Source organism: Natrix helvetica (genome assembly GCF_964273705.1).
Source record: "Natrix helvetica genome assembly, chromosome: 1".
NCBI lineage: Eukaryota > Metazoa > Chordata > Lepidosauria > Squamata > Natricidae > Natrix > Natrix helvetica.
This window is the reverse complement of record NC_138548.1, coordinates 55,373,368-55,445,242: the sequence shown is the minus strand read 5'-3', so window position 1 is coordinate 55,445,242 and position 71,875 is coordinate 55,373,368. Positions and strand designations below refer to the sequence as shown.

Sequence of the window (71,875 nt, the reverse complement as noted above, 5' to 3'; positions counted from 1 at the left end):
ATGACCGTTGCTGTGTCTCAATGTCACGTGATCCCCTTTTGCGACCTTCTGACAAGCCAAGTCAATGGGGAAAGACAGATTCACTTAACAGCTGAGTTACTAACTTATCAACTGCAGTGATTCACTTAACAACTGTGGCAAGAAAGGTCATAAAATGGGGCAAAATCCACTTAACAAATGTTTTGCTTCACTTTGGCCTCAACTGTGGTCGTAAGTCGAGGACTACCTGCACTAGTTCAATCTGATAAGAGATAAGGATTAAGGCTAAAATATGTAAAAAAAAATAGAGGGATGGTTCATTGCTTTACTTTGTTATACCACCTATTTCCTGAATATTTCATCATCAATAGTTACCTCACCAACCACATGCCAACACTGGACCGCTTCCCCATCAGTTTCAAAACTTACTTCTCAGGGAATTACTTCCACCATATTGTGCTGGGAGTGAACATTGGGGGCCGCTATGGGGCGCTTGGCATAAGTCGACGCGAGGATCTCATGTACAAAGCTCCCACCTTCCGCACGCTGAGTGAGCTTATTTTTGACTACGAAGAGGCCTATCGGTGCTGCTGGCATACCCTCAAAAAGGTGAAGCTGGGCCAGTGTGTCTCCCACGACCCACACAGTGTGGAGCAGATCGAATGGAAGCATTCCGTCTTGGATGTGGAGAAGCTGAGCCGCGAGGACTTCCGCAAGGAGCTTGAGAGGCATTCCCGTGACGTGAGGCTAAAGGTGAGGGGAAGGGGAAAAAGAAGAGCTGATTGCAGGGGTGTCCAAACTTGGGAACTTTAAGATTTGTGGACTTCAACTCCCAGAATTCCCCAGCTGGCTGGGGAATTCTGGGAGTTGAAGTCCACAAGTTTTAAAGTTCCCAAGTTTGGACACCCCTGGCTTAGTCTACCTTTAGAAAGTATGGGTGAGTGTCCTTAAGTGAGTGTCTGCAGATGATTTTGGAACCACACTGATTGGGTTGATGATTTAGAACAGGTGGGACAATGTCGTACACAAGTCTTGGAGGTTGTTATTTATTTTATAACAGTTCAGCCTGTGTTGGGCTTATGCTGTAATTTTTGTCTAGTTCCCATCCTGAAATGGAGAGGACCTGTTTCAGAGGAGAGAATAGAAAGAAAGGTGCTTGGGCCAATCTGTTTCATCCATTCTTGGAAATCAGAGTTGAAGAGGCCCTGGGATCTACAAAATAGGGGGGGATTTGTGTATAGTTCAGATTACCTACCCCTACTTTAGTTAAACATCACTTAGTTGAGTTGTTCTTATTTGCATGATTGAAGATGAAACCTGTTATAGACAATGTCATTTTTTTTACTACTGGAAGGAAGGAATACTTGTTCTTAGATGTTTCTTAAGTCTTGGAAGTGTTCCTTTGGCAAATTTTCTCTTCCTATTAGCATGATAATTAGCAGCAACTTGCTCTTTCTGTAGATATATCTAGATGGGATTTTATACACAAATTTTGTTGAAGTGTTTTGAACATTCAAAAGACCTAAACGATGCTAAAAATACAGCAAGCTCCTTCCTATTTTTGGCACCAAGAGAAAAGCCTAAGGGTATGAAGTTTTTCTTTCCATAGATCAGCAAAGCTACTGGACCACCATCACCCACCAAGGATAGGAAGAAGGATGTATCATCCCCACAACGTAGTCAATCCAGTCCACATCGTCGCAATAGCCGGACAGAAAGGCGGTAAGCCTGCAATACTTTGCTTTGCCTTTATGTAGTTTTTGGTTTCCTTGATTTTGCTATAATTTAAGTGCACACATTTTTCCCCTACGTGAGCAGAATTTTACACAATTTTACACAATTCTTCTTATCTCAGTATATACGCTTCGCACTGGCTTTCTCTCTGCTTTTAAGCAACCTGTTCGGTTATTGCTCCCAATGACATTTTGAAATTAAATGATTGATTGAATGATCGGTTTCATGGATTTTAGAGAATGACCATTAACTGAATTATAACTTCTTTCCAACAGAGCAATATTTTGCATATTTACATGCCATTCTAGGGAACACAATGGCTCAGTGGTTAAAGACGCTGAGCTTGCCAGCTGGAAAGTTGACTGTCTGTGTTTGAGACCTGAGCGCTGCATGATGGGGTGAGCTGCCATTACTTGCCTCAGCTCCTGCCCACCTAACAGTTAGAAAGCATGCAAATGCGAATAGATTAGTAGGTACCATTTTAGTGGAAAGGTAACATCTTTGGCGTATAGTCATGCTGGCCACATGACCACTGAAATGTCTTCGGACAACGCTGGCTTCCTAGGCTAAGAAATGGAGATGAGCACCAGCCCCTAGAGTCGGAAATGACTGGACAGGGAAGCCTTCACCTTCACCTTACATGCAATTATGTTCTTTGCTGAGTGGTGTTGATCCCAACAAGGGTGTTTGTTAGAAATCTGAGTTAGAATAGATATGAATATGGATATCCTTGGAAAGCATTGCACAACACCTCCCTTCTGTGAATACTCATCAGAGAAGAAGAGCGGACGCCATCTGCCAGAAATTGCCTTCACCCATTGCATTCTTGTATTGTAAGCTCATTGTCATAATGAAAGCTCATTAATAGAAGGAAACAGTCACTGCTTCCAGTCTCTGTCTCATGCCCCCATTCAAGCAACAAAAGGATGACAAACCTCTTCCTGACTTTTATTGTATGACTCACGGAAGGAGAACAGATACTGATGTTGATTAAACTTAGCCTGGTGCTTTTGCCAAGTCAGTGCTTTGAGAATTCTGCTTTAATTATGTCCAGAATGTGTCTTTGAAGAACATGTGGGATGATTACCTAGCTAAGCTCTACAGATAATGGTAACAATTTAAGATACTAAAATAGCTAAAGACTTTTTTCTTGTTAGAAGGTGCAGACTCTTTTCATTTGCTTTCTTTTCTTTTCTTTTCTCCATTCTGCAGACCATCTGGAGACAAGAAACCTACAGAACCCAAAGCCATGCCCGATCTTAATGGTTACCAAATCAGAGTATAAAAATCTTCTCATTTGTGGACCACTTGGTGGAAAGCATTTGAACCACACTACCTATAAGATGTGCAGTATGGGAGGGGATGCAGAGGGTACAAAGTGCATATTTTCCAAGGTATTTATTTACTTGGGGGTGATATCTTGTGCATTAGAGGATAGCCATTTCTTTGCATTTTATCAGGAACTAAATACAACCAAACAAACAAACAAAATTTAAATAGATCTTCCACCAGTTATTCGTTGTTCTCCATAGTGGCAAGGGAAGATACATTTTGCAAAGTAACAGTAAAAGCCCTTGCTGTTTCTCAGCCCACACAGAAGTAGAATGCTTTTGACTTCAAAAAGCCCCATAGTAAGCTATATCTCTCCTCTCTGCTTTTGAAGGAACCAAGTTAGCAGGAGATCTCAGGAGATAGACAGGGGCTAGAAGCAAAATAATAATAATAATACTGACTCCTATGGAAGAATTTCTTAGTTTGTATTTTCTGAGAATTTTAATATTTTTAATAACTTGGGGAGTGGGGAAAGCGTACCGAATTGTTGCATATGCTCTAAAATCATCAATGTAATCCTAGTGTTTTTGTTTCAAATGTTGAACTGCCTAGGATGAAAATGCACACATCGTGCAACTCCCACTGCAAACTGGTTAGCTGGATCCCCAAGATACACATTTTGTAAATAGAAGATAGTTTAGGAACTGCCTGTGTTTTGGGGGCATGGGCGTCAGACGTACGCTGTAGCTTAATTGGCTTGTGGCGGTACCCGATTGTGATGCATTCTAGAGATTAATTGGACACCAGGTTTCCATTTTCCTCACTTTCTGGCACTATTCTAGATTTGACTGTTGTTAGAGTAATAGAAGCTTTTGGGTGGCAGCAGAGCAGCCTCAACCTGATACTCTCCACACGGGTGGAATTGCAGTCTCGCCATCTGGAAGGTGTCTTGTTGAGAGAAAGCTGCTGGGTAAGCATGTCTCCCGTTTCTTGGAAAAGAGTGTCTTACTCATTTATAGTAACATGACCCTTGCTCTTTCTCCCTGACAAGATGTGAATTCATTCCTGCTGTATGAAATTGTATACTGAGGGTTCCTAGAGTGTGTCCAGTAGTAGCAGCGTATTTAGATATTAACACAGGGATCAGAACCTGGGATATGCCTCTTTCTGTATTCTCTTTTCTGATTCTTTGTCCCCCTACCCCTCTTGACTTGTGCAAAGTGGGTAGAACACACAGAGGTTTTTGTGTGGAACCAGTATTTTATTGCCTTTTCTTAACGCTATATTTTGTAGGGTGAATTTGCATTACTTTAGTAATGCATCTTTTTCTCTTGGATGTTTTATTAAGTAAATAGGGTTGCTAATATTGGCAGAAGCCAAACTTAGTTATGAACCTGCTCCATAGTTCAGTCCCTTTGACACTGAGCTGGCAAAGTGGAAATAAGTTGGTAGGCTTTAGAGCAGAGGTCTTCAAACTTGGCAACTTTAAGACTTGTGGACTTCAACTCCCAGAATTCTCCTGCCAGCTGGCAGGAGAATTCTGGGAGATGGAATCCACAAGTCTTAAAGTTGCCAAGTTTGGGGACCCCTGCTTTAGAGGCACGAATAGAAAACTCTGTAGTGGTCTGTAGCAGGAAAACCTGGACATTTGGTATTTAGTAATTTACCTGAAAAGAAATGTGCTAGGCCTCATTAGACGACAGCAATTTGAGAAACCTCTAAGGAATCTAATGCTAAGTCTTCACTTAATCATAGTTTATTAGCTAACCGTCCCATACACTGTACAGTTTGTACATGCAAATCATTGAAAGAAGTGATTATCTATAATGTAAGGAGAGAAACCCAGAGAGATTTTAAAACACTTGATCAACTCTGTTCTCCAATTTAGGATGTAGCTTTCCTAGATTTTATTGTTATTGTTCCCTACCATCTTTGTCACAAATATTTATTGTCAGGGTTTTTAAAAACATTATGGGTTTTTTTTAGCAGAATAGACCTGCTATGAATTAAACACTTAAGATTCTGATGTGCCTTGCATATCTCTACCTATGGAAGCAGAGATCATTTTTGGTGAATAGTATTGCATTTTATAAATACTGAGAAGAGGGAAAAGGGGATGATATGGGCTCAAAAATGGGGAAGAGATCTACAATACATTAGATAGTTTAGAGGCAATGACAAGGAAGTATACATGAAATATTCCCACACTGTTTTTAACTGTTGAGTACATAATAAAACTTTGAGATCATGCCATGAGTGATTTCATAGCATGATTACCAGTGTAAGATATACATATTCATAACATGGCTACAATATGGATATGGCTAGCAGTGGTGGGTTGCCAATTTTTTCACTACCTGTTCGGGTGCGCTCTTGCGCATCACACAAAAGCATCCAGGCGGGTGGGTGGAGCCTCCTGCTGCCGCCATTACCAGTTCGGCCAAATCGGGAGGAGCCCACCACCACCACCACGTAAAATGCCTGTTTACTAGAAAAGAGCCTGGGATGATATTTCCTCTAGTCCACACATATCGTTTCATATTTTATTTTAGACTTTTTTCCTGGTTAAAGGGGAACATTTTCAGAAAAATCTTTAACCTATCATTACTATTTATGTAACACTCATATGGAGTTGTGTGGGATCCAGTGACTTCCTCCAAAAATAAAGATATTATAGACCAGGGCTGTCAAACTCCTGGCCCACAGGCCAGATGCCTCACGTGCTGGCCACGCCCCTCCTGGTTAGTGAAGGGGGGGGGAAAGTCCTGATAAGTCATGTGACACCACCATGATGATGTGAGTTTGACACCCCTGTTATAGACCATTGATTAGAGCAGGCCAGCTTCCATATATTTGTTGTAATTAAGACTAGGAGGAAGTATCCTATTAGCACCACCATGTAGATCAGGCCAGGGGGGCTAAAACTACTTTTCTTGAGTTTGGCTATAATTACAGAATCTTACAAGTCTCATGGTGCTGTACCTCCCCATTGTACTCCTATGAATTAGTGAAGTGTCTTGTTTCAGCCACTTCCAAATATTTATGGTTTGTTATGGACTTAAGGTATGTTTCACTGCTGCTTTGGTAACAGTATTGCATATCTCTGTCAAAATCATATTTCTTACTCTCTACATATCACATTAATCCTTATGGGGACCACTTTAGTGATCTTATTATATGTGGCATAATACTACAGAATATATACAAATATTCCTGCCCAGAACAAGCATGTCACAAAGATGCATTTAGAAAAGGGTTGTCTGAATCCTTTCATTTTTATGAAAGTAAGGAAGAAAACATAGGAATTGGACAATATTTATCTTTAATATTTTATTGTGGGTTTTTTTAACATCGACTCTAGTTTTTAGGTAACATATAGTGAGATTCTAATGAAATTGTAAATATATCAGCAGTTGCCTGTGCAAGATACTTAAGCATCCTCCTTTTAAAAAAAATCTCACTCATCAGAGTTGTATTCGCTATGTACTTTGTCACCATTATTGATATATTTTGCAGCTGTTAAGCCTTCTAATAAAAATAAATGGCAACAACACGGAAGGCCTTGATATGGTGGTGACTGAAATCAGTATTAAGCTTGATTTACTGAAAAAGTTGAGCCAAATTCCAAGATGAGATGGGAAGAAAGCATTACATCCTTCACATTCAACATTTAGCTGAGGCCTTGTATGAAATGATAGCTGCCATTAGTTCTCTCTGAAGAAAGGGTCCATTCTGAAGCATTCAAAATATTTCTGTTGCAATTAATAATAGGAAGGTGAAAATAAATAAAACATTCAACTGAACTTTACATTTGTTGGCTTGGAGAAAAAAGAATTTAGTTGAGAAATTTGAGGGATTCAAAGCAGAACTACAAATTTTGATGGATAACTTAATTGCATACTTAGTGCAATGTTTCTCAACCTTAATCACTTTAAAATGTGTGGACTTCAACTCTTAGAATTCCCAGTCAGCAAGCTGGCCCTTGAGTAGTAGGAGGGGGGAAATTTCCATCATGGGAAGAGCTGGCCTCTCTGTAACTTGAAGCCAAACTTTTAGTTAGTCAACTGCTAGTTTGACTTGTAATGCCTTATGCAAACCCCATAGCAGCTTGGAGGAGAGGTAGTGAGCTCAGATCAGACTAATCCATGCATACAGAAGAGCCTCAAGGTGCTTTAGGCTGAGAAGCCTTGAGTCTCCAGCTGATGGACTCCAGTGCCTATTAGCCACAATCAGCATTGCTAGTGGTTGGAAATATTTATCTTTCTAATTCTTCTTAGCATGAAGAGGGTAGGAAGTTAAGAACTGGTGGAATCTTTTCACATGATAAAGCTCTGTCTAGTGAGTTAGGGTTTGATGTAAAAGGATCTAACATTGATTTCTGCCAGTTCCCTGCCAGAAAATCTAGGTTCATCCAGAAAATCCAATTTTGAGCATTACAAGTTTTAAAGATGGGAAAACGGAGCATTATTTTCTGAGGATGCTATGACAGTGAAAAAATTAACTGAATAATGTTTTCCCTTCTGGTTTGTCTCCCAGCCTCAGTAATTCTGGGTACTTGTCTACAGTCTTTGGAGCTTCTTGTGAATGTTAAGTCAGAGAACAGAAAGGATCCTTTATCTCCTGTCAAATTCTAAAAGAGCTTGCTGACCTTATTTGTATTAACTGCAGAACTAAAGAGGAAGGGGGTGGAAGTCAACATTTCACAGAGGAGTCCACCAAGGAGTCATTCAGTATTTGAGCTGAGGTTTATAAGATCCACTTATTATTTTCCTCTAGAGAGACACTAGGCTGTTTGAACAGATGTCTGGAGACCCTTTGGGATGGGTGAGAGTTCAGAAGAGGAAACTTAATCTGGACAAGGCAAGATTAGAGGTTGCAGGGGATGAAAAGTAGCTAGCTGTCCAGTCTGGCTCGATCATTATGTTTATGTTAGATGCTGCTTTTTCCAGACAGGTCAAAATGAGCACTTTGGGAATTATAGCTAAGTGGGGAACTTAAAGTGGCTTCTAGGCCTGGGAATAATTTGTATGAGCTGAAAGTGCTATGCCAGTTGTGACACTTTCTGAAAGAAATGAATCATAGCTTAACAGTTAATGTATTAGTGACACTTAGAATCATAGGGCTGGAAGGACTCTTGTAGGTCTTCTATCCCACACCTCTGCCCATGCCAAGAAACCTTATATCATGCCATAAAAATAGTTGCCCAATCCTTTCTTGAAAACTTGCAGTGATTGTGCACCCATAACTCTGGGAGGCAAGCTGTTTCATTGGCTAATTATTCTCACTGTCCAGAAGTTTCTCTTTAGTTCCAAGTTGGATCTCTCTTTAGCAAGCTTCCACCCATTGCTTTTTGGCTTATCCTCTGAAACTTTGGAGAATGAGTTGATCCCCGCCTCTCTGTGGCAGCACCTAATGTACCTGAAGACAGGTATCATGTCATCCCTAATTATTATTTTGGTTAAACTCATCATATCCTTGACAGTTCCTTTAACTGTTCCTCATACGATGTATCCTATAGACCCCTTCTCATCTTAGTTGCTCTTGTCGGGACTCTTTCTAGGGTCTCAACATCATTTTTGTATCATGATGTGGATGTGGCCTCATTAGTGCATATCAAGCAGGTTGTTTTCACTTCTCATGATCTTGATATTAATGTAGCCTAGAACTGCATTGGCTTTTTTGGCAGCTGCAGCACACTACTGGCACATACTTAAGTGGAGATTCAGTAGGACACCTAGATCCCGCTAACGGTTAATGATATAGAATAGCCAGGTATTGTCTATTCTATACTTGTGGTATTAGATATTTCCTGCCTAGGTGCAGGTCCTTACTTTTCTTACCACTGAACAACATATTGTTGGATAAGGCCCAATGCTCAAGTCTGTGAAGATCCTTCTGATAATTGCTATCTTCCAAAGTGTTAGCAATTCATCCCAGCTTGATATCATCTGCAAATTAGATGATAGCAGGAGAGCAGATAGCTCTCCTGCTATCCCCTCAACTAGATCATTTATGAAAATATTGAAGAGCACTGAACGCAGACAGAACTTTGAGGTACCACACAGCATGCTTCCCTCCATGTAGATGTAGTTGCGTTGAGAACTACATACTGAGGACAGTTGATCAGCCAACTGTGAGTTCATCTGGTGGTAGTACTGTCTATCCCACATTGTTCTATCTTAGAACTATTATAAGAAGTAGGTTATGGTCTACTGTGTCAAAGGATTAGGACCAATCCTTATATGACCGTCATAGGGCTCCATGATCATGTCATCAAAATTCTGGTGCTTGGCAATTGGCATTGTACGTATTTGCATACGGTTGCAGTATCACACGATCGTCATTTGTAACTTTCCCAGCCAGCTTCTGACAAGCACAGTCATTGTGGGAAATGTCAAATGTCTTACAGCGTTTCCCTGATCCACTAATGTAATGACTTTATCAAAGAAGACAATAAATTTGTCTTGCAAACTTAACCTATGCTTGCTTCTGGTAATGGCTTGTTTATTTGTAGATGCTCACAAATCTGCTGCTTAATTATCTGTTCCAGGATTTCCCCAGGCATTAATGTGAAGTTGATTGGTCTGTACTTTCCTGGATTCACTCCCCTCCCCTCTCGTTTTTTTGTAGATTGGAACCACATCAACTTCCCCTCCCCCCAGTTCTCTGGGTAGTCCCCCTATAGTCCAGGAGCTGTGAAAGATTTTACTCTGTAGATCCAAGATCACGTCTTCCAGCTCCTTCAGAATCCTGGGATGTAAACCCTGTAGTCCTGGTGGTTTGAACTCGTCTAGGTGTTTTCTTATCAATTTCTTGCATATTTTGACTTGCATTCCTGTTCTGTCTCTCACAGTGCTGTTTTTGGTAGGTTGGATCATTTTTTCCATTGCATGACAGATGCAAGAAAGGAATTAAGCAGTTCTACTTTGTCCCTGCTGTCACCTTCTTGCCATCTTCTGTCTCTGGGGCTGCCTTTGTATATTGAAAACATGCAGGTTATGGCCATTCAGCTGCCCTGGGAGTTGAATGGTTATCCGTGCATTTGTCAGTATGTTTCTGAGACCAGTTTTAGGTCTGAATATAACCATTAAAGCCTTAAATGGCTTGTCCTCAAATTACTTGAAAGCCTGCCTCCATGTATATCAACTCATCACACTCTCAGTACATCGACATAGGGCAGGGCCTTTAAAGGAGTGGTCTTGGCCTTTCCAATGAGTTTCCATTAGGGAATCCTCAGGCCTTTTAATTGCATATATTCAAGATAGTGCTGAAAATAATTTATTTTGCTGGCTTTCACTTTTGAGGCCTGGTGATTTAATCTGTAATCAGTGGTATTTGATTCTGTTTGTGTAGTAGATGTGTATCCTGTATGCCATCATGGAAGGGCTTTGTCCTATTAAAATAGTGTTAATGTTTTTAAATAGTTCAACAGTAGCTGGGGGACTAAAGTTCTGTACTGTTCTACATCTTCTGTTGGGGTTTCCTTTTGCCTGAACAAATAACAAATATGTCTCACAAAACTGGCAACAGTGATGGATTCAACATCTTCAATTCATGCTCCATCCATGCAAGTAAGCAGAACTAAGCTACAACCAAAGTATCTTGCATAGGTATGACTAAACATGTTAAAGTATGATCGTGAAGGGGTTTATAGGTACCGTATTTTTCAGAGTATAAGGTGCACATTGAATACAGCATTTTTGGCTTCCCGAAAATCCGTCCCCCTCACAAAAATGGATGTGCAGAGGGTTTGGGAGGCCTGCAAAGTGCTCCTGGGGGTTGGGGAAGTCAAAAATGAGTGAACAATGGGCTGGTTTTTACCCAGCCCCCCCCCCCAGCCCCGAGGAGCACTCTACAAGCCTCCTAAAGGCTATGCATCCCCCTTTTTTGGCAAAAACCCAGCACGTTTTTACAAAAAAATGGGCCGTTTATTTGCTCATTTTTGCGTCCTCCCCCAGCCCCCAGGAGCACTTTGCAGGCCTCTCAAACTCTCTGCATGCCCCGTTTTTCACAAAAAATGAGGCGTACAGAGGGTTTGGGAGGCCTGCAGAGTGCAAAAAACGTTTTTTAAAAATTTACCTTTTCTAAATCTTGGTGCGTCTTATACTCCGAAAAATACAGTAGTTGCATTTTGTTAATTCTAGGTGGCTTCCTGTAAAGCACTAAGTAGTAGTAGTAGTAGTAGTACTAAGATTAAAACAGGGGTGTCCAAACTTGGGAACTTTAAGACTTGTGGACTTCAACTCCCAGAATTCCCCAGCCAGCCATGCTGGCTGGGGAATTCTGGGAGTTGAAGTCCACAAGTCTTAAAGTTCCCAAGTTTGGACACCCCTGGATTAAAAGATTCTGAGTTGTAGCTGCTTTATAGTGATTATAGTGGTGCTGAACTCATACAGAATACTTTGCAATTATAAATGAGCTTATTAAGGCAAATGTTGTCTAGTCTTATCCTGGACAGAACGCAGTAACAAGGTGCTCCAGTATTCCTATCCACCACTTTCAGCCTGAAGATGCAGCTTAAAGACTGGTGCTAGGGTGAATCTAATATTTTACATATCCCCACTAAGGCTTCATCCTATAAAATTGTGGACTCATCACTATTACACTCTTGTTTAGCTGTGTGAATTTGTGTGCTTACAGGTAGTCCTCAACTTAACAACCATTCACTTAGTGACTTAGGACCAATCCTTATATGACCGTCATAGGGCTCCATGATGCTGTCATGGTCAAAATTCTGGTGCTTGGAAACTGGGATTGTACGTATTTACGTATGGTTGCAGTATCACACGATTGTCATTTGTGACTTTCCCAGCCAGTTTCTGACAAGCATAGTCATTGTGGGAAGACAGATTTGCTTAATTACTGGGTGATACACTTAATGACCACAGTAAAATAAGGGGGGGGGGGCATAAAACCAAGCATAATTCACTTAATGATCATTGCAATTAGCAGTGGAAGTGCCGGTCCCAATTATGGTAATAAGTTGTGGACTATCTGTGTGTGGAATCATCAGTTATAGAAGTGATGAAAGCAACTGTAGAGAGTTGTGAGAAAAAACACAATCCTGGACTGAGACTTGAGAAGAACTGAAAACTTCCCCTTAAGCCTTGAACAGAAGGGAAGAGGTCATGTTTGCTGTAGCAGAACTGAACTAAAAAAATATAGAAGAGTTTATGGGAAATGCTACAGCAGAATGATGTTACCATAGTGTTCTCTTCTCGTATGCACTGGTATTTTTAATTTATGCATAATTGCTGCTATCTAGACCCAACATATAGTATTTTAATTAGTTTGCACAATACTCGTCAGTATTAGATCTGTTTTATGATCACATAGCAACAATATTTGCTGAAAGCCTTAGCTGAAGTTCTGCACTTCCAAATCTTGTGACTGGTTGGTTATATGTCTCTGTGTTGTGATATCCATTGTCAATGTTTATGCACTGGATAATGTACAAAGCATCCATGTCTTTATTCTTCAGCCTCCAATTAGCCTGGCTGTTACTTTTGTAACTCAAATCAATAGACATGATAAAATCTAATGTGATCACCCACTAATTCTACATCAGCTTAAAGCCGTTTTGAAAGCAGTTTTTGCATACATGTTGCTATGTGCATAATTCTTGTCATGGAGGAGCCGCTTTTGATGAACAATCCAGCAGTTCTCAGAGGCTGGTGAATGGAAAAGAAATGTAGTTGTGATTGTGTGTGCCATTACTGATATCTTACTAAGAAATCAGTAATGGCACACACATACTAAGTGACTTACTAGTCACTGAAGAGGCCCCTAGAACATAGTTCATGCCTGCCTTATGTTAAGGACAGATTGGCCATACAACAAATCAAGAGTTAGGGCTTTGTGTAGAAATATACTTTATCTTAAAAATGTGTGCAAGGAGTTTCCAGCACAGTTCTTTTGTCACAGACTGCTGGACCTATCCTGTTAATTGGCCAGAAAGTGAGCTTAGCTAGGCTCCTTAGGGAAATCTGAATGAAGCATGATCTCAGCAACAGATGTCTTATTATCTACAAACCACTCTTGGCATGATATGCTAACCACCTGCCTCAAAACAATTCTGATTGCTTGTAGTGTAGAGATCCTCTAATTTTGTCAGATGGTTCCAAGGGAAATGAGGGCATTGCTTTTAAGACAATCAGTATTTATCACATTTTAACAGTTTGTTTTGTTTTCAGGTCTGTTGTCATGACAGCAAAGTGCAGTTTTGTTTCTTTATAGATGATCATGTGTGTATGTTTTGTGAACTATCCCCACTTCCTGGTTCTGTGTTCTTATACCACTGATACTGAACCTGTATAGATTTAGTTCTTGTTATCCTTCAATTTTGTATTCCTTATCCCAATTCTTGTTCAGAATTAAAGTTTGTTTCTGCATATTTTTAATCTTGTGAGTCATAAAACAATTGTTTATTGATGTTGTCATTAATTAAGTAAGACTTCTTCTCCCCAAATAAGAAGTAGCATCTTTGGGTACATTGTGATGTCAGACTTCCAGGAATGGCCTGTTCAGGAGCAATACACATCCGTAATATTGCAACCATCAATTCTACAATGATTATTCTGTACTGCCAAAACTGCAATGAATTGTTTTTAAGCAAGGAAAGGCTCCTAGCAATATTCCAAGAGAGAATTATTTCCAGTAAAGAGCTGGCATATATCCTATTACCTTTCTAACATGCTCAAAATGACAATACTTAAGCACTGAGAATTGCACTTATACTCAGGATTACTACAAACCTTCATGAAGAGATTACTATATTAGTTTCTACAATTGAAATATATTGAGATTATGGCCCTTCCATTATTACATCCAATGTTTTCCTAGTTCTTCAGTTTTTATAAAATCTTTCCCCCAACCACTTTTTTTCAAGTGACTAACACTCATTTTAAAGTCTTAAAAAGTAATTACATCTTAAATTGATGAAATTAAAAGTGATAGGATTTCACTTTTCCATACTCATTTAAAATGATGTTCCTGTGACACCACAGGTTCCTACCCAGGTTCCTACTCATTGTAATGTTTTATATCTTGTGTACAAACTATTAACATGGATGTAGCAGCTGTGAGAAAATCAGCAAGAATGTGATCCATTCTTTCCAAATCAAAACACTTTTTATTCTATTAGTGCTGCTTTACAATAGTGTTAGATCTCATCTGTAGTGTATGACCTGAACTAAATGTTACTTAAAAAGAGATCAGAGACTACTTTCAGAAAACTTCGATAGGTGAGAAATTTTGCTGGTTGTTAGGCTAAAAAAGTTATCTGAAAGTCTCCCAACTGATTAAAAAATTTTTTTTTTCAAATAATATAATCCATCAAATGAAACCAATTGTGTAATCCTTCATCTGTTTACCATACAGTGAGAGTGCAGTATAAAATAAACACAGCATTTGTTAGTGGACATAGAAATAAGAAATATTGGGGGGGGGGGAACTAGTGAACTATCTTGAGAAGAGGCAAAGTAATATGAATACATATGAATGTGCCTCTAAATGATACTTTAAACTTTAAAGCGGGTCCTTACCTTTTAAAGACAAACAGTTACTTCAAATCAAGCTTTCAGTGACAAGGTAGACAGTCCACATAATTTTCTTGGCAAACAAGGAAAGTGATTTGCCTAAGCTGGTCTGCAGGAGATGGGGGCGTCAAGACAAATAAATAAAAGCTGTTTTTTGTCATTGTGACACAAACTCCTTTTTTATCTGTATGCTGGGATATGTGCATGTACAAAAGGGGCAAGGGTTACAGTGCATTGCTGCTTTTGTTGTGTTGATGAAAGCCTCCAATCCTGCAGATTTCTCTTATTTGGATCCTAAAGAACACAGTCTTGTATGCTTCAGATACTCAGAAGTTATCTGGAGTACAATGGGACTTATTCCCAAGTAGTAAGTGTAAGACTGCAGCAAAGGTGGCTTGCTCCTGGTTCGGTCCGGATTGGGTGAACCAGTAGTAGCAGTGGCAGGAGGCACTGCTTCTGCACATGTGCAAAAGCATCATGCGAGTATGCACAGGAGTGCACCCGAACCAGTAGTAAAAAAATTGGCAACCCACCACTGGACTGCAGAGTTAAGTCTCTTTGACTCTTAGGTATTAGTACAAAAACATTTTGCAGAAAGCTACACCTAGGGCTGACAGCATATGCCACAAAGAACAGAGGGAATGGAGTTAGGATTTTCAACCGAAATTGGCAGACAGTTATTTGTTATTAAAGTAAGTTTACCTGATTTTTCCCCCCTAAAACTAAGAAAAGTCCCTTCTCTTTTCCAATAACCAGAGTTTTGATGCAATCTTGGAATTGCATGTGGCTTATAAGCTATTTATCTCTGCTCTAAGGTGAACATTTATATACCTTCATTCAAGAGTGTGCAGAACACAGGGACCCTCCAATTATAGCTGGGTGAAAAAAACACGGTACTTGAAGTACCTAGTTGTGTAACAGGATTGACCATTACCTCCTGTAGCTTGAGTCTACATGCAAATTGTTACAGATCTGGAATTCTAACCTAAAAATTTTCAAATCAACCCGCAGAAGAGCACATAAATTAACAAAATGCAGTTAAGAATCTTAGGAAGAATTATAATATATGAGCCATGGTGGCGCAGTGGTTAGAGTGCAGTACTGCAGGCTACTTCAGCTGACTGCTAGCTGCAGTTCAGCAGTTCAAATCTCACCGGCTCAAGGTTGACTCAGCCTTCCATCCTTCCGAGGTGGGTAAAATGAGGACCCTGATTGTTGGGGGCAATAGGCTGACTCTGTAAACTGCTTAGAGAGGGCTGTAAAGCACTGTGAAGTGGTATGTAAGTCTAAGTGCTATTGCTATAATGAACAATACTTTTTCCAACTGAAAAACTTAAATTAGAGATAAGATTCTTCTAATCACTCAGACATTTATTTGCAGAGACTAATTTTCTTTCTATGTGCTCCTGTAAGAGAAAGAATCTGAAAATTAGGCATTATTGTGGTGAGCTCCTGAGGTCCAGTATTCATCTTTTCTAGCATCTTTGTCGAGCAACGTATTCTAAGTGTAACCCACAACATCCACCAGAGGGCATTACCAAAGCCTCACACAAAAAGGGCTTCAGTTCACTCTTTCTCTAGACTCAACTGAGTGAATTTACAACTTTTCTGAAATTAGAAAAAAAGTATTTATTTTTCTTTCAAATTTAAGAAAACATTTAAAATACTGAAAGCTCCCAATGCATTTTTCCAATACAATTTGGCGCGCAGCCTTGCACATACCGTAATAAATTTTCTATATATCGAGAATGGGAGTTATTTACAGACCAACCATTACTCTGAATCACATATTCATTTAACAATCTGTTAATTTTAAAAAAAAATGAGCAGCAACTGTCAGGCCCACTTCGAGTTCCCAACAACATGGCTTCCAATTTTTTTTTAAGCATCTGTCATTTTCTGTTAGTTTTGGCAGTCCTTATTTGCAACTCCAGTTGTCACCAGAGACAGCAAAAAGCATCCCAAAGTAGTGAGTCAGTGTATAAAAAGCTTCTTGAAGAACCTGATAATAAAATGCAATGTTCTCAGAACAGAAAATAAAATTAATTTTTAATCTAAAGAGGAGTTTTCAAGAAGCTTTGTTGACATGCAAACAAATTAAATTGCCATGAAAATCTTTATGGAAAAATAACTGTGTAGTCAGGGGGATGCCAGCTGAATTAATTCCATTACCAAACAGACAAGAGGGACATGCCAATCAACAAGCATTTACCTGTGGAAACAGGTTCATTGGAAGCAGTAGCTCACCAGCTCTCAAAAAGTTAAAATCACTCTACCACTGTCACTCTGGTTTGAGTGCAATAGTAAATACCGTATAGAGATCCCTTGCTGCCTGCAGCACAAAGCAAGTGTATGTGTGTGTGTGTAGCCCACATTATACGAAGACTCCATTCAGATTTTTTGTGATGCTCCACAACATGCCCTGCTAACGTGTGAGTGAGTGAGCATACTTTCAGACCAGAGGAAGACCAAACAGAGAAGGCTGCCAATTGGGTGGCAGGGTGCCCTTTAAGATGATACAGTAGCCAGACTATAGGCGAACATAAAGTGGCAGTGAAGCTCAGACTAGGATTGCAGAATTCTAGCATAAACCAAATCATTATTTCCTCATGTAAAAAGGGAGAAAAGAACAAAGACATCTCAAAAATAGGGAAGGGGGGGGAGGGTGGGGAAGATCCTTTTTTTTTCTTTTCGCTCGCTGATGCAAACTTCAGTGGCATGATTTTCCCATTCAGGCCAACTCTAAGAGAGTCTTGAAGATCTGGCACATGATTAGAAGTCAGAAATCTCCAGCCCAAAACTGGCCAGCAGACAAAGATGATCCGATGAACAGAAAGGATTTGGCAAGCCATTTGCTGACCAAAGGATGTCTTCAGAGAGAAGGGAGAGACGGCCAAGCAGCTTTAGGGCTCCATCTTGGTACATCCTGCGATCTAAATACAAAACCGAATGGGAAATATAAACACGGCCCCACAAAGTAAAGCTGCAACGAGGCATTCAGAAGATAAATGAAATGCAGACAGAGCAGGGGTGAAATGCTTTGAGGTCTGCTACCGGTTTGCTTCGTGTGCGCATGGGCACCACAGGCGCTAAGAAGCCTTTCCTGAGGATTTCCTGCTTTCTAGTGAATATAAATCGGGTGGCACAGCTGCTTGTCACCCAGCTGATCTTTGGAATTTTTTTTTTTACTTTGTTAAGCATTTTTTTACCACCAATTCGGGCGAACCGATAGTAAAAAATTCTTTTTAAAAAGTTTAAAATAAGTTCTGACATCAGCTATGCGACAATCAGCCGTGCCACCCGATGTCTAGCTAATATAAATCATGCGGCACAGCTGACTGTTGCACAGCTGATCATTGAAACTACCGGTTCGCCTGAACCGGTAGCATTTTTTTACTACCAGTTTGGGGAAACCGACCCAAACCGGTAGCATTTCACCCCTGAGATGGAGATACAAATAACAGTCGCAGCAATGTAAGAAATGTTTACAATAGATACATTTCTAAGTCCAGACATTCACCAGGCCCCTTGGTATCCTTTTCTATATATTTTTTTAAATGTAACATGATCATGTGTCAGTGGCAAGTTCTCAAAAGTCCATATAACTCATTTTCAGCATTCAGAAGAATGTGAGCAGGGAAACAAATGAGAGAAATTACACAATAAAAATGTGTTTCCAGACATGCTTCTGTATATGTGTGTCAATTTCTTGGCTTCCATGGTGCTAAATTTAAACACAGTTTTCAACTCACTCGTCAAGTTAAACCCCAAATGAATGTCAGAATGAGCAACTCCTTGCTCAGAAATAATCATCAATATTTCTTTCCAGAATAAATTAAGGAAAGGCTGGAATTAGCATTTGACATGGAACAAATATCCACTTCTGTGGGAAGATCAATTTCTGTACACAGTGCTGGACAATTTCCCTTTCCTCTTGAAGTTCTCTCACTTCATCTCACAGCATTTGCACCAGTAAATTCTTCAACTCTTATGGATTTGGGAAAAGAACACAAGAGAGGAGGAGAAAGGTCCATTGCATAAATAGAGGTTCATATAATTCTGAACAACCACCTCCCCCAAATGTCTGACAATCATTACAGAAAAGCCATAAGAAGCAAAAAAGATACACAATCTGGACCATTGTTTTAAAGGTGAAATTACAGAACACGTGCCTACATAAACTGATGCATTCAATGGCCCACTGAATTAACAAAAATTATCAGAAAAATACACGTTTGCTGAAAGAAAGATGCCCACTCACATTCTTCCTGATCATTCTTGATTGGCATTGCTGAGTAAAAGATATAATCCACAGTGGCGCCCACTCCCATTGGCATGGTTGTGATCTCTTGGCAACCTCTCTCGGGCAGGAAATGGTTGTAAGCTGAGGTCAGGTTGAGGTTATGGTGAATACTGCCTGGATACCTGTACCCAGGAAAGAAATGCCACCCCCAAAATAGAAGAGGGGGCAGATGACATTTAACAACAGGGCTGGAAGAAAGCGAAGACAGCTAAGCTAGCATTCACTATTACCATGCTTCAAAATTTACTCAAATAAAAGTTGTATGCGAAGAACAGATGATTATCTGGGACACAGCTTATGAAAAAAAGGTCCATCTTTTTTCTCTCTTTTTGTACTCCCAACAAAATCAATTATTTGAAGCTTTGTGAGAAGAAAATGCCAGTGATATTCGGGCAACATCCCCATTTCCAGTCACTTTTTAAAACCGTTGTTGAATGCTCATGTTGCTTTCAGGCTAATTACAGTCTAAGAAACCGTGCAAAGGACAAATATATATTGCAGCATTTCCATCCACAAATGCGAAGTTGCAGACTGTTCCAGTGGAGCATTCTGGGAAAGGGCTCTAATACGGCATTATCAACCAAAGTAACTCTATAAACTTTGTGCCCTAGGATTATATTGTGATGGAAAATGCTCTGAAGATGAAGGGCACATTTCGTTAGGCTTAGCCATAATGCCAAATGTTGCTAACTGTTCAAAAATAACAAATGTCAAAAGGGAATCTGAGAATATTTATAACAATCCTCAAACTAAACAATTATCTGGAACCTTAATAATATCACGTTCAAAAGCAACATGAAGCAGTACCTTGTTCTAGAAAATCTTGTTCCAGGTAGTTCTCGACGCACAACATTTCGTTTAGTGACCAAAGTTACAACAGCACTGAAAAAAATTTCCCACTTAGCAACATAAATACTGGGCTCAATTGTGGTTGTAAGTCGAGGACTACCTGTAGTTTCAATATACAGGCTCTGCTCTGAATCATGTGATCAAGAGATTCTTCACTTTCTTAGCCTTTCTCTAGTTATATAATTATATATGAGCCATGGTGGCGCAGTGGTTAGAGTGCAGTACTGCAGGCTATTACTGCTGACTGCCAGCTGACTGCAATTTGGCAGTTCAAATCTCACCAAGCTCAAGGTTGACTCAGCTTTCCATCCTTCAGAGGTGGGTAAAATGGGGACCTAGATTGTTGGGGGCAATATGCTGACTCTGTAAACTGCTTAGAGGGGGCTGCAAAGCACTGTGAAGCAGTATATAAGTCTAAGTGCTATTGCTACAGACTGTTGACAAAACATCTGCCTTAACTTCACTCTTTCATCCATGCAGTCTTTCATTTTTTTAAATTGCAGCCTTCCCCAATCCGATAGCACCAGGTGTGTTGGAACTCTCAAAATCTCCACCCAGCATACAGATTACCTTGAACAAACCAGTTCTGGATCAGAGTTGTTCTCTACAATGAGGTCTTTAGGCCAATAGGCAGGACGCTCTGCAATGCAGCAAAACAAAAGCAAATCACTTGATCAAACACACCAGCCAGTTTGCAATATTTGACTCCAACAAACATAACAAAATCAGCTGCCCCCAACATCCTATAGAAAAGTACACCAAATGCCAAAACTCAAGAGCTTAGTTTCAATATTCTATGCAAACTGCTATCTTTTTGCACAGCAGTCTGGAAAAACCTCTACAATTTTCTGAATAAATCCAAGCACCAACATGTATCAAGTTAAAAATAAGTTTGCCTACTTTGACTCTGCTGTGACTGCATTCTAACAACATTTGTGCATGCATGAAACAAAAGACAAAAATTAAAGACCAAGAGCCAGCATTTTTAAAGTAATAAGATACGATTTAGAACTGAAACAAAACATTGGGAGCAAACAGTGATGGCTTCAGGAATTCTTCCCAACCATTAGATATGGCCACAGAAGGTGCCTGCATTTTCTTCCGTGTAGTAAAGTAGCACATTGCATCTCTGAAAGGTGCATGTGTGCAAACTTACACTTGCCCCCTGGCATTAATCAAGTTGCATGCATACATGTTGCCTGCATGTATGTGTCTGTAAAGATCTAATCAGGGCAAGGTCCCTATTCACCCTCTGGGTGTGTTCTTTTTGCCCACTTCTTATGTTGTGTCTATGGGCACTGAGACCCACTGGGCAGACGGCACACTAAGTCATGTGATCAAGAATGCTTAGAATGGAAGAGTTGCAGCATTCCAACCAATGCCCAATTCTTTTTCCCCTGTGGATTCAATGGGATATTTTTTTTTCTCCCCATAGTCTCTGGCCAAATCCAGCACATTTTAAAATTCTGCCAGCTTCTCCATTCGAATCAAATTTGATCCTGCTGTGTTCAGTTTTCAGAAAGTTATCTCATTGGGGAACTGCATTCTGATTCCTTTTTATACAGTAATTTCTTCCCCGCTTCAGCTTCATAGGGCATAACCACAGATTTAATCATAAAACATGAAGGGTCAATTTATTACCTCAATGAATTATTCGAAAAGAACCTACAGTCTGCAGAACTCATGGATGCTCTTCTGATTACTATGAAACTCAAACAAGACTATGCAGAGCTTGTTTCCCTACTGGGAGGGTGGGGGTGTCTCCCAATATGGATTCTCATATTATTCACACCACCAAGCAGAGGCAATAATGCAATGCCCAGAAATTATGGAGTATAAAATCCAATATTTCTACCAGTACTTTGGGAAAGGTTACTTTAACCCCATTTACAAAGCCTTCTGCAGCATCTTGTTAAACATTAAAAATTTTCTGCAGTGTGGTATATTATTGTTGAAAGAGGTAAAGGTAGGGAAGGATCTTGGGATACCTGGCACGGCATCTGTCACACCTTCCAACAGGATCAAGTCTGCAGGTCGCTCACAGGCAACATCACAGTAACGGAACTGAAGCAGGAAGTCACGACTGTATTTAAGTCTGTCTGCAGATAAAAACGACACACACACACCCGCCCCCCCAAATTAGAATGGCTACATGTGTTCAAACTTGTCATTTGTAATTAATTACCAGCTCATAGTTGTTAAAGTGAAACTTCAATGCCCCCACATGCATCCATTCCAGATACAATTTCAAACAGTAAGAACTCATGAAACAAACCAGTGAATTTACAACTGTCATTGTGTGGGGGCACTTAGATAAATAATGCTTAAACAAAATGAGGAAGCCCAGAGACTGAAAAGCTGTCTTTCTCACACTGAAAAGAAGACCTCCCTTTCGGAACATACAATACTGAAAAGCACAAGACCTACAGTTTCAATTCTACCATGAGATTCACCTGACTTCTTGCTTTGACAAAGAGTGATATACTGGCAGTCATCTGTTATACCCAGGCAGCCAGGCCACAGAGGAAACAGCAATTTCCGCTGGTGTGGGTTCTGACAGAATTCCTCCTGTCCAGACACCTGTGCAGGCCAAAAAAAAAAAAGAGAGAGAGAAGAAGAACAGAACACAAATATCCACCAAATATTTTGAGGAAAATAATCCAAAATTCCAAAAATCTAGAATAACCACGTGAAAATCAGAAAGCAAGAACCCATAATCTAAAACAGTGTTTTTCAACCAAAAAACTATGTAGATTTTAACTCCCAGGCTAAGTGGGAATTCTGGGGGTTCTATCTATCTATCTATCTATCTATCTATCTATCTATCTATCTATCTATCGAAATTTAGATAGATATTTAGATAAATATTTAGATATTTAGATAGATAGATAGATAGATAGATAGATAGATAGATATTTAGATAGATATTTAGATAGATATTTAGATATTTAGATATTTAGATTATCTATCTAAATATCTAAATATCTATCTAAATATCTATCTATCATCTATCTATCTATCTATCTATCTAATCTATCTATCTATCTATCTATCTATCTATCTATCTATCTATCTATCTATCTATCTATCTATCTATCTATCTAGATAGATAGATAGATAGATAGATAGATAGATAGATATTTAGATAGATATTTAGATATTTAGATATTTAGATTATCTATCTAAATATCTAAATATCTATCTAAATATCTATCTATCTATCATCTATCTATCTAATCTATCTATCTATCTATCTATCTATCTATCTATCTATCTATCTATCTAGATAGATAGATAGATAGATAGATATTTAGATAGATATTTAGATAGATATTTAGATAGATAGGTAGATAGATAGATAGATGATAGATAGATAGATAGATAGATAGATAGATAGATAGATGATATATAGATGACAGATAGATAAGATAGATGATAGATAGATGATAGATAGATAGATAGATAGATAGATAGATAGATAGATAGATGATTGATTGATTGATAGATAGATGATATATAGATGACAGATAGATAAGATAGATGATAGATATATGATAGATAGATAGATAGATAGATAGATAGATAGATAGATAGATGATTGATGATAGATGATAGATTAGATATATTCTAGTTTAATTACTTAATATTTTGTAAAAGGCAACATTTCAAACATGAGGAACATGTGTCAAATCACAGCCATAAATTCACTCAAGCAACAGATTTTTTCTCTTTTAACCTGCAGAGGAATTATACTTCTATCACACTTCTCAGCAGTAGTTTGGGTAGGCATAAGAGGACTGAGAAAAGTAGGAGGGAGGCTGTGCAGGACTTAAAGTCCATTTCTGCCACAGCAGCATCCCAATATTGTAATATCTGGCTATTAATTGAAAATGGCACTTTCTACCACAAGACAATTACAGATGGCCTCTATAGTAATCCGGTCAGTTTAAATAAACAAACTAAGCCTGAAAAAGTGCTGTGATGGAGAGAAAAGCAAGCAAGATTCTCAGGAGGTTCTGGAAACCATTTCAGAGCTAAACCAAGACTCTCTGGTCTCTTTCTTTTGCTTACCTTCCAGGCTGGCATTCCATGATAGTACAACTGGCCATTCCGGATGAACTTATATAGTGGGGAGTCAGGCACAGAGTTCATATCCCCACATAGGATGATGTGGCAGTAACTGCCATCAGCCAGTTTTGCGGTTTTGTCAATCTCTGCCAAGAGCAGAGCCATCTGCGCCAGTTTGATGTCTCCCCGACGGGGACTGTACAATACATGAGTGTTTGCCACACACAAAGGGCTGATTGCCTTGTCTCCCAGGTTTTCTGTTAATAAGGGCTGTAGTAGTAGCACCAGGCCCACATTGTCCCTGCTGAGGATATCCAAACCGGGCCGGAAGTATTCAACGGGGCTAGCACTGATCAGTTGGAACTTATTCTGCTTGTAACAGATTGCACAACCATCTGTCTTTCTTCCTGTCCGCCGCTTGTAGATACAGGTAAAGCCTGGCCAAATGACAAAAGCTTCTTGTTACATATGCCTCTTAGGTCTAGTTTTATTTTTGAGAGGAAGAAGCCACTGCTCATCTTGGCTCAACTCTATTCAAAAAGTAATGCACGGGAAAGGAGAAGCCAAACAGGCTCAGTACACCCTCCCATCCAAAGCCTCGTATGCATTGGAGCTTCAAAGGCAGCCATGAAACTCCAAGCTTCCCCAAACCACGTTCTGCTATCAAAGTAAAGCCAATCATTCCAAAACAACGATGGCTGTTAAATACTGAGTAAGAGGCATTTTTACTGATCCTGGGTGGAGCATCAAGAAGCATATTCTTGACCTCACTATCAGAAGGAAGTTTTACCCATCATCATCAGTGTTGGCTCCAACTGCTCCCAATAATGATTCTCTTGAACTTCTTGGAGACAGAGAATCTAGAAGAAAATAACTATAATAAGTTATGTCATAGCTTTCTAAGGCAGAAAAAATACATTATTTTACACTACGTACATTTCACTTCTCCCAATTTTATTATCCTCAATAACTACATTTGCCATAGAAGGAAAAATACAGATAGTCCTTGGTTAACTATGAGAATTGGGACTGGAATTGGTGGAAAGCGTTGAGGTTGAAAAGCAAGATGCCACTTGACTGAGCCACTTGGTAGTGGAAATCCTTCTGGTTGCTGTTGTTGAGCGAATCCCACACTGAGTTTAAGTAAGGATGTCATGGGGGTCACCATTTGCAACTTATTACTAGCTTCCCCATTGACTTTGTACGTCAGAAGCCAATAAGGAGGTCACAAATGGCAATCACACAATAGTGGGGATGGCCAGAACTTCCAAGGGCCAGTCGTAAGTATCAACTTGTTCAGCACTGTCACAAATTGGAATGGTAGTTAAACAAAGGGTTGTTAAGGGAGGACCACCGGCCTAGCAGATTTTGAAATTGTACACAATTGTATATTCAAGTGAAAAACAGAGAAAGAGAAAAGTGTTATAAAGAAGCATGGGATTCAATAGATATGGTCACTGTTATAAGTAAGGGTGCATGGGAATGGGTGGCATGGTGAAGAGGTGCTGGCTAAGGAACTGTCAGATAAGACACAGCCCAGTCCAGAGGTGCATAGTGGATGGAGCAAGAGGCTTAGAAGGGGAGCTCCCTAAGATATCAGGCTGTAAAGATGACAGTGGGAGAAATTTCAGACTTTTAGATTCTGTTATTGTAGCTTTACAATATAGTAGAATTAGCTTATCTAGTTGTGTTTTCCATCTACCTGGTAAGGCTGACAGCATGGTATTAGTTCAAAGGCTAAATAGTTATCTCCCCATCAAAAGGTGACTCCTAATTATTCAGAAAAGATAGGCTTAAAGACAGGTGAAACACAACTGTGAGTGAGGAATAATCTGAAACTTCATTATAACGCAAGGCATAATGGGTCTTGCATTTCCTCTGCTTCCTCTTAGTACCAATGTAAATAAATGCAGGTAGTCCTCACATGCCGACCTCATTCTGTGACCGTTCAAAGTGGAGGCAGCGCTGAATAGGTGATCCTCCAAGTTCCAGCCATCGTAATGTCCCCGTGGTCACATCATAATTTGGGCATTTAGCAAACAGCTTGCACTTATGATAGTTGCAGGGTCCTGCGATCATGTGATTGCCATTTGTGACCATCTCTGCCAGCTTCCCACAAGGAAAGTCAATGGGGAAGCCTATAAGGAAGGTTGCAAGTCACTCTGGTAAGTCCTATCAGCATTCCTATGCTTGCGCCCTGCTGCATACTCCATGCCCTGGCCTTACTCCATTTGTGTCTGCTGCACCATCCCAGCCTTCCTACAGTTGCATGCCATCCATCCCTTGACCATCTTGTCTCACACTGGGCCACACTGTCCATCACCTTTGGCCTTCTTGCACTTGTATGCAAGCTGCACCGCGTGCCCCATGGCCTACTGATCTTTCTGTGGCACCCATGCACTCCTTAATTGGGGCTCTTGTGTCTCCTGCTTAATGACCTGTATACCTTGGGATTGCAACAGCAACTGGCACTGCTGGGATTGTTATTGCCAAGTAATGCAATCATGTGACATCATGCTTCATGACTGCATCACTTAGTGACAGCATCCTGATTCCAGTTGTTGTTAATAACCTGAGGACTACCTGTATACTCAAATACAGCAAAGTTGCCAAGTTATACTCACATCAGGATCCCAGTGCTGGATCTCCTGTAAGAGATTTGCAAGACGATAGCTCCAGCTTAGGGTATCTGGATGGCAATGCATGTAAAGATGCGGGCACTGCTCAATCAGGTCCTGGGCCAGAATGTTGTAAGACATTACTCTGAATTCAAACAGAGACCCACTCTCTGGGTTCAGCTCTGGGTTGCTGGCAGAAATATCTTCCCAGTCTCTCCACAAAATCTCTGTAAAAAAGCAAAAAGTGCAAGACATAGTTTGGCTCTCTCCTGGAAGCGTCTGTTTGTGGTTGAAACCCTGTTGTCCTTCAAAGCAAAAAGCAATTTGAGGAAGGATTAACTTTAACTAGAATCTGAGCCTGTGCTGTAAGATAAATTACTAAGTCATAAAGGCTAGTTTAATACAAATGCATCCTTTGACTTCTCATCCTGAGCAACTCATGGGCCTCCAACTTGTTTTGAATTGGAATATCACCTGAATGCATGATAAAGACTACAATTCTGTTAGCCATCCAGAGTTGTTGTCAGATGGGGAATGGGTATAAAATTGATAAAATACATTCATAAATAAATAAAATTACAGCTAGGATTTTCACTGAATGTATTTATGGCTATATTTTTGTTTGTTCCAGTCATAAGTAGCCTGCATACTGCATTTGTAAGATAAATTTGGAAAGCTACACATGATGTTCTATCTCATGTGCCATGAGCCACCATAAACTTGAGGGGAGAGGTATAAACTTTCATTTTTCAAGAGACAACAGTGCCAACCTCTTATAATTATTTTATTTAAAACACTGCTTTTTTAAGTTAAATACAGTATAATGTTCTAATGTAACATCACCTAATTTGACCTACAAAGCAAAACGAGACATAACATTAAGGCTACCTCTGTATTTAACCTAAATAATTTTTGCTGTACAACTGAGTAATTCTGTTTTTTCCAGAGGGTAAGAGAGTTTTCCTTTACTAACACAACAGCACTCTGCAAACAAATATGTTATAATTCAAAACCACATTATTGGTGTCACAGTCTACCAGCTTTTATTCCAAAATTAAAAATATTCACAAGTAAGCATTTGGGCAATATAGTCTGAAATACCAAAGTAGCCCCTTGATATCTCTTTGAAATGGATTCTGGAAATTTATTCTACAAGAGTGACTGTACTCCTCAAAAATGTTGTTTTTGCCATTCCAGTCTGAAGGCAAGTAAATGAAAAGTTCCTGCCTATACATTGTAATTGGGTATTCTTCTTGAACATAAGTAATGCAGTAGATTAAATTATTATGCATTATTTGTATATTTGTACTAGTTATTTTACATATTTTGTCCTTATTACAACAGCGTGTAATATCTGTAACCATCAAAGGAATTTAGAACATTCAGCAGATATCCTGAAGGATTTCAAAGAAAGCTAAGACTGAGAGGCTTTTCAACAATATCGAACATAATATTTACACAAAAGCATCAAGTCACATTGTAATATTAATTCCTCTCTTATTCAGTAAGGTCAAAGTCACCCAATGAAATGCCTTAGTACTCACCATGATACGGTATCTCTAGGGGGAGTGGCTGAAATTGACCTGCATCTGCAAAAGGCCACATGACTGCCTCAGCTGATATCACATCATTCTCCTGGGCAGGACTCCAGGCTAACACAGCAGGATCTTCAATCCACACTTCTGTGGACGACACAGAAGCATCCACATCTAGAGGCTCACCCTCTGTCCGTATTGCTGCCCATGACGCAGTGACTTCCACATCCTCTTTTCCCTCTGTTGGTGAGCTTGCCAGAGTAGGTTCTACAAATTCCTGTAGCTCAGAAGGTCCCTCAGCGGGGACCCCTTGCAGCAGTTCTTGCTGCTGCTGCTGCTGTTTGTCTTCTTCTCCTTGGCCATCAGACTGTGGTGAGATAATCAAGTTGCTTAAGCTTGTCATCAGTAGCTTTGGGCCTTCTTGCCACTCCACAGCCGAAATGGCTGATACTTGGTCCAGTTCTGAAGCCCTCTCATTAGTGCAACCTCCCCCAGCCTCCTTATCCAGCCACTGCTGCAGCAGGGCTTGCTTCTCCTCCAAGTTCGGCTTCCCACCAATTGGAGCAGAAAGGCCGTCTATAGATGTGCTCTTTGGCAGAAGCGCGTTCTTTCGACAGGTAAAGAAAGCATCTGTCAAAAATATGAGAATTTGTTCACTTTAGAAACAACTCGCTCAAGTGTAGTAAAAGTAACTGCAATAATGCTTTTAACAATTTACAAACACCAATAAATGCTGACACAGAGCAAATCACTGTTTTCTACATCAGGGATTTCCAACCTCTCTGGGAGAGTGAGAAAGATTCAGATTTTGAGAGTCCATTGTTGGCGCATTCACAAAGTGGTTGACTAGTGTGGTAAGGGCTAAATACCCATTATGGGAAGGCAAGCAAAGCCCATCACTTTATTTCATACAAGATGTTTATTATTAATTTCCCCCCAAAAAAGTATCTGGGTTCTATATGGAGTCCAGAAGCATTTTAGCAAAGACAGATTATGTTTGAGAATAGTAGGATCCTTCTCATCCAGAAAGATTAAAAAACAGAATACACAAAACATGAAGACTGAGTAGGGCAAGAGGTTTGAAAAGCACAAAGAAATGTGTTGGTGAATATGTTGTTGCTTTTGGGATCAAAATAAGGAGCCAGGATCTATAACAACTTTGCACTGAAGTATGTAAGTCTCACATAGGATTTTGAATATTTGGGTTTAGCAACATCAACACCTTATCATTTAGTTGAAATTGAAATCAGCCAGGAACTTTTTCCATTCTTGATTCAAATAAAAGCAAATTAATTGCCATTGATTTCAAAAATTAGTTGACCAGGTCAATAACCACAACGTTCTGTAGTAATAAAGACCCAAAGGACAAAGTAATTAAAATTTTACTTTGCAAATGTGACTAAAAGAAGAGAGACAGAATAGTTACACACAAAAGCCATGCTATCTAGGATTGAGGGTCTGAAATTTGATATAGTGCAGTCTCAAACCATCCTGATTATTAGAAAGTAAGTCACTTTAAAACAAGTGGCTCCTTTCTACATCTCACAAGAAGGCAATGCGGGCACAAAAAATTGTTTTTTAGGCTATCCAGAAAATTGAAATTTGACACATGCAGTCCAAGGCATTCTGATAATCAAAATCACAGATTTTGGTAGGAAAAAATGGTACTGCTCTTATATTCTCTCCCTTCCCATTGCGCAGCAGGGAAAATAAAACCCATCTACCTCACAAGGCTGCAAGAAAATAATGCAAGTAAAGCACGAAAAGTTAATCATTAGCCAAAATAAGCTTGTTTCCGTTCCCTCAACGCCCAACTGCCTTTTTTCCCCCCTCACACGCGCCCATCCTTTTCTTCCTCCGACCATTATTAGCCTTTTCTTACAGCTTTTAAAACCACAATATTAATTTCCAGCACCCGTTTCAGGGCGGATCTCCGCTTTACAAGCAACGTCACGGCCGCTGTTTTGATTCTCCGAGAGGAGAAACTTCACCAGCACGCCGGAAGGCGGGGCGGGGAGCGGGGCGGGAAGGCCCAATGAAAGCCCGGCTCCCAGCGCTGGGCGGAGACCAGCGGCGCAAGCGGGGTACCCTCGGCGGGCGCCCTGCCGCCGTTGGGCCAGCCGCTCGGCTTAGGCCGGAGGAGCCTGGCAGGCGAGCGAGAGGCCTCGCCGGGGCGGCAGCGGCTACCAAGCAGCCCTGCCCTTGCCTGATTGGACGCTCTGTCCCGTCATCCCGCCCTGAGAGGGGAGCGGACGGTCCCGAGCTGGGAGAAGAGGCGAAGGGGGGACGGGACGTGGGGACGGACAATACACGAGTCCGAAGAGGGGAGGCGGTTACCTTGGAAAGCCTGCAGGAGCCGCGATAGGGGCAGCAGGACGTAACAGAGGACCGTCCCGATCATCCCGCCAGCCCGCTCCTCCTTCCCCTCCCTTCCCGGCCGCTAGCCAGCCACGCGGAAGGCTTGGCTCCGCCTCGCCCAAACTCTCGGAGGTCGACGGCAGGCTCTGAGTTTTCTCTCCCGGAGGCGATTGGGAGGCTGGTCCTGGGACCAAGGCCCTTCCCCGCGGAGCCCCAGTGGAGCGGGAGTTTGCGCAGCCCCCGCCCGCCGCCTCCTTCCCCTTCGGCGCCACAACGACTTGCAAACGAGAAGCAGCACGCGGAAAGCCAAACCCCAAACCGCACCCCTTCCCTACGCGGTACTCGGGAGTCCCAGATATGCGGCGCCTGCTGGGTACAGCAGTTCCGCGGCCTGGAGTTGGGAGGGGGGTCACTTGGGCAGAAGAGCAAATTTAAAGGGAGCTGCGGGGTTTTACTCTACCTCGCAGGACTGTCCCGCGGGCGGTGGAGGGGGGGGGAACGTTAACTCCGACTCCCGCCCCTCCCCTCCTTGAGTTGATGGGGGGAGGCAAGATGGGTAGACTTCCCAAGGTTTAATGGAAGAGATTAACAGCAAACCATCTGCTTCACTCTTATAGGGCGACAGAATCAAGGAATCGATTCAACTTGCAGTTTATACTTTTTTTAAAAAAAAGGTGTTTATATCGGCAGCTGGCACACTGTTAATTTGTTACATTATTTCATCATCTCAATACATTGATAGTTTGTCAATACCCAAGATGATTTCTCAAACGCTAAACTGCATTGGACTCCTGAACACCGAATTTCATTGTTTTAAAATAAAGAATATATCATCTATCCATCTATCTATCTATCTATCTATCTATCTATCTATCTATCTATCTATCTAATCATCTATCTATACCTGCCTGCCTGCCTGCCTGCCTATATATGTATGTATGTATGTATGTATGTATGTATGTATGTATGTATATATATATATATCCCTTGAACTATCTAGTCTTAAGCTTTTAAAACCTAATGTGTTGGTCCAGTTTTCCTTTGGTCTTATTTTTACATAGGAACATTCATAAACACGTATACACTTGACCTACAGGGAATGGCTTCCCTAAATTTACCCCTGTGATTGCTTCTTCCAGAATTACTCCTTGAATTGTCTGCATACTGTAATTGCTCCTCCCTATCACTGGCTCTAGTGGAGTCAATTTACATGCTTTTAATTTAAATCAAAGGTCAAATTAGATGAAAAACTGGAAACTCTTACCTGCTGGTTATATCCAGTATGGCCTTTATTAGTAAATGCCAGAATATCCTCAGCCTGTTTGAATCATAGGCAGCTCATATTCTACTGTTACTCAAAATAACTACCAGGAGTACATAATGTGGCAAACAACTCATCTTGAGATGACCAGGCTTAGGGTTCACATAACCCATTTTTAAATAACAGTGATTGTAAGGGGATGATAAAAGCAGCATACAGCTTAATTCTCTTTTGTGTATAGCATGGAAAATGGGCTATTATGTATACTACCTCTAGTATTTTTCAATATTTTTTTTACTACTGCCACTGCCTGCAAAGCTCTGCAATTTTCTGGGAAAGATTTTCAGAAGTGATTTGTTATATTGCCTCCTTCCTAGGACTGCAGAGAGTGACTAAGGTCACTTAACTGGCTTTGTGCTTCAGGACTAGAACTCATGGTCTGCTTTATAGCCTGGAGCCTTAACCACTGCACCAAACTGGCTCATCCAACCTCTGGCTAGTATAACAATTTGTTTGCTGTTACCTAAATACAGTAGCCTCGGGTCTAGGGTTATGAAATATTGTAAGCCTCGTGTAAATAAATAAATAAAAATTACAAATAAAATTTCCTCAATCTTTTACTTGTTAAAAAAAACCAAATGGGGGTGGGGGGCAGTTCAGGGAAATTATTGTGGGTAGAAAATATCTAAAGAAAATAGAGTATGAATATCTGCGTATCAATCAGTTGTCGCCAGTCATTCAGCTTACATCAGACCCATATTTTGATGTTAATAGGTTGTCTGAACCTAATGCTGCTAGTAATTTTGCCCTGCTTATTGAAAGAATATCCTAGCCAAGTCGTGCAACAACTTCAAAACAGGAGTTTTTCATGAATGTTATAAAAAAAAAACTAATATACACAATCTAATGTGGTTTCCCATCCCTGCCCCTTAAATTACCAACAGCACCACTTTCTGAAACAAGATCTCTGACCTGCATTCTGATCCATTTTGATCCAGCTCAGCAAAGAAGACTTGACCCAAGCCTCAGCTATGTGGCTATAGAGATATCATATATCCTAGGTCACAATGTCTAGGTGAGGTCATGGAAGACTTGAAATTAAAGTGACCTAAACTTGAGGCAATAAACATGCATAACATACAAGCAATCATAGTCATATGGAAATGTCATTATAATCAGAAATAATATAATTTGGGATTCTCCGTCGCCAGCTGACATTTTAAGACATGAACAGTTCTGTGATTTGTAATAGTTGTTGGATATATCCAGTAAACACTCTGCTTTAGAAGGAAAGGTAACCATCACAAAAATACAGTAAAGAAGAATCAACAGATTATCAGATCTCTCAGCAACAACATGGACTTTTTACAGTTTTTGGAGGAGGAGGAGGAGGAGGAAGGTGAGATTGCAGTAAATGTATTCAATTTTTTTAACAAAATAAACATATCCTAAAGAATGCCATTCAACTTTTAGCAAATGTTGTAATTATGCAATGTTGACTCTGGGTATATGTGAGATCGAAAAAGGGGTGATGGCCACTGATATCTCTCTATGTGTAAAATGGGCCAGTGGCTAGATCTGTATAGATGCAGAAATGAAGAAAACTGCCAGTTTTCATTTATTTTCACCAAGAAACAAAAAACTAATTAGGTTACTTAGTTTGCATTTACTATAGTAAAAAAAGTGAACTATCTTGATTGAGCAGCTGATAATAAAAAGCCTATCCCTAGGCCCCAAAGAATAAAACAATGCTGTTATTACAAATGGAATGATACCTATTGCAGGAATGGGATATGAGAGGCTTACTCACTGCGTGTGAGCTCCTTACAGGTTGCACTGCTGGAATTCAGCTACATACTAATTAGTATTTGTTTTAAAAATAAACTGATAAGCAAAATATATATGGTAAACTTCTTGTGAACCTTCTTACAGTAGTTGCTTAATCCTTTCCTTCCCTGCCAATTTTCTCTCCTATAAGAAAAATGTAGTTTGTGACTGTAAAACATTTGCTTCTTCCTGAACTAACAAAAGGTTTTTGTATCCTGAATCCAGAGGCTTTAAGATAGGGGTCAGCAATCTGTGGCTCTTGAGCCGCATGTGGCTCTTTTATCCCTTTGCTGCGGCTCCCTGTTGCTCAAAAGATGTGCTACACCCGCCAATGTGCGACACCCACTGGAATATGATTTCTTGAGCTTTTCAAGCCCGCTGTAGGCCAAACATGGTGAAATCCAAGGAAAAAAAAGTTTCAGAAGAAAACAGAATGCTTACTTCAACTACATATACTAGTTTTTTTTAAAAAAAGTTTTATTGGTTTTTAAACATTTATGGGAAAAGGTAAGGGGATACATAGAAAATTTTGGCAGCTCCCACACTAGTGATAGAAATCCATCCAAATCTCACAGTTTTTACAATCTTAAAAACAAAATATAAAAGATAAGCAGAAAACAGAGTCTTATTCTATATTGTCAACCATGTGTTCAATCATTTTTCCTTTGTCACTGTCTAGAATATCAACAATTACTATTATTTCAAATACTTTTATTTTTGTGACCTGAGCCTTTTTAAATATACTAGTTTAGTGGCCGCTCAGGAAATAGTCAGGCGTGGGAAGGGTTTTGTGACTTCTGGTGTTTTCTTTTCTGTGGGAAACGAGTCCAAATGGCTCTTTGAGTGTTTAAGATTGCCAACCCCTGCTTTAAGAAATAACCTGTATAACAAATATTGCCTACCTTCAAAGTTTATCTAAGGTCTAAAGCAGGGCTGTCAAACTCCTGGCCCATGGGCAAGATGTATCATGTGCTGGCCATGCCCACACCCAGTTTAGCAAAGTGGGGGGAAAGTCCTGATACGTCATGTGATGCTGCTGTAATGATGCGAGTTTGATATCCCTAATCTAAAGCCTTTCAGATCTTGACTACAAAAATCTGGATAACCATTGCATATCAAGAAAGAGTTGGAGTTTTATCTATCAATTGGAAATCTTGACCATGGTTTGAATAGTACTAATAATGCTTGTTATTCACAAATTACCATGCCATGACAGGCAAAGACAAGAGCTGTTGGACGGTTTCCTGTTCAACATTGAGAACTCATCCAGGGAAACGAGAATTCTGTCAGTGGCTATGGCCAGCTTTCTTTTTTTTCACATATATCTAGAGCTGTGGATCTCATGCCAGTTTTGAATATTAAGTAATATTTAGAGAGGCCCCAAAGGTGCAAATCAGTAATCCAGTGAGTGGAAGGAAGAGACAAATTTCCTGCATACCCTTCCCACAAAAATAACTGAAAAATCAGAACACAAATATCAGATTTAATAACATAATTACTTGAAGCCCTTGTATGGCTTTGACTTTCTTAAAAGAATATTTCTGCTTCTATTTAGTTGTACAATAAACTATGAATGTTTCCAGTCTTTGCTCACAATGGTATTCAAACCATTTCACTTCAATAAAGGAGAACCCATCACGCTAGTTGTTTTCCAATTGTTACAGAAGCTTACTATTATGGTCTTCCAGTTAATGGCAGGAAAGGAACACTATAAAAGGGAATGGCATAATTTTAGGTGAAAGATCAATAAATAGTGGGGACTATAATTTGGATAAGAGAAGCAAATAACAGGGAAAACAGAGGTTTTTCTAATCTTAGCATGGTGTCCTTTGAAACTAGGTATGGTATCCTTTTGAACTAACACTACAGGTGGTGTAAGGGGTCAACTTAAAATGACTATCTGTGGTTATCTCTTCTGACTCTGACCATAGACAATATTCATTGTAACAGATTTTTGATGATTGTTATGGACAGCTGGGCAAAGGAACCCAAAAACAAAGGGAAAAAATGAACAGCTGTCTAAGGGTCCCTGAAGTTCATTAATAGATTTAGTGATGAAACATTGTGGGTTTTCTGGACAGAAATGCTGTGTATTCAGTATCTTAAGAACCTTCTGTTTATACAGAAAATAATTAATCTGATTGCAGGTAGTGAGAGATCAGAAAGCAGCACATATCGGGGGGAGACATTGTCAACTGCTGATGAGGTAGCAGAAGAGAAGAGGGAAGACAGTTCCGACACAGACCTTTCAATTGAAGGTGAATAATTATATTCTGTCTTTCACATGAACATTCTCCACATCCTGTGAGAGTTCTCCAAAGTGCTCACCTTAACGTAGTCACCTTAACATAGGGCTTCTGTTGCTTACTTAAAAGAGATTGTTTGTATTGTAGTTCCCTAGCCCAAAAGAAGACACAGATAGGCCGTAAAGTAGCCTTGTCAACATCCTTCGATAGCACCAACCTAATCAAAATGAATTTATAAATTTGAAATTGATTTGAAACAATGCAGCTCTAACAGCACTTCATTACACATAATGAGCCAGTTTAGCCTAGTAATTAAGGCACTGCGTTGGAAAGCAGAACACTGTGAGTTCCAGCCCTATCTTAGCCAGCTCACTTCACCTCACAGGGCTATTGATGTGGGGGAAATAGGAGGAGGAAAGGGTGCAGAAGGAGGAGTTTTTAATGTACTTGCATGCACAGATATATCAAGGATCACCAATTCACTTCCCTTTGATAATAGTTCTATGAAGCCTTTGACAGGACTTGTTTTCTCTGTATTGAACTAAAGTATGCATTATCATCAGTGGTGGGTTGCCAATTTTCTTACTACCGGTTCGGGCATGCTTCTGCGCATGCGCAGAAGTGTCTGGATGGGTGGGTGGAGCCTCCTGCTGCAGCTATTACTGGTTCACCCGATCCAGGCTGAACCGGGAGTAACCCACCTCTGATTATCATCCATATACTGTATCCTTTGCAGATGCTGAGCGCGCATTTATAACTGTAAAGGGTCCAGACCTGTATAGAGAGGCGTGCAAGCTGGTGGGAGTGATTCCTGTGTCATACTTTAGCCGGAACATGGAAGAGCCTGTTATGAATCTCAACCATCATGGTCTTGGACCAAAGGGAACCAAAGCCATTGCTATTGCTCTGGTTGTAAGTACTTTTACCCGATGCTATTGCATTTCTACACACTTTTCCCAGTTTGGGGAAGAAGGATTAAAGGGTCACCCTATAATATTGATAGAGTAGATTACATACATAGTAAAACTGGCAATTTCCATGAACATTCTTCCTTCCTTCCACCTTTTAAGCATTTTAACTGTAATTGAGTTTAACATTGACCAACTAGAATACCAGACCTCTTTACATGAAGCCATTAAGACACCTACTTGTAGGCATAGAGATGACAATCTGCAAGAGATGCGAACAATTGATGTACTAGTCTTAATGTCTGGTACATAGACAAGAAAGAAAGTCTGAGTTAAAGAAATGTTTTAATGGTTTAGATATACAACATTGTTAGCCAAAGCCTCTCACTGTGAATATATTGAATGTGATGAGACTGCCTTCTGGTTATCCAGATGCTGCGTATGGTTCCAAAAGGTAGCAGCTTGAATTGTTACGGGCACTTTTTGTTTTGCCCATAATTTACATTGTTAATCAGGTAAATTAATGTCATTAAATGTCTGCATTTCTTTCCATATTTGAATTCTTCATTCTGTAGTCCAACACAACCATCACTCAACTGGAGCTAGAGGATAACTGGATTCTGGCTGAAGGAACTACATACTTAGTACAGATGTTGCGAGAGAACTGCTACATCCAAGAGATGGTATTCTGTGTTTCCCTTATAGGTCAACAAAGGATGCTCTTTGTTGCATCAAAGGATGCTCAAAGGAAAGTCTCTTGTACTGCTCTGTAGAATTATGCTTGGATAGTATGCCAGGCTATTTCATGATTTTTCTGGATGTGCTATGAGTGTGTTGCTGAACCTTTTCGGCACCGAGTGGCTGCTCTTCCAGTTTCCGGCGCTCTTGGATGCATGAAGACCAGACCAGAACCCCGAAGAGCAACAGGCGATGGCTTGCATGCCCAGAGAGATGGCTCTGCATGTCACTTCCGGCACTCGTGCCGTAGGTTCGCCATCATGGTGCTATGAGCTTCACAGTCTTTACTTATTTGACCCCGCTATATCTTTATCAAAGGTGAACATCTTAGTGCCCCATGCAGTCCTCAAAGCCTGAGTGTTGTCTTCATGAAAATGCAAAAATTGCTATTCAACTTGAGTGTTTAATGGGATGGTAGAAATTAATGGAATCCTGAACTATTCTAAAATATTTGTGGTAGAACTTACAAGTTCAGTACTATTACGATTATTATATTTTCATTTCTCAATAAAAGTTGTATATGTGTTTTGTAAGTTATGAAATTAGTAATCAGTTTGAGCAACTATGTCAGCAAGAGGAAAAGTGTTAAATTTATCTTATAATCCCCCCATCCCAAAATTGTCTACAATTTGCTTTCCTTATATGAAGAAGAGTGAATAAACAAGCCCAATGATTGTACTGACAACATTACTAGAATGTCTTCTTAGTCTCTTACATTCATCACTTTGTTTTTTCAGAATTCAGCAGAAAACAAAGGGTAAAGAGCGGTTGTTGAATAGTTTGAAGCCTTCTTGGGTGGGTAGATGGGTGGTTGACAAATTTTGCATTGATAACTTTGGTCCAGTTTCTTCCACTTGTTTCCAAGTGTAGACTCCAGAAAATGGTCTTCAGTACAATAATAATAGAGATACACTCAATGGCTATATGTACTGTACATTATCTTTTAGAAAGTTATGTGAGGTACAGGAAAAATTGATGGAGCGATCAGTGTTTTTGTTTGCCTATTTTTATCTTGTACAATACCGTATTTTTTGGAATATAAGATGCACAAAGATTTTGAAAAAGCAAATTTAAGGTTTTGCACTCTGCAGACCTCCCAAAAACGGTCTGTTTTTCGTGAAAACGGGCCTATTTTTTGTCAAAAAAGGGGCCTGTTTTTTTTGTCAAAAATGCATAGCCTTTAGGAGGCTTGTAGAGTGCTCCTGGGGGCTGGGGGGGGCAAAAACCAGCAAAAGGCCCGGTTTTTTGCTCATTTTTGCCCTCCCCAGCCCCCAGGAGCACTTTGGAAGCTTCCTAGGCCATTTTTGCAAAGGGGGCGGGGTTTCAGGAGGCCAAAAATGCTGTATTCAGTGTACAAGACGCACCCAGATTTTCACCTTCTTTTTTGAGGAAAAAAGGTGCATCTTATACTCTGAAAAATATGGTACTTCCATATATATTAAACTTAAATGTTTAATGGGACAGTAGGAACTAATGGAATCCTGAACAACTATATTTCATTCTAAAATATATTAAAGATTCCAACAATCTACGAACTCAAAAAATTATTCATTGCTAGATATGAATACCTATCTGCAAATGAATATATTATTTACAAAAAATAAGTGTGTCTATGTGTTTGGGGATGCACAAAGAAACATCGGTGCAATGGACTAATTGGGGGAAAAGTTTGTTATCCGTGATTATCTATTAAATTGCAAGTTACCAGTTATGCCATTTGTATATGACATCATTACATAAAAGATTTAAATAGTACAAAGTAAATGTAAATTTAATTGCCCGGCCTACACTACTTTGGGTACAATCAACTTAACTATTAAGTCTACATGGAAATTTAATCAACTGAGTTTTAAGCCATTTAGTTGAAACCTGGGCAATCAGGTTTCAGAAAGGTTTGTTCTTCTTAAAGTGTTCATCAACATGTGAACATCAAGATGTCTCTCCCAGCCTTTTGTTCTCATGTTGATGGGGAAAACTTGAGAAAGTGCATTTTTGTGGCTGATTCCTCTTTTTTAAAATCTCTGTCTTTTGGTAGCTTTCACTCAAAGTTTTTGACAGCAATGACATGGCATAATAGCTAAATGCAGGTACATCAAACTGTGTGTAAACATAACAGAGACATTTGAAAATGAACACATTTGGAGAAGAGTAAAATCTTGCTAGTTAAACTCTGACATATAACATATAACATGGACTGTGTCATTCTCTAGGAATTCACAAATATCTAGTTGCTCAAATACTGCGAAGTGCATCAATTTCATCTTTCAACTCTTCTCTATAAGTTTTTCTTCTTTTTCAGAATATTTCCCATAATCACCTCAACAAAGATGGAGCTGAAGCCATCTGCAGAATGTTTTACCACAATATTTCTAATATCCGGTCCATCCGACTTGCAGGTAGGTTTCTTTCAGAAAGGCAGAAAGATGCAACAGAGCAATATTCAGCTTTACAGAATATGGCATTTGCTCTTAGAAAGATCTCTTGCAAAATCCGAGGATTTTGGCTGGCAGGAATGGGACGATATACAGAATAATGATTTAACCTACATCTGTACTTTTGCGGCCTATACGTCATAGGTGAGAAACTTGTGATTCTTCATATGTTGCTGCTTGCCTCCTCTCTGAGCATAAAAGTTGAACTCCAACTGTAGTTTAGGATCACAATCCCCACCTTGGGCATACAAATCAGAGATGGTATTCAGCAGATTCTGACCAGTTCTAGCGAACTGGTAGCGGAAATTTTGAGTAGTTCAGAGAACTGGTAAATACCACTTCTGACTGGCCCTGCCCCCATCTATTCTCTGCCTCCCGAGTCCATCGGGAGGAAAGGGGGATTTTGCAGTACCCTTCCCCTGGAGTAGGGAGAGAGATTTTACAATATTCTTCCCCTGCCACGGCCACCAAACCACGCCCACCAAGCCACACCCACAGAATCGGTAGTAAAAAAATTTGAATCCCACCACTGATACAAATCCAAATACGAGTCACTTCATATGTTATCAAGAGGTTGAAAAAAATCTTACCTGAAATTTTACAGTATCTCAAAACTCCAATATTGATAACTGTTTTCTTGTTATTGTTGTCACTTACTTAGCTTTTTATCTCTATAAGTAACACAGCTTTTCAAAAGTTTTGTTGATGTATTCCTACTAACCACTTTGATAGTTCTTATTTTTACAGGCTAACAGTTTGATGCCGCTGGAATGGATTGCTTCCTAATTTTAGATAATACCCAGTTCCTGACTTATTAAGTCAAATCCTCTTCTTTTCCAAGATAAAGAGCATTTCCATTTTAAAAAAAGAAATGAAATTGAGTTTTACATGCATCATATAAGTATATTAGATGAGACCTGTGTATTGTGTATGAATTGTACAAGTAACCTTTGCAAATGGGAGAAACGGACTTAGCAATTGTCTTACGTAAAACAGCCTGCCAACTTTTTAGCAACTTTTTCTTTGTCTTTAGGAAATGATTTTAGAGATGAGGCAGCACCTTATTTTTCTGAATCCTTAATTGTGAGTATCTTGCTAAAGGGGACAGCTGGGCATCTGGAATAAAGGAAGCATTTAAGTAAAAATAGGAAAACAGTAAAATTCCTCCAAACTAACTGGAACTTTTAAAGCAAGCTTCTCAAACTTTAGATGTGGTGAATTACAATTCCAGTCATCCCCAATCATGGCACAAGGCCATATTTGGAAAATACCTCTTGCCCACAAGTGCAATAATTTCTGCATGCAACACCCTCAACTGCTCATTCAGTACAGGAAGGATTAATTCTAAAGCAATAGCATTGTAGTGAATAACTTCTGGCAATAAGGAGCTCATAGTAAGCATTAAAGAGAACCAAATAATCTGCATTGATTATTGCAGACTTCTCTACACAATTTAAAGTGATGGTTACTAACTTTAAAGCTCTAAACTGTGCAGCATTTGGTAGTGTTAGGGATGTAACCCTAGTCTTGGCTTGGCAATGTATATTAGCCATGATTGTAACAAATGTATCTGGTACTTTAAATGCTAGAGAGATGTAATTGGATGCTAATTGCTTTAAGCAGCCATATAAGGAGGAAGGAACTATTACGGTTTCCCCCTCTCCCCCCCCCCCCCCCCCCGATGGCTACTGATGTTCCTGATTGTTCCTGATTGTTACTGTATGAGCTTTGTATTGGAGAGAAGACCGTGTATTGGATGGTGGCTAGTCTGTAACTAAGTTACCTGTCTACATGGTGAATTGTGAGTTGAGCAACTGTAACTTCAACGAGGTGTAAATAGACTGTATATACTTCAAGACTGCTTATAATCTGTTTGGAGACTATTTATCCTATTTTTGTTACGCAAGTCAAGCTATTCTTTGTTTTTACCTTTGGTGGCTGTGAGTGACTATTCAACGGCTTATTCGTTACTACATTCCGCTGCTGAACTTTAGTCTCCTAACAGGGATAGACTTAACAGGTAGAACTGAATCTGCCTGTCCAATTCACTTCCAGTCCAGGGAAGTTCCCTCCCTTTGTGAGATTCCTAGGGCATGGGTAAGATGGCAAGCCGCCTTGGTAACTGCCATCAGTTTAGGGATAATCGCTCCTCCAGACATACACACAGCCTCCCCCTGCTGAGTGCTGGAAATGGATTTTAATATTTTTATTTCATCAAGGTTTTGGTCCTGTTGTGGTTCGCCAGCAGCCAGGGACGCTGGCAGCAGGGTCAGACAGTGAGGAGGTTAGGGAGGAACATGAGCCAGTCCTGGGGGTTGAGGAAAGCTCAGACAAGGGCTCTGCATCGGAGGCAAAGACGGAATTTGACAGCAGTGAGGCAGAAGAACAGCTGGAGCCTGTTCCCAGTGTGCGCCAGAAGACAAAAACAACTAGGAAATCAGGGTCGACTTAGGAGTGAAGCCACACCTTGAAGGTGATTGGCCCCTCTCATAGGAAACAAACGTGGAACAAATGGGGAGTGGGCTTTTGCAGGAAACAATTCCTTCATTTGGTCGGTTCAAGATTGGCAAGTTCTGTGTGTGACTTTAAGTTTGCCTTGCCCTTCGTTTGGAAAGCGCTCCAAATGAGATAAGGTGTGTGGGGAGAAACATTCCTATGAAAGACTAAGCCTTGCTGACTGGGAATGAAAGGAAATCACACTCGTGTAAATAAAAGAGGTTTTGCAGGGACCAAGGCTTAGCTTCTTGCTTTCGAAGGAAGCCTCGGTCAGAATAGGTCCTAGCTGAATAACTGTAAATTATTAATCCAGAGTTTTATGTGATTATTTTGGATATTGTTCAAATTTATTTATTTTTATTGTTATAATATTGGTTATATTTTCATTTAAACATGGTACTCAAAGTCTTGGGACTGAAAAGGCTTATAAATACTGTAAAATAAGAAACATATAAATAGATCTTTTTCCCTCAAATTGTGATCAGACTTCGTCTCTTGGGTAGAAGGACTTCACTTTCTTCTATTTGAGATATCCACAAAAGAACGCATGCCTCTTTAATAACATTTCTTAGAATAATAAATAGAATAACAGAGTTGGAAGGGACCTTGGAGGCCTTCTAGTCCAACCCCCCTGCTTAGGCAGGAAACCCTACACCATTTCAGACAAACGGTTATCCAATCTTTTCTTAAAAACTTCCAGTGTTGGAGCATTTACAATTTCTGGAGGCAAGTTGTTCCACTAATTAATCATTAAGCTTCTTTAATCATTCTTTAATAACTTTGAACTTCTCTTTATCTTCTCTGAGGGAAGCCATAATCAGAATCAGAAATAAGGAGGCGGTATGCACTGAAATTGACTGTGTGTTTGAATCATATTCTACAACCTAAAGCAGAAGTGTCAAACTGGATTTCTTTGAGGGCCAGATCAGCATTGGAGTTGTCCTCACAGGCCGGCCGGATGGGGTGGGGGGGAGAGATGGGACAGATGCCTCCTGCAGCACCCTGCCAGCCAAAACGCTCCATTTTCAGCCTTAACAACCTCCAGCACTCGGCTGCCGAAAATGGGGTGCCCCCCCCATGCCCCATTTTGGCAAGCAGACTGCTTCAGGAGGCCATCCAGGCCAAAAAACAGGGTGCGGGGAGGCTGTGTGCATGCATCCCCATGCCTTGTTGTGTCAGCAGAATGCTACAGGAGGCTGTTTTCGGTAGCAGAGGCACTGCAGGCCAATCCTTTGCTATTTCCAGGCTGGCCGTGCAGGCCGGATCTAAGCACCTTGCAGGCCGGATCTGGCCCACAAGCCTTGAGTTTGACACCCCTGACCTAGAGTGTGGTTCCCAGCATACTGTAGTTTCCTATCAATCAGGTCTCCCGAAGAATAAACCAGAATGGTTTTATTCTGAAAATACTAAAATGCTACCTCAAGATTGGATAAGATTGGATGTTGCTCCACCAGTCGAGATGCAGAGGAAATTCAAAAATAGCACATCTGAGAGGGTATTAGGTCAACATGGTATTCCATGTATATGTTTTAAGGTAAATGGATGTATATACAACACTACCTTGGAAACATTGTTATTGACACGTTGGAAAAGTAGAGTGTCACATATCATAAACAAGCATTTGTGAACAAGGTGATCCTTGTCTTAAGGCAAGTGCTTAATAGAAGACAACAACTGAATCTATAGGTCTCTGCACCAATCTTTCTACAGGCTAATTACAGAGTGATAGAGCTGGACCTCAGTTACAATGAGTTTTCCGAGAAAGCTGGAGAGCTATTTGGACAGGTGCTGGGTAAGTTTTGTTTCCCAACTTAAGGGAGGAGATGTGCCAAATAGTAATATTACTGCGTCAGATATCAAGACCATCAAGGACTCCAGAGTAGTATTCATATTTCACAAGCAGTAGACATCCAGAAACAATCCAAAACCCACAGTTGCTTTGGATAGTGACATGGGCAGCATATACATTTAATAAATAAATCTTGCAAAAGTGTCCATATGACATACTGTATATAAGTGTTTGTGCATCTTTTATTCAGCCAACAATGAATCACTGGAGATTCTGAATCTGAGCTGGAATCATCTGCGGCTGAAGGGGGCTACGGCCCTGGGTAATAGTCTCAAGGTGAGAATTTGCTGGACTATCTGCATTAGATGTCTTGAGTTTAAGGCCTTGAGCAAGGCAAGATTGAGTATGGTACCAAAGCAACAAGGATAAAAACCCAGGAGTGGGATTCTACTGGTTCAGCCCGGTTTAGGCGTACCTGTAACTCCGAAGATCTGCTTAGAGCAGGGGTGTCCAAACTTGGGAGTTGAAGTCCACAAGTCTTAAAGTTCCCAAGTTTGGACACCCCTGGCTTAGAGCAACCCGGTTCGCTCTGTCCTTCGGGTGGGGCCGCCCACCCGCCCCAGAGTTATACTTACTTTTATTTCCTTGTTTTTGAGCCCAGCTGATTGGCACAGCAGAGTGGATTGCTGCGCCTCAGCTGTTTCCCTGTCAAATTGTGCGTAGCGAACCGGTTGTTAAACTGGTAGAATGCCACCCCTCTAACAGCCTATGGAAAGATAGCAGCAAGCAGAGACCCTCATTCACAAAGAATCTTAAATATTTTAAAACAGAAGATGCTTTGGGAGCTAGCAGTGAAACAATTATTCACTCAGAAAAGGCTTTTTTTAAAAAAAAAAATATAAAGCAGCACCCTAACGATATGATTATGTCTACAACTCACCAACTCTGTGACCCGCCAGGCCCTCTGCCCCATCCAATTACAAAGAATTCCTTGAGGTAAAAAATAAATAATGGGAAGGTAAGGAATTCAAGCAAAGCTCCCGCCTGGATTGTGATCTGCTTCCAATAGTGCTGTGATGGTGAACCTTTGGCACGCGGAACCATATCTGCTGGCACGTGAGCCATCGGCTCCAGTTTCGTTTCATTTCCATACTTCCGGTTGGCCTATTGGACCCGTTTTTTGCTCTCCCCAGGCTCCGGAGGCTTTCCTGGAGCCTGGGGAGGGTGAAAACAATCCCCTGCCCCCCAGAGGAAATGCCATGCTCAGCAGTGCGGTGTGCATGGGGGGAAGCATGGGGGGGTTGTGCATGCCTGCGCATGTGGGGACACACTTTGCATTATGGGTGCTGGCATGTGCATGCGCTATTGTGCGTGTGCCCTTGCATTTTTGATACCCAACAACAAAAAGATTAGTCATCACTGCAATAGTGTCTTTGGCTCTTTCACAGTACACTTCCACGTGGCCAGTGTGACCTTCCTAAAATTCTCCAAAACTTCAGAGCCTTCAAAATTCCAGGTTTCCATGTTGTATGACTGGCTTCATAAGCCACTATTTTTAAATTTGCACTTTCATTAGCTATGAATTAAAAACCTCAAGTCTCAAGAACATAGTAGTATTGTGGAAAATTTAAGAGGCAGAATCAGCCTTGAAAAGCTACTATGCAGTTTTTCAATATCAGCTGAAACACTAGCAGCAGATTCTACACACCTTAGTCCAATTGTGATTCCCAAAGTAATCTAGTTGGACTGTGTGGAAGAAAAAATGTTGGGAAAGTAAGGCCTTCACATTATATATGTGTTGATGTAAAACATGATCAGAGTTCTGTTCAAATTGATTTCATTTCTGATTTCAGAGCTGAAGATTAAAATGTTTTTTTAAAGATTTACATAGCCACAGATAAAAGTTGGTTCTATCTTCTCTTTTTGTCCTGAAGGTTAATGGAACATTGAAGATACTGAACCTTTCCTGGAATGGCTTTGGGAATGAAGGAGCCTTTGCCCTTGGAGAAGCTCTGAAAGTCAACATTATGCTTGCTGAGTTGGATATCAGCAACAACCATATCAGCAACGATGGGGCAATAAAGCTAAGCAAAGGATTAGAAATGAATGGGAGCCTTAGAATCCTAAAGGTGGGATGCCATCGTCTGACTGAGGGTCTACCAGTCAGACATTCTTTTGGGCTGCCAACTTTATGGCCCTGGGTGAACTGTCTACAGCACTGATAAAATTATGGAGTTCACTGCAGAATCTGAAAAAAGTTCCCAAATTTTTTTCTTATGTTTTCCTGTTTCTAGACTTCAACACTGCAGAGGTTGACTTCAAATCAGTTGAAGTAGCAAACAGGATAAGAAATGTTCAGTTGAAAGAAAGATATGTCAGAGGAAGATGTTTGACCAGGGCATTCTCATACCATGTTGCTTATAAATTTAGGGGCTGAAAGTGGTCATTCTTACAGCTTTTATTTGAGATTGGTTTGCAGCTGATCACACAAACAAAGAAAGCCCTGACTATAAGTAGATCTTGCTTATTGACTGCCTTGTGCAGCAACCATTCAAAGTTATGACATTGCAAACTTTGTGAGCATGCTAGGCATTTATGATCATAGCAGTGTCTCTTTCTGTCACATATTTGTCATTACAATGAACTAGTAGGCATTGTCCGATGCTGACTTGTTTTTACTCTCTTTTTTTCTTCACTCCAACAAGTGATCTCTTCAAGCAACCTCTCCTGTTGCCTAACCAATTTTTCCCCAGCAGAGCAGAGATATTGGAGAGAAAGGGATAACAAGAGAGTAAGCAAGTATACAATGGAGAATACACATCAAAAGGAATGCATGCATTTCTTTCAATTTGTATTCCCCGTTGTGTGCCTGTTAACTCTCTTGTAATCCCTTCTTATCCTATGAATGTAAATACAAATATTAATACCCTTCTTGCTTATTAACCAGCATCAGGGTTAGTATTCCAAAGGGCGGGAGAGGGGCAAGGGGAGAGAAAAGCCAGAGTAAAATTGTAAGCACAGTAGCAGTCCAGTGATTTCCCAATTAACAGCTGCATCACTTAGGGATCAAGTTGTGGTCACTAAATGAGGATGTCTGTTGTATTTCCAATCCTTGTTTGAGATTTATGTCAGCAATATAAGCAGTAGAAATGTAATAAACACAGTTGCATCCATCTATCACCATCAACATTTTCCTTTGGTCTGGAACAGGGGTCTCCAACCTTGGCAACTTTAAGACTTATGGACTTCAACTCCCAGAATTCCTCATCCAGTTGGATGAGGAATTCTGGGAGTTGAAGTCCACAAGTCTTAAAGTTGCCAGGGTTGGAGATCCCTAGTGTGGAGGATGGGATTTCCCCCCCATAAGTAAACATAGGCCAGATCTGTCAAACTGGTGGCCTGTGGGCCACGCCCACCCCACCTCCACAAAAGCAAAAAAACACCCCAATGCATCATGATACTGCCTGCGATGCGATTGGGTTTGACACCCCTGGCATATACTATGGCATAATGTGTATGCCTGTTACAGTGTTTGCACTACCACCCCACCACCCCTTGACCTGTGTCAGCTTTTTAGCCCAGCTAAATTTGGCCAGCTGCTGCCATATGATAAGATAGTAATAATATATTTAGCACATTTAATAATAATAAAAAAGTAAAGTGCTTCAATATCTTATCCTAAGTCAAAATTGTTATCAAGAAGTGGTTACTGCCAATAAGAAGTTATCAAAAAGGAAATGAGTGCAGAGGAAACCATTTCTATTTTTTGATGCAGCATTCTAGAAATCTGTTCAGAGTTACAAACAATGAACAATGATATTATTTGACTGTGCTGAACAAAATCAACAGTTCTTCCAGGCAGTTCAATCAATCAATCAAATTTTATTTGATTAGCCGCAACCCTCTCCCAAAGGACTCGGGGCGGCATACAGTCAAAAAGATAAAATACACATAGGACACACATACATACGAAAAAACAAGGACAATTACATTTGTGCATGGAGGAGAGTAGACCTGCAAGTGAAAGACAATAAACACAGCTAAAAACACAGTTAAAACACAGTTTAAAATCCCCTAAATAAAATTGCTGAATTAAAAACCCCTCAGGAGCGTAACGAAGTTATGGTTGGGCCAGGCCAGATATTTGAAAAAGGTGGGTCTTGAGCTTAACACGGAAGGAGCGGAGGTCTGTAGTGGTCCTAATATCCGGGGGGAGGTCATTCCACAGGGCTGGGCCCGCCACAGAGAAGGCTCTGCTCCTAGGCGCCGCCCCATGACATTGTCTAGTGGACGGCACCTGGAGAAGTCCCTCTCTGTGCGAGCGAATAGGTCGTAGGGATGTATGGGGCAGAATACGGTCCCGGAGGTAACTAGGTCCTGAGCCATGGAGCGCTTTAAAGATCGTAATCAAAACCTTGAAACGCACTCGATAGACCACAGGAAGCCAGTGCAGCTCGCGCAGGTGTGGTGTCACATGGGAGTACCTGGTGCTCCCCATAATCACCCGCGCGGCCGCATTCTGGACCAACTGTAGTCTCCGAGTGCATTTCAAGGGAAGCCCCATGTAGAGAGCGTTACAGTAGTCCAGGCGAGACGTCACCAGCGCATGGGTGACTGTGCGTAGAGCGTCCCGGTCCAATAGGGGGCGCAATTGGCGCACCAGGCGAACCTGATGGAACGCCCCCCTGGCCACAGCTGTCACATGTTCATCCATGGACAGCTTGGCATCCAGGAGGACGCCCAAATTGCGCGCCCGCTCCACGGGGGCAAGTTGAATGCCCCCAATGGCCAGAGATGGAATTATCTGGTTGAACCGGGGAGCCGGAACCCACAGCCACTCCGTCTTGGAAGGGTTGAGCCTGAGTCGGTTGTCATCCATCCAGACCCGTACGGCTTCCACACACCGGGACATCACTTCGACGGCCTCGTTGGGGTGGTTCGGGGTGGAAATGTACAGCTGAGTATCATCAGCGTACAGGTGGTATCCCACCCCAAAACCACGGATGATCTCACCCAGCGGCTTCATGTATGTGTTGAACAGGAGTGGCGAGAGGACCGACCCCTGTGGCACCCCACAGATGAGGGGGCTTAGGGTCGACCTCTGCTCTCCTGCCAACACACGTTGCGTCCTGCCGGAGAGGTAGGAGCCGAACCACCGCAAGACGGTGCCCCGGATCCCCAACCCCTCCAGTCGGTGCAACAGGATACCATGGTCGATGGTATCAAAAGCCGCCGAGAGGTCTAATAGGACCAGGATAGAGGAACAGCCCCTATCTCTGGCCCTCCAGAGATCATCTACCAACGCGACCAAGGCCGTCTCAGTGCTGTGCCCAGGGCGAAAGCCGGACTGGCGCGGGTCTAGATAATCATTCTCCTCCAGATGTCGTGGAAACTGAGAAGCCACCACACTCTCCACAACCTTCGCCAAAAAGGGAAGGTTGGAGACAGGACGATAATTGGCCAGCTCCGTAGGGTCCAGGGAAGGCTTCTTGAGCAAGGGTCTCACCACCGCCTCTTTCAAGGCGGCCGGGAGAGACCCCTCACCCAACGAAGCGTTCACTAGGTCCAGGAGCCAGTCGCGTGTAACCTCCCAGGATGCCAGTACAAGCCAGGAGGGACACGGGTCCAACAAACATGTGGTAGGTCGCAGTCGCCCACGCAATCTGTCCAAATCCTCGATGACAACCAAGTCAAACTCCTCCCAAAGGTTTCTCAAGACTCGCCACTGGCGTCTCGACTGGGCCACTGAAGGGGACCCAATCCTTCCGGATTTGAGCGACTTTATCCTGCAGGTATTTCCCAAACTCCTCTGCCCTGCCCTGTAAAGGGGCCTCCCGTGGCCTCTGAAACAGAAGGGAGCGGGACACCCGAAACAGGGCAGCAGGGCGGTTCTCTGCGGATGCAATGAGAGCGGCACAATATTGACGTTTGGCCGTTCTCAATGCCACTAGGTACGTCCTTAAATGGGCTCGTACCTGTGCTCGGTCAAGTTCGGTTCGGGAGGATCTCCAACGACTCTCTAGGCATCTCTTGCGGCGCTTCATCACCCTTAGCTCCTCGGTAAACCAAGGGGCCAGGGTGGATCGTTGCCGCCGGAGAGGCCGCAAAGGCGCCACCCGGTTCAAGGCCCCGGTAGTCGCATTATTCCACGCGGTCACCAGGTCCTCTACCCGGGGGCGGGTCAGGGCTGCAGGAGGTGGCCCAAGCTCCGTCTGGAACCTGTCTGGTTCCATCAAGCGCCTGGGGCGGAACCATCTAGTGTTCTCCGGTTCCGCCTCCCCGCAGCGAGGAGTAGCACCAGGGAAGTCAAGACGGAGGAGTGAGTGATCTGACCATGACAGAGGAGTGATGGTTAAATTCACTCCTCCCAGATCACTCAACCACTGGCGAGAGACAAAGACAAGGTCCAAGGTGTGACCTCCCTCGTGTGTCGGGCCCTGAATCATTTGAGTCAGGTCCATGGCTATCATGGAAGCCATGAACTCCCGAGCCCCCTCTGATGCTTCTCCCACCGACGGCAGGTTAAAATCCCCCATCACTAAAAGTTTGGGGGTCTCAACCGCCACCGATGAGATCAGCTCGAGGAGCTCAGGCAGGGTCGCTGATGTATGGCGGGGAGCCAGGTATACTATCAGCAAGCCCATCTGCCTCCTAGGGCCCCATTTCACAACCAGGGATTCACATCCGGACGTCTGTAGCACAGTGGACTCCCTCGGCTCTAAATCCTCCCGGATGATCACTGCTACCCCACCGCCCCTTCCCCGGGCCCGGGGCTGGTGAAATGCTTGGTAACCTGGTGGGCACATTTCCACGAGGGGTAACCCTCCCTCGTGGCCCAACCAGGTTTCCGTTATTCCCGCGAGGTCCGGCTCCCCCTCCAAAATCAGATCGTGAATGAGGGGGGCCTTATTGACAACGGACCTCGCATTGCATAACAACAGCCTCAGGCCCTGGGCCTGCAGATCCTGACCACCTAGAACGCGGGGGTTGGTACAAGCGACCGGGTGTAACCAGCACCCACGGTCTCCCAACCGACTGCGGGTTGTTAGTCTGTCCTCGCATCTGCCCCTCCCTACGACTGTTGGAATCACGAAGCCCTGTATGGGAATGATATCCTCTCCCCCCTCCTCCTCTCTGCTCCTTCTGCTCAAGACCCCGCCTGGTGACCTGGCTCCGTCATCGCTCCTGATCTGGCCCACCCCCCCCAACCCCTAAACCCCTAAAAGAATTTAAAAAACATTTCACTAAAAACCCCCTAAGTCTCCGCTTCCTCCACCTCTCGGGATTAAGAAATCCGTCATCAAGGTGGGCCCTAGAAAGGGCGGAGGGCCACACCTGCGAGAGGGGGGATTCCCGCAGTAGGATAAGGTCTAGCCTGGAATACATATGCTGTTAAAAAGTTCATTAGGGCCTAGGCTCTGTGCTGCAGATGGTATGATCGTATGCCATAGTCCAGTAAAATTGTAACAGCCGGGTATCAGTATAAAAAGTCATCCAGTCCAAGATGAGGGGGGGGGTAATGATGATAATAAGATGGTCAAGTGCCGGTCGCTAAGTGGGGGCTAGTAGGTGGTCAGTGGTGGATGGCGAGGGGTAGATGGATTTTGCTTGATAATGGGGAGGGGCAGATGGTCAGTCAGATGAAAATAGGGCGGTAAAAACCTCCAGGCGCGCACGGATGAAAAGCAGGGGCAGCTGTTAGTCCAAAAGTCAGCAGGGGGGGGGGGAATAAACGGAACAGTCAAGGAGGTGGCTGGCAGGGGAAGAAGCTCTCCTGCCAAGTCTGATGTTAAACCTCCTGCCAGTTCCCAACAAGCCTGCCAGTTCCAGCAAGCCTCCCCCCCCCCGGCCTCCAGGCGGCCTCCTGAAACGCTGCCCTTCTCCTACCGGCCTTCGGCATTCAAGTCTTGCCTAGGCCTGCATCCATGTTCTAAACACTCCAGCCATTTCAAGCCCCAACGCCGCTCCTACCGGCCTCCAGTCCTTCCTGCTCCAGTCCTGTCCAATCCAATCAACCTCCAGTCCTCCCAACTCGACCTCCAGCATCTCCCACATCTCTCCAGTCTGCTGTAGGCCAGGGGGATTTGGCGTTCGGCTTTTCGGCTCGCTCCAAGCCACAAGCCTCCAAAGCGACAATAACACACCCCCGCACGCTCCGGATGCCGTTTCTCCGCCTTTTGCCATTCTCCCGAGCTCCTCCCTTCTTGTCCCTTCTTCTCTAGCCTCCCAGACATCCTTGCTAAAAATCGATTTTTCTAATTAGATCATCAATCCATGGCAATGTCCGAGACATGCATTGCACTTCTTTAAAAGCTACTGATCACTGTTATTTGCATTTTACAGATCAAGAATGAGTTCATGCATTGTATAAAATCATGCAACAAATCTATATTAAAATTAGAACAGAATCAAGTCTCCAGATCTAGGTGCAGGCTTTTTTTTTAAGCTCCAGGACCAAAATAATTTCTTGTGCATTATTTCAGGATCCAAATTATAGTTTATTTTCCTCACAGTTGTCCCAGAATCTCCTCACAGTAGAAGGCGCTATTGCTCTTCTCATGTCAATCAGGAAGAATCCAAAATCCAGAATGGAAGAAATCAACATCTCAGTAAGAATGAATTAAGAGAGGGAAAGTTAAGATATATATATGCACAAAACCAATTGTTGGTAAAAGGCAAGGCTGCCACATACCCTGGACTTTGCTAAGAGAAATAATTTTTTTACAGAATTATATCTTATAGCATAAGATATTTACAGTATATTGTAAACTCTGTACAAGTTAAATATTGGATAGGATCCTTTGCAGTATTAGCATCTCATTAGATTCCTCTGTCTTGTTAGATTTTTAGGGAACCCCCTAGGGGCAACAATCTTGTCAAAAAGTTTTCTCTCTCCCTCTCTCCTCCCCCTCCCATTATTAAGAAAGTTGAAATGCATCATGCATGCCAATCAAATAACACCTTCAGTTACTAATAGAGTCCTAACATTCGATAATATTGAAATCTTCTTAAAGCCTCTCATAAACAATTTTAGTTACTTTTCCAATGCAGCTCAGGGGAATATTAGCTTGATGGCTTCTGAGCTTCCTGAGTTAAATGAAGAAAACTAAAGTCCATTTTGAAATGAATTGTATAGTAAAAGAGCAGCTCACCGCATACATACCAAGTGAACTTCAAAAAGAGATATATAAAACATTACTTTTAAGAGTAATGATCTCAGGCATATTTGTTTGTAAATGCATGCCATTTTGTTCTAAAGAATGTGCTAGCAAGCACATTTGTATGAAAGACCCAGTAAAGCTACCCGTGATTGACAAAGCAGAATATTTTGTTCAAAACAGGAAAAAGAGGCTGAATCAATTATGAAAACTAATGGCACATATGTAGATTTGTGCAAATCACAGAACTCTGAGTTTTGGGTGCATAGTTTGAAAAGCAGAGAATAATTAGAGTTCTGTCAGATGGTTCATCTTAAAGTTTCCCTGTCAGTACCAAGAACATTATGGTAACTGTTTTTATAAACTCGATTCTTCAGATGTTACCTTAAGGTCATCTTTAAGCTCTAAATTGACTTCTGCCTTTAAAGAAGGATGTGCCCTATTCTGGCAGAGTTAATGCCATCTACTTGATTGAGGATGATTCATAGATAATTGACTAGCAATGTGAGTAGGAATAGGATCTCTACAATCTGTATTGGCCTCTGTTATAGACATGCTCCTTCTCCTGTGCCATTTTGGGTTTGACTGCAGGATCAACCAGATCCCTGGCTTCTACTGCCTTTTTCTGAAACATTTGTCAGATCTTACCCAGGCTCCATGGAGGCATGCATAGAATGCTTTTTTGAAAGAGCATTAGATGTGTTTATATTGTTATTTAGAAAACAGAATTGGTATTCTCTGAAGAGAAGGCAGTTCTACTCTGCACTAAAGTGTCTAGAGCAGTGCTAGCCAACCTGGTCCCTACTGCCCACTAGTGGGAGTTCCAGCGCTCATGGTGGGCGGTAAGGGGTTTGCTGTAACTCTGCTTTATAAATTTGCTTTGATTACGAAGGGATGTAGGCTGTGCTATTTTGCCTACTGGTGTCCAAAAAGAAGCCAGTCAGTGGGTCAGAGGCATGGCAGAGGAACACAAGTTGAGGTGAGAGTGCCTGCCCTCTCTCCAGTGGAAAAGCTTGCCTCCAGAAATCCTGGGCACTCCAACACTGGATTTTTTAAAAGAAGAGTCTAGACTCTAGACCAGTGTTTCTCAAACTTGGCGACTTTAAGTCCTGTGGACTTCAACTCCCAGAATTCCCCAGCCAGCTATGCCCCTTCCAGCTCATTCTATTCTATTCTATTCTATTCTATTCTATTCTATGCTATGCTATGCTATGCTATGCTATGCTATTCTTTGTGGCTGGTGAGTCAGACTATTTTAAGATATAAATTTAGTGTTCTTTCAGAAAACTGCTAAACTTTTGTTCAGAGCATTCCTTCCTTCTACACATACAACCTGCCACTTAGGCACCTTCAAAAGTGGTTACTCCAAAGCAGCAGGTTCTTCCATATGCTTTTATGATCGTGTCCTGCCACATCTTAAAGGAAGTGGTTGCTGCTTGTTTTTCCTGACAGAGGATGAATGGTTGGTGGGAAAAAATGAAACTGGGAATCTTCCTTTTCTCCCCCAAGTGCTACTGTAAGGATATCACTGTTTGCTGGCCAACAGTGGAAAAGTGTGTGTGTGTGTGTGTGTGTGTGTGTGTGTGTGTGTGTGTGTGAGAGAGAGAGAGAGAGAGAGAGAGAGAGAGAGAGAGAGAGAGAGAGAGAGAGAGAGAGAGAGAGAATTGGAGGGTAGCTTAGTGACATAGCCATCCAACTGTACTTAGAATGACTCATTGAAATGGTTTCAGGGGCTAATTTCTTATGGGAACTAAAAGTGGGAGAAGGCATCCTTTATTTCTAACCCCAAAACCTTGTTATCCTGCTCTTGGCTCTATTTTTAGAATGTGCTTGTAAATGAAGGCTTCATCAGGCTGTTAGATCATGTCTGCGAAGTACGTCCTGAACTAGATATCATCTATGGAGGAATTGGAGGTCATGTTGTGCGGAAAACCGAGTATCAGATAGATGCTATGAAGCTGATTCAGGTAAATGTAACAGTCAGTCCCTTACCTGAGATATGTTTTAGGCTTCTACTCAGAATATTGGGTCTTTCTTGAGCTCTCATGTCCTCCAATAATGCAAAACTTCGACGACGCTATGGCCAATCCCCCTTTCCGTCTGCAATGTGCCCAGATTAATGTTTTGCCATTCAAACCTTGCATTAATGAAAGACACAGTAGTAAATTATCTGCAAATTGCTCCAGGGTTTGGAATCAAGTGTTAAAAATGAATGCATAGTTTTAAAAATCTGTTCGGCCTTTATTAATCACCGGATATTTCGTCCTTGAGTGCAACCTGAATCAACTACTGCAGGATAAGGCCTCTTCCTTGAAGGTTATGGACCGTAATCATTCATGGAGGGTCAGTATGGGTTGGTAGACAGTTGCTTTGAAATTTCCCAGGTTGCTAGAGTGTGACTGGCCCAAAGTCACTCAGCTGTCCTTTATGCTTAAGGGAAGACATGAACCTGAATTTCCTCACTCCTGACCAGCTTAAGAACCTTAACCATTATACCACAATAACTTCCATGCACATGTATGCAGGGGTTGGCTTCAAAAATTTCTGCAACGGGTTCTCTGCCAGGTTGCTGGGTGGTCGTGGCCATGATAGGCATGGCCTATTCAGCCTCCTGCACCACGGGGGAGGGTGTTTTCACCTTCCCCAGGCTCCAGAGACTTTACTCGAGCCTCTGGGAGGATGAAAACTTCCTCCCCTGGGGTCCGGAGGCCTTCCTGGAGGCCTGTTTTTCCCCCTCCCCGAGCCTCCGTGTGTGCCCTGCACTTACCTCACATCCAAAATGGGCCACATGGAGACACCTGGGGGTGGGGAGGAGTGGGCAGGGCCAGCCAGAGATGGGATTTGGAGGTTCTCTGAACCGGCCGTAACGTTAGCTACAGATTCTCCCAAACCCAGGCGAAGCTGTAGCAGCCCAGCCCTGCATAGATGTTCACACAGTTACGCTCATAGCAACAGACATGCCTTCAGAATTATGTTAGAATTTGCCAGGTTTTTGAGAATATTAAGCTTTATCTCAAACGTTCTGAACACTTCTTGGTAAGTACCTCAGCTCCCTCCAAATTAGTGAAGGCCAAATTCTTTTGCCTGGGCCTAATTTCTGTGTGGCATATGGATCAATAGCTGAAATGAAAGGGTCTACTCTATTCTAAATTTTTGCGATCCATTCAAATATGTTTTTTAACAGATCAGAGAAACTTCTTCCTACTGCTTTGATAGCCTCTCTATAGAGACTAGCCTTGTTGGCTGGTTGCCAGACTCCCCCATAGACATTACAGCATTAATAAAGCCCATCATAATTATATTACCCAAGTCAGCAAACTCAACTGTATTGTATTAAAATAAAAACGTATTATATTAAATGGAAAAGCTGGAAACGTCCCTGATGGAGCAATAACCAGGATGTTAGATCTGTAGGATCTGAATGTTTTATTTATTTAAAAGCAGCATTGCTGTTATGATGCAGGTTCTGCCATTTCCACAAGGATGTGGAATGTCACAATGTACAAATGAAAGAGGCAAAACTTATGTCATGATGTTGTGACACTGCTTTCATTATTTTCCCTCTGATGTGCTCCCCAATTGCCTGCTGAACTAGCATGTTTCAAAGCTACATGTAAGGCAGGAAACGGGTAGCTAGAATTACTAATAAAGGAGAATATTTGCAGCTCAGGGTTGAAACGAGGTCCTTGGTGCTCTCTGAGCTTGGTTGTTTTTTTGCAGACGTTTCACTACCCAAACTAGGTAACATCATCAGTGCATCGATGATGTTAATAATAATAATAATAATAATAATAATAATAATAATAATAATAATAATAATAATAATAATAATAATAATAATAATAATCTTTAATTTATAGACCGCACCCTTTCCTAAACAGGACTTGGGGCTGTGTACAGACGTATTAAAATAATGAAATACAAAAATATAGGTAGATATACATAAATAGACAGAGGAGGTAGGTTATACACTGTACAATAGATTAAAATTCAAATATAAATTAAAATTACCCTTAAAAATTACCCCAAAATAAGGTGTTTTAACTATGTTAACTAGTTTGGAGTAATGAAACGTCAGCAAGAAGACAACCAAGGATCCCCCAGATAGAATTCTCTAAATAAAGCATTATGTACCAAAAGTGCCAGCACTATGAACGTTAAACATATTTAGCTTTAAATAACTATTCCAATCAACTAATAATTACATTTTCACCTGGGAAGATAGTAGAAGCCTTTCCATTGTGTTCTGCCAAACCACAACAAAGACACAGCATCATGTTACCCACTTGGTACTGTAAATAATCGGCTGTATAGCACATAGATGTGCAGGTACTCCTCATTTAGTGACTGCCTTGTACGGTCAATTATAGTTATAACAATGATGAAAACTGCAACCAGTCTTTGAACTTAGTCTTCACAAGTATGTGAAGCAAAGAGAAGCTGAAGTAAGATTGTAGAATCGTGATGTTTCACTTAGCAATAGCTTTGATAAATGACTGAGCTGCTGTCCAAATTGTGGTCGCTAAGCAAGGATTACCTGCATGACTCTCCAGCCGTGGTTCAGTTTCAGTTCTCATTAATCCAAGCCAAATGGCTTCTTTTGATGGACGGTGGAAGTCACAGTCCAGTCATCCTTGGCCACTTATTGCCAGTTGTGATCTAAAGAAAGAGATTCGCAATGAGAGTAGAAATCTGATGAATGTGCTACCAAAAAGAGAGGTGCCCATTTGAAGAAGTCCCTCAGGAGAACCATTCCTTAAGCAGCATAATGAGGTTACTGAGCCTGCAGCCGGCTGTTCCAGAATGGCAGGATCAGAGTGAAGAAGCATTAAAACTAAGAGAAAGCTTGGAGACCATGAGTTTGCCTTAAGGGAAGTGATTCAGTTGTAAAGAGGAAATTATAGTTATAACATTTATAACATTTAAAGTAATGTTATATTTTCTGAAATGAAAAGTGGACAAGGTTTAATGACTGCTTAAGTATTAATAGTTAGAAAGCAGAAAAATTCACAACAGCCTCATCAAAGATCCCTATCCAGGGCATGCAGGTTGAGTTTTCAGCAACAGAAAACTTAGCCTTTATCTTAGAACTGCAGAATCAGATGTTGTGGCACATTTACCCAAAGACACTTGATGCCACCCTGAGGGAAGTGGTTTAAAATACTGAACTAGCGGTCTCATTCACTTCTTCATTTTTTTTTCTCTTTTATCCCCAGGTCTATTTAGATATCAACAAACTAAAGCCTTGGGACTTTTTTAAGAGTATGGATAAATATGGTGATATGAAAATTCCCGTGGCAGAGTTTCGAAGAGCCATGATGCAGGTAATGTCTCAAAATGTAGAATTCGTTTAACTTTTACGGTTAACCCCAAAAGATCCCTGGGAATTTTACATTCATTAAGAGTGTTCCAGCTTTTTACCACTGCAACTCTCAACTCATCTGCATCTGAAAAACCAAGACAGATAAAAAAGCATGAAGCAGAGAGCCAGCTTGGTTTAGGGCCATGATGGTGAAGCTGTGGCACATGTGCCCAAAGTGGCCCGTGAAGCCATGTCACCCGGCATGCACAGCCTTGCCTGTTTTCCGGGTTTCTGGCATGCATGTACATGCGATGATCAGCTGTCCTTTGTGCACACGGCATTGCTGAAAACCAGTGTACATATGTGCACCGGCCAGCTGATTGTCAGGCTAGAACCCAAATGTTCGGCTTTTCCAGAGCATAATCCCTTCATTTTTGCAGCAGTGCTGAAAACCAGCCTGTGCATGCACTCCAGGCAGCTGATCGTCAGGCACACATGTGCACTAGGATCCGGAAGTTCCGCTTTTCCGGAGTGTGACCCCAATGAGCACACGTGACATTTCTGTTCGCCATCATTGGTCTAGGGTTAAGTCATCAGGCTAGAAAGTGAGTTCAAGTCCTGCCCTGTCCACGAAAGCCAGGGGAGTGACTTTGGTCCAGTCTCTCTCTCTTAGCCCGGCCCACCTCACAGGGTTGTTGTTGAAAATGAGAGAAGAAAGTGCTGGATATGTTTGCCACACTGAGTTATTTGTATTAATAATAATAAAGTCAGGATACAAGTTAAATAAATAAACAACTAGATATAAAATTATACTGATGATCAGAAAAGGCTATTTTATTGTTTTGTGGTCAGAATCTGCACTCCCTTCCCTATCTCCAAATTTTTTGTTGGCCAAGGGTCAGAGGCCACAGATGGCATGAGTATGAAGAGGGCTGGAACAGTTGGTCCTTTTCTCCATTAGAGGAGTGAGGAAGTTTTTTTTAAAAAGGAAAACGTCAGGGTAATGACGATTTAATAGCTGACAGCTGCTGTAAGGCTGTAAACCGAGATGATGACATGAGGATGAGTCAACAGGGCTACTGCCACTTTAAGAAGCTGTATATATAAGGGAGGCCATGTGAGGGCGTCTCTCTCTCTCTCTCCTCCTGTATCTCTCTCTTCTCATGTTTTATCTCCATTGTGGTTCCCTGTGTAGAGTTGAAGATTGCTTGCTAGCCTGGTATTCGCCTAACATGTGCATGTATGTATATATAAGTCAGTGGTGGGATTCAAACTTTTTTACTACCGGTTCTGTGGGCGTGGCTTGATGGGCATGGCATGGCTTGGTGGGTGTGGCAGGGGAAGGATGCTGTAAAATCTCCATTCCGACCCCACTCCAAGGGAAAGTTACTGCAAAAGCCTCATTTCCTCCCGATCAGCTGGGACTAGGGAGGCAGAGAATAGATGGGGTTGGGGCCAGTCAGAGGTGATATTTACCGGTTCTCTGAACTACTCAAAATTTCCACTACCAGTTCTCCAGAACTGGTCAGAACCTACTGAATACCACCTCTGATATAAGTCTTGTATATAAAACACTGTTCGAAAGACAAATCCTCTGTGTACTGTATTTTGCTCCTGGATTGTCTCAAAATAGTAGTCACGCTGTGCGGACTCTGACAGAAAATAATTAAGAAAAGCTTCTTACCTTAGTTCTATTATAGCTGTGTTTTTCCTAGAGAGAAAGAGGAAAATCACATCATTTTTATTTAACACTGGTGAGATGTTGGTGGCATGAATTTTAAAGATTCTGAGGGGCCCCTAAAGTCCTCAAGGAAATATAGGACTTAGTTGCCTTTTGTTACCCATCTTTGATGGGGATATGAATGCCAAGATTCTAAGCAGTACATTAATTGAGTGGCCCATGTTGCCCAAATACGTCTCACAGAAAAAGATTTATGTCGGCTGCATTAGGTAGACTAGACCAGGAAATCAACTCCACCAGAAGGCTAAAACTACTTTGATTGAGTTTAGCTAGTATAACAAATGCTTGCAAGTCCAGATGTTGTGAGGACATCCTGGGCTCAACAAATATTTTACTTCTTGTTGCCTTGGCAACAAAACTTGCATATTTCTGTCAAGAACACCTTCCTCACTAACTACAGTGTGCCAAAGTAAATGTGAAACTCAGTAAATATTGATATTTGCCAAAAAGTCTCAAAGCAAAATGCCTTCAATAAACAGACATTTTCAACTTCATAGGGTAAAGGTGTGCGTTGAAAAAGAAGTTTCCTACATGTATGCTACATTTAAGATTTTACAAACTGTCTTCATGATAGGTACTATCGATATAGACTTTTCTCCCTTATGCTGATGACACCGAAAAACATTCATTCATTCAATTTCTACGGCTGCCCAGCTTGCTCAGTTTTTGTGGCTTACACGGGAAAGAAAAAATGCAGTGAGGAAAGAAGTGAAATCTGTAAAGATGAATCTGTTCCCACAATTTCATTACAAACATGGTGGATTTATGAGAACTTTTAAAAAGACGGATAGAAATAGAGCTACAGCTCATAGAGTAATGTGCTAACAGCTAACATATTACTTGGTAGTGGCTAAAACTGAGATTGAGAGCTAAAATGGAATGTCCAATTCAATTATGGATATTGGTAAGGAAATGCAGGATCTAATATGAGTAGGATTGGGCTTTCTGCCTTCTGTTGTAAGGAGTCTGGATGAAAATTATTATTGCAAAAAAATACTTCCACCCCAAACTGCTATCAGTCTAAGATGTTGTTATTGTGCGGAAAATAGGAGGAGAAAGATGTATTAGTATGTTTGTTGCCTTTGCTTTCTTCTGGGAAGTTTTAAAATTTCCAAGTCTAACTTACATCTCTTGAGTAGTACTTAGATCTCCCTCCAAGTACTATTCAGATCTGGCCACATTTACTTCAACCTTCACTTTACTTTACTTACTGTATTTTTCGGACTATAAGGCGCACCAGAGTATAAGACGTGCCATGATTTTGAAGAGGTAATTTTTTAAAAAAAGTTTTTGCACTCTGCATGCCACCCAAACCCTCTGCACACCTCGTCTTTTGCAAACAAAAATGGAGGGTGGGGCCTGCAGAGCTTTGGACGGTTTGTAGAGTGCTCCTGGGGGGCTGGGGGGAGGGGTCAAAAACGAGCAAAAAATGGTCTGTTTTTTTGCAAAAATGGGTCATTTTTTGCAAAAAAAAGAAAGGCATACAGAGGCTTTGGGGGGCTTGTAGAGTGCTCCTGGGGCTGGGGGAGGCAAAAATGAGCAAAAATGACTGGTTTTTTGTTCATTTTTGCCCTCCCCAGACCCCAGGAGCACTTTGCAAGCCTCCCAATCCCTCTGCACATCCATTTTTTCAAAGGGGGTGGGATTCGTTAGGCCACAAATGCTGTATTCACCCTCTTTTTTGAGGGTGAAAAAGGTGTGTCTTATACTCTGTAAAAGGTCAGTGATGGCTAACCTTTTTGTTGCTGCGTTCCGAAACTTCACATATACCCATAATGCAATGCATGCGTGACACCTCCTATGTGTCCCACGCATGCATGTGTGTCTCCCGCATGCCCCCTGCCCCCTCACATGTGCGGCAGAGACCCAAAAACCAGCTAGCTGGCGGGAGACATGCACACATGTGCAGTGGAGCTGAGCTGGGGCGACGGCTCAGGTGCCCACAGAGTGGGCTCTGTGTGCCAACTGTGGTTTGCGTGCCATAGGTTTGCCATCACGGGCTAGATATTTCCACCTTTTGAGGCTTCTCAAAGGGAACTCTGCTCCTAATGACTACAACATTTTAGCAGTGGAACTGAATTAGTTGATCACTGTCTTTTTTCCAGGTTGTATTTCAACTTCCCAGTCTAACCTACAATTGTAGTTTTTCACAATGGTTCCCCTTATAACCAGATGTGATCCTGCTTCAATTGATGGACCACTCAAGGTCATCCAAGGGCTGCTGCCCATTGTAACGATAGCCAAGATCTATGCAATAATTATATTCTTGTGTCTCAAGCAATCAAAGATCCCCCTGAAACGGCTGCAAGTTGTAGACTTGGTGCGCAAATTGGACCCCAACAGAACAGGCTACGTGGACTACAGGTGACTGCTATATGCTATTAGATTAAACATTTTTATTTTTATTTTTAAAAGAGAAGGAGGGAGACTTACATACCGATGGAAGCATTGTTTGTGATCTTATTGACCATTTGTGTTGATGTGCCCCAGACTCAATGTACTGTATAGGGCAATGGATCTTTGTAATTGTGAGTTAGGATTCGATATTTTCAAGCCTTCTGGGCATTTAGTCCTTTTCAGCATCCTAAGGAACTTGGAAAAGTAAAAGAAAAGGGAGAAAAGTTCAGCAAAGTTACTTTACTATTAACCATACTGTTTTTTCTTCATTTTCAATTTAGTCACTATAGAGTTGAGGAGCCAGTCAAGAAACCCAAGGAAAATGGCAATGAAGAGGAGGAGGAAGAGAATGATGAAGCTGAAAAATAGTCCTAAAAGATGAGTACTGGCAGGAAGCTAAGAAATATGCTTTGGGCTGAGTAATAAGTGCTGGAGGTAGGGAGGCAATTGAATATCCACAGACCTTAAGTTTAAACAATAAAACAATAAAATGTATTGTAGTAGAAGCTGATTTCTTTACATCCAAAAGAGGAATGTATAATGAATGGTATTTGTGAAGGGCAGTCAAAAAGGCAAGAGAGCAAGAGCAGGCCATAGTCAAGTCTTAGAAAATGTTGACCAACTCATCTAGAGATGCCAGTCAATCTCATCTCATTTCAGAATGTGAAGCAGGCTCAGAGCTGCAACGATTGAATGGGAGACCAACATGGCTCGACTGAGAAGTAGAAACATCCTTGGCATCCCGCTCCTTTTTGTTGCCAAGAAAATAACATGGATGTCTCTATGAAGTTAATAGGTGATGAACTTTACTGGAAAGAGACTTTTCTTTTCTTTCTCAGAGTGATGAAATTAAGATACGTTGGGTTTCAATTCCCACAATGCCAAGACATCATGGTCTTGCCAGGAGGATATTGTGGACCAGGCTTGGGGAAGGATGTTTTAGGTCATAAAGTTTATGGTATTAAAGATAGGGATCAGTATCACAAACATTCCTCCAAATGTGAACACATATACTTTCTCACACAGCACTCCACTGTAGTTTTAATGGATTCAGGAAGATGGAATATTGTGGTACCTTCATTTACCTAGCTCAATGATGACTATCCTTTTTCTCCTTGCGTGCTGAAATCGCACATGCATGCGTGACAGCATACATGTGTGTGCCCACACCTATAATGCAATGCCTTTCGCCTCTGTTCATGTATGCATGACTCCCTGCGCTCCCTTTCCCCCTGTGCATGCGTGCGACCCCTCTGCGCTCCCATTTTGGGCCTAGCAGGCCTCCCTGAAGCCTCCTGGGACCAAAAATGGGGCAACGGCAGGCGCACCATTTTGGGGGGGGGAGGGGTCAGGGAGCTGAAGCTCAGAGTTTATGTCTTTAAAAACATGTTTTTTCTTTAGGGAAAATATAATATTCTGCCTTTTTAATATTTCCCAGAATATTTCATTTTCCTAGGAGAGGGGTGGATGCTAACTTCCTACGGAAGGAAGGAAGGGAGGGAGGGAGGGAGGGAGGGAGGGAGGGAGGGAAGGAGTACAGATATGAAAACTAGGTAGTCATAATTTTCTTAATACAGATTTACTGGATTTCCATGTTATGCTACACTAATGTGTATTTAATTACAAATTATGCTTCAGGATATTGTTTTCAGTTTCATTGTTACCCCTCTTAATTAATACTGTATGCTATCAAAACATCACGTATTGAGAATAAAGATTCTTCAAGTACCAGTAACAGTACAAAACAAACATCTTCCATAATAGGAAAATATGTTTAGGAAAATACACAGCAAAAATAGTATGTCAATTTAACAATAATTCCAACACAGAAGCAGAAAATATCTTGTCATGGTTACATAGTAAGTTTCCATAGTTACAGAATAAATTGTTATTCCATTGGCAGAACAGCTGATTACAAAGTACAAAGAAAGCGCAAAAGGTCCATCTTTTGCACTTATTTCAGACAATTGAATTATCTTTTGGTTTTCCTAGATGATCCAATCAGGATTGGGTTTTCCAGGTTTTAGAGCAAAAAGGCAGAAAGAAAATATGATGAATTCAACAATTAATATCCCAGAACATCAAACTTCTTTTTAATGCCTACTGTGAAACATTGAGGTAGGGTTTGTTTCATTTGTATAGTGCTGGGCTCTCTTTTGAAAAAATATTGTGAGGCAATAGTTAAGCTCAAATGAGAGCTAAATAATATTTTACTATTGTAACTACCCATGAATTATAGTGGTAAAATATTCTGAAGCTTGCCAAATGTTAAAATATACAAAAATCATCTACGTAGATGAATTCATAGCCCCAGATATCTATTTGTCTAATCTAAATATGTTTATTGTTCCATCAAGATATCACACAAGAAGAGTGTGAATCAGAGGTGGGTTGCTCCCAGTTCAGCTCCCGGATCGGCTGAACTGGTAATAGCGCCGGTGGGAGGCTCCGCCCACCCACCTGGATGCTTCTGCGCATGTGCAGGAGCGCGCCCAAATAAGTAATAAAAATATTGGCAGCCCACCACTGGTGTGAATCTAGGCAGAAAGTCAAATGGCAGCCAATAATTATATTGTATGTAAATAGTGGTGGGTTCCTACCGGTTCGGGCCGGTTCAGCTGAACTGGTTTGGAGGCCTGGGTCGCTGGAACCAGCAGCGACCCAGACCTGCCATGCCCGAACCGGTTCTCTGGGCGGTGCCATAGGCACCCCCATCTTGTTTTTTGCTTCTGCGCATGCACAGAACAATTGTTATTGTACTGAGCATGCCCACATAGCACGTCCACGAGTGACCCGGAAGTCCCTGAGGGAACCCATCCCTGTATGTAAACATAATTGGGCAAAGAGTGTGGGGAAACTTAGATCCAACCAGGGAAAAAGATCATCTCAAGAAAATAAAGGCATGGTCCTCAAACAGAAAGAAGGGCTTTTTATCAGGGATAGTTTCAAATAGTAAGATTATAAACATGGCTAAAACATAGCACATTTGCCAGAAAAAGTTAGATCATTTATAGAAGTGTTCCTGTGTATTTCAATAATGGCCATTGGAGCAATAGTGTATTAAAGGCTACTAGCATTTTAGCAATATGGTGAAGATGATGGAATTTGCTGAGATGGATAAATTGACTTTTTTCATCAGAGAAAGATTAATATCTATGTTTATTGCTGACTAGAAACCTCTTATGGACTTTCTGGTAAAAAAAGAAAAAATAAACTTTTGATTTGATGATTAGATAGGATAGATTATCGAAAGAAGAGAGTCATGTTATAACCATAGACTAAGAAGTAAGTTTATAATTGCATTTATAACTGCTGCAAAAAAGATCAGAAGCACTTTTTTCTGTATTTTGTATTTGTCTTATACTTTTTATTCCTTTCTTCCATTTTTAGTATTCTCTTTGATTTCTTTTTCTTTTCTTTTTGTTATTTTATATTAGTTTGTTAACTGAATGACAATTGTGGGAAACCAAAGCAGATAGGTTTTTCGGTATCGCTGGTTAGCCATGGTAGAAAACTGGCTGCTGAAATAAATGGCACTGACGATGATTGACTGATTGATTGATTGATTGATTGATGCTAATTCATTTTTTTATGGAAAGGGAATACTGTGCCTCTTTCCATTTCAAAAGCTTCTGGGTTTTGGTTATCAAGGGAAATGGACAAAATAATGCAATTACCGTGGAAATCTCTTGCAAAAGGTTAACAGGTCTCCCACTCTTAATATTTTCTTCCATGTCAGACCTCATTGTGCTCCTCTGTCAGAACAGCTGTTCATTTACCTCCTAAAGAGTGTGCTTTCTGCAATAGAGTTTCTCCCTCTGGATTTATGCTCAGTATAGACCGCATAAGCTGACTCCAGAGTCCAGACTGTACTGGTGTTGCACTTAGACAACTGTTGTCAAAGTTACATCCTATGCGTGCTGGGGATTTCAACTCCTGGAAATCCAGGCCATATTGGCTAGAGATTAATGAAAGGCTGGTATCATCATCAATTGGCTCCAAAGTCGGGGAAGGGCTACTTTATAGGAATAAACAGCTGAGGTAGAAAAATATATTATTGATGCAGAGGTGGTATTCAGCCAGTTCTGACAGGTTCTGGAGAGCCGGTAATGGAAATGTTGAGTAGTTCGGAGAACCGGCAAATAAACTGGCCACGCCCTTTCTACCTCCCAGCTGATCTTCTTTTGTTGCCCTGAAGAGGACAGAACAGAGAATGGAGCTGGAAAGCAGGTTAGTGGGGTGGGGAGGGAATGGGGATTTTGCAGTAACCTTCCCCTGCCATGCCCAGAAAGCTACACCATGCCCACAAAGCCACGCCCACAGAACCGGTAGTAAAAAATGTTAATCCCACCACTGTATTGGCGTTACACATAGAGCTTCTTAGCAGTTGTGACTAGTGAACAACCCTGATCATTCTGTTTAGGAAAGTTTAAGAGTCTCTGGACAGAAGCTTTCCATATATTATTTAGTTACAGGTTTGTACATTTAACAAGGAACTGCAAAATCAAGACACCTTGCAAAATACACTAGTGTAACGGATGTGCTTAAAACGCATTGCATTTTTTATATTAAGGCTTAAACCTTAAAATAAATTCTCCAAGGCCATCATTGTCATGAAATGCATTTGCAATGATATTGGAAATTAACCAGCCTTCCTCAATCTAAAATCCCAAGATGCAGTCTAATATAAGGTCCCCAACTCCCGGGTGTGGCCTGGTACTGGGCTGTGGCCCGTTCAGAACAGGGCCAAGCAAGCAGTGGGTGTACATGCACAGCTCCACTTTCACACATGGCAGCGGGTGCACATGAAGCTCCATTTGTATGAGAGGTAGCCCAGGAATCAAGTCTCATTTCAGAACACACACCAAAATAATAACAAGGAAAATAGAGCGGCTATCCCAGTCTTCACATAGCAGCTTCAAATTTAGCACGCTGGTGAGATGTGGGCTCAATTAGAAGCACTGTGGAAAAATTTGATCTAAGAATTTCTGCAAGCAAAAGACCCGTATGGTATTCTAAGCGCATCCTAAGAGGAAGGGTCACTATGAAGGCAGCTTTGTATGATCTTCCTTCAATGAAAAATGATGTGATTCATTCATCTGTTGGGATACGATGTTATAATTTGCTGCTACTTTAATATAAGAACCTCCTTTGTGCCTCACCAGTTCCAACAACATGAATGAGGACTGTAGGTGAAAAATAGATTTTCACAGAAATAAATCGAAGTGGTATTGGAAATCAAAATAAATATTTCTCAGAACAGGAGGATAATTATGGGAAGTCTAGGTTTCAATGAGCAATTTAGTGTTATAAATACATCTCTATAGGTCAGTGGTGGGGAACCTTTTTGCCATCATGTGCCAAAAGCGGGGGGGAACACGGGGTGGTGGTGGTGTGGGCATGTGTGTCCTCCCCCCATGCATGTGTACATGCCCCCCATGCCCCTCCGCTTTTGCGCATGTTGGTACAGTGAACCCATTTTAAGCCCTCCCCAGTCTCCAGGGGCTTTCTAGGAGCCTGGGAAGGGCGAAAACGGCCTCCTTCGCCCTCCCTAGGCCTTCCAGAGGCAGGAAACGACCCATTTTCTGACTTCCGGGTGGCCATAGGGCCGTTTTTCACCCCCCTGAAGCCTCTGGAGGGAGAAAAATGGCCCTACGGGCAACCTGGAAGTTCAAGAACAGACTTCCAGGTTGCCAGTAGGGCCGTTTTTCTCCCTCCGGATGCGACAGGGAATGTGTGGGGGCGGGGGCAGCGCACTCCCTCCGTGTCCCATTTTTGGTCCCAGATGGCTTTAGGGAGGCATGCTAGGCCCAAATCAGGGTGCAGGAGGTCATGCATGCATGCATGGCGGGAGGGGGGCAAGGGGCAAACAGGGTCATGTGCACATGCGCAGGGGACGGGGTGTGCGGGGGTATCATGCATGCATTGCATTATGGGTGTGGGCACACGCCAGTGGTGGGTTCCGGATCCCATTCCAACCGGTACGGTTGGAACGGGCCCAGCGTCGCCCATATGAACATGCACTGCATGCGCATGCATCATACCTGCCTGCGACGACGCCTCCACAAGCCTTCATGATGCTCTGCTTCTTGGAGCATCAAGCAGGCGCCATACACACCATGCATGTGCGTATAAGCGCCAAAGGCTTAAAGGATAGGTAAGGAGCTCGGGCAGGCCGGTGGGCCCTCCGGAGTACCATACCAGAATGGTACCCAGTGCTCCAGGCAGGCTCTGGTACGATTGTACTGGGGCGTACCGCCTGCAATCCACCACTGGCACACGCATATGCGCTGTTGCAAATGTGTGGGTGCTTTTGGCATGCAACAACAAAAAGGTTAGCCATCACTGTACTATACCATGAAATTTCCTAATTATGTCACAAGAGACTTAGCCCTTGTGATAACTTGCATAGTGCGAAATGCATGCAGTATGAGTTTTATATTCAGCTCCCTGTTAAAAAAAGAAGACACCTTTGCATATAATAGAAAGGACAGCTTGGAAACAGATAGCAGCTCCGCATGACCAACCATATAAACCCTGAACTCTTATTTTATGCCAGAACTCCAACTGGGATATACCAACAGCTCAAAAGACATTTTGTATTTGGCCGCTGCAAGTTTTGACTCCATCAGTGTGTAGGTTGAATTGAGCCAGATTATAAACAATACTTTTAAAAAAGCTGCTAAACCAGAATGATTCTTGACAAAACACTGAGCCATTGCTCAGAGAGTGCCGCCCCATGGAGAAGACTTTGGAATAATCATGCAGTATGAAGAGGAGTGCTGAACAGATGGGAAATAAAAGAAGTCAAGGAAATCTAAACTATTCTATGTTCTTAATTATGATTTGCATAGCCACAATTTGTTGTGATTAGAGTCCATGTGAGAAAAAGCCTTGAATTGATATAAAACCATTTTCAAAATTATTTTAAGTTTTGGGGACGATTCTTAGTAACGACAGGTGAAGAATTTTCCATTTCACTGCTTCATTGCAGGAAGTCTCTCCTTTTCTGCTGTGTAGCCCAGGTGAATTTCTGACATAGAGTTTGGGTTTTACGGAGTGGTAGCCATGCAGAACTGCTAAGTGTTTCCATGCTGTTTCCCTTCTATTGGTTTGGTTGGTTTAGTTTATTTGGATTTATATGCCACCCTTCTCCAAAAGGACTCAGGGCGGCGTACAACATTAAAAAACACACATCCACACACAAAGTTAAAAAAGATTAAATCCATATCCCAAAAAACAAACCGAATTTAAAAACAAACAAACAATACATTTAAAATAAGTTAAAATTAAAATTAACAGGCCAGGCCGGCTTGCTGGAAAAGCCAACTTTTTAGGGCGCTATTACATGAAAGTATGTTGCTCTTGTTTCAAAGGGAGCCAAAAATAAAGCCCATGTTACATCTGTTTCCTAGTAGACCAGTCATCACCAGAACTCGGTCTCATAACATACTGTTATGAGAAGGAATAACAAAAGGTATGTTGGGAAAAAATCCATCTGATTCAGTTCCAAGTTGGAAGAGAGATGCTGGAGACTGATTGGAAAGAACAGAACAGAACCACACACAAAAACAGTGTGAAGTTCTGGGTCAGCTGAACAACTAACTGAGTGAGCGGAAGGGTTCTTATATAGTTCTATGTTTTTGAAGTTTGTGATATGTGTGAATATGTGTTTGGTGTTTTTAAAGAGGGTGTTGGGAAATTCCCATTGTGGCTGATGGCTTATGTCCCGTATTGGATTTTGGGTGAGCAGCTGCTTGGCATGGCTGTTGTTAGCTGTCAAACTTTGCTATCAGGGGTTTTTAAATATCCTTTCTTGAATGGACTTCTGCAGGCAGTGTTTGCTTTGCTTATGAATGGAGCCATCTAGACAGTTGGTGTTAGATCGGGTAATGGAAAGGCACACTCAGGTTTAGGCAACAACAGCTCTTTATTGCAACAGAACAAGTATGTACAATCCAGCGAAGGTTCAGTCTGACAGCAGCCCTTTTATAGGGAGCTGTCAGACCCTTCGACCAATGAGATTAAACCTCTGTAACCCGCTGGAACAGAGGACCTAGGTGGAAACCACTGTAACAGTTGCTAGTATCTAACACACCTCCCCTCTTAGATGGGATCATCCAACTGGTAACGTAATCAATCAGGTAGGAGGGCTTTTTGGTAGCTCTGCCAGACTTGCGCAGTTCAGTTGGAGGGTGTCCTTCGGACAGGTTGGACGGACCTGTTGGCTCTGCAGCTTCGCTTGGTAGAAGCTCCTGGAATCCTTCACAGGCTGCGGCTGGAGCTTCCAGAGCCGGTTCGCTCAGAGCTCGCTGCGGGCCTGTAACACAAGTAGCTAAGTATCCCGGTGTCTTCGGGTTTGAGTTGGCTGTGGAAGGAGTGACCTCTTGCTCCTTTTGGGTAGGGCTTTGGCTAACTCATGCAGGAGTTACCTCTGGCTGCCTAAGAGTGGAGTTGGAGAGGCGGCCACAGAGTTGGTCAACATGCCTTCTCCAATTCCGACCGTCCTCATGCTCTACGAGATAAGAGCGAGGCCCGGTGATGCCTATCACTGTGGCAGGAATCCACAGAGTTCCCCTGGCGTAGTTGTGGGCATAAACTGAATCCCCTACGTTAAAGTTCTGAATTTTGCTTGTGGAGTCTGGGGGCGATGATAGTTTGGGTGTAGCGGGTCTAAGTGGGACCTTAGCCGGTGACCCATGAGAAGCTCAGAGGGGCTTCTCCCTGTAGTAGCACTTGGTGTGATGTGTTGAATTAAGAGATAATGATCAACCCGTGTTTGCCAATCTCCCGGGCCCATCCTGGATAGGGCCTCTTTTGCAGATCTCACCATTCTCTCTGCCTGACCATTGGAGGCCGGATGGAATGGAGCGACCAGGACATGTCTGATTCCCTGTGCTGCTGCTTCAGGCTAGGGATAGCCTGCTTTTGTGTAGACCACGGCATGATGGTCAGTGATGACCCCATTTCGCATGGAGAGTCCTCGATGAGGACTGTGACTTTCAGCTTTTTTGGCCGCCTTGTGCGGACTTGGCCAATTGCGTTGTGGTAGGTGACTCTGGTGTCACCCTCTGAGCGCCGTGGCGGTGGCTGCCATGCCTCTTGGTTGGGTCTTTGCTGGTGGTTAGGTCAGCTTCTGGGCTGTCAAGTCATTGTGGGCTGCTCGCTTCTGCAAACCTTGGCGATGTGCCCCTTTCGCTTGCAGCACTGGCAGATAGCGTCGCGGAAACAGCAAGACAATCTGGCGTGGTCTCCTCTGCAGCTTGTGCAAGGCAGGAAATGCGGTTCGAATTTGCGCACCAGCTTGGCGCGGCTACTGCGCATGCG

At 41.8% G+C, this 71,875-nt stretch overlaps 3 protein-coding genes across 7 annotated transcripts in view; 2 read left to right on the top strand and 1 right to left on the bottom strand.

The window, feature by feature from the left end:
* Positions 1-4,600, top strand: part of VASH1 (vasohibin 1) — a 20,046-nt gene extending 15,446 nt beyond the window's left edge. The window contains exons 6-8 of the mRNA XM_081948097.1: positions 351-732; positions 1,589-1,701; positions 2,926-4,600. Of these exons, the coding sequence (XP_081804223.1) occupies positions 351-732; positions 1,589-1,701; positions 2,926-2,998 (568 nt within the window). The 3' untranslated portion in view covers positions 2,999-4,600. The remainder of the gene's footprint in view (positions 1-350; positions 733-1,588; positions 1,702-2,925) is intronic.
* An 11,741-nt stretch (positions 4,601-16,341) lies between these two features.
* On the bottom strand, positions 16,342-32,517 carry ANGEL1 (angel homolog 1). Of its 5 annotated transcripts, none has more exons than XM_081957053.1 (10): positions 32,487-32,517; positions 27,905-28,525; positions 26,367-26,587; positions 24,533-24,602; positions 23,746-24,179; positions 22,128-22,254; positions 21,663-21,773; positions 20,245-20,314; positions 18,784-18,947; positions 16,342-17,455 (listed from the first exon to the last, which is right to left on the bottom strand). In XM_081957053.1, the coding sequence occupies exons 1-10, from the start codon at positions 32,500-32,502 to the stop codon at positions 17,295-17,297; spliced, it is 1,995 nt and encodes a 664-aa protein (XP_081813179.1). In that variant the 5' UTR covers positions 32,503-32,517; the 3' UTR covers positions 16,342-17,294. The 5 variants fall into 5 exon arrangements, with proteins under 5 accessions (XP_081813179.1, XP_081813182.1, XP_081813178.1 ...); XM_081957056.1 differs by lacking the exon at positions 32,487-32,517 and adding an exon at positions 30,578-30,700; XM_081957052.1 differs by lacking the exon at positions 32,487-32,517 and adding an exon at positions 30,233-30,463.
* A 353-nt stretch (positions 32,518-32,870) lies between these two features.
* Positions 32,871-63,088, top strand: LRRC74A (leucine rich repeat containing 74A; the record flags this gene model as incomplete). Its single annotated transcript, XM_081942020.1, has 14 exons — positions 32,871-32,913; positions 35,489-35,599; positions 36,324-36,499; positions 37,071-37,178; positions 39,533-39,629; positions 40,699-40,748; positions 43,872-43,953; positions 44,201-44,286; positions 45,885-46,079; positions 52,464-52,559; positions 54,932-55,075; positions 58,325-58,432; positions 62,430-62,515; positions 62,830-63,088. 14 exons carry the CDS (start codon positions 32,871-32,873, stop codon positions 62,915-62,917), a joined length of 1,470 nt encoding a protein of 489 aa, XP_081798146.1. The 3' UTR covers positions 62,918-63,088.
* Positions 63,089-71,875: the final 8,787 nt, after the last annotated feature.

Bases quoted from the DNA above. Each gene is read 5' to 3' on its own strand.
- ANGEL1 (XM_081957052.1), bottom strand. From the start codon at position 30,296: ATGATCGGGACGGTCCTCTGTTACGTCCTGCTGCCCCTATCGCGGCTC. The intron at 24,180-24,532 runs GTAAAACTTCCT...TCATTTGGCCAG, and splicing joins GCCAACACTGATGATGATGG to GCTTTACCTGTATCTACAAG. The intron at 20,315-21,662 runs GTATCCCAAGAT...GCTGCATTGCAG, and splicing joins TGTGACAGATGCCGTGCCAG to AGCGTCCTGCCTATTGGCCT.